This window comes from Camellia sinensis, chromosome 1 (assembly GCF_055761805.1).
Source record: "Camellia sinensis isolate YWXY chromosome 1, ASM5576180v1, whole genome shotgun sequence".
NCBI lineage: Eukaryota > Viridiplantae > Streptophyta > Magnoliopsida > Ericales > Theaceae > Camellia > Camellia sinensis.
The window spans coordinates 193,638,847-193,710,935 of NC_138961.1; the positions used below are offsets into that span (position 1 = coordinate 193,638,847).

A 72,089-nucleotide genomic window follows, 5' to 3' on the forward strand; every position below is an offset into this window, starting at 1 on the left:
AAAAAATAATAATAATAAATTTGTTGGTTAATGATCAATTTGAAGCAATCTTCAAATGAATTATAATTTTGGTGGTGTTATATGTACTAATTAATGTATACATTAATATATTAATTAGTATTATGTCATTATTACTGATTCCATCTATTATACAAATTATAAATATCCAAAACCTCTAAAATTGTGTCACAATATCTGTAAATATATTAGTTAGTATATTAATTTATACATATAGCATTATTCTTATAATTCATAGGGTAATCTTGAATGGAATTTAGCAACCCAGGGCTGGGTCTCCAATCAAACTATGGTAATGGCCTATTAGATCAGAGCCTAAGCCCAGTAGTTGCCAAACCAATCTGCTTTCAAGGCTTCAACCTGGGTTCCACGTTACATGCTCTGATGGGCTGCTTTGGATATGGATCTGGGTTTTATTGATTAAGAAAATTTGAATCAAATGAATTCATTTTCATTTCTACATTAAATTTTTTATTTTTTATTTTTTGTTTTTGCGTTTTCCGTTCTTCATTCTACGGTATTTATAAGAATAAATATTGTGAGTCCATTGATTATATCATTTTATGTGGCCGGTGAATAAAATATAGCTAATGATGTTAGGTGGACATTCTTTATCTTTGACTAATCCAATCAACTGGTCTTCACTACTGCAATATGATTTCTCATTAATTATTAACACTGGTGCTTGATATCACCATTATTAGCCTCCGTTTCGAAAGTGGGTTAGCTTTTTAATTTTTTAGCTTTTTGGTTATTTTAGTCTCGAGCTAAAAAGTCTAGTTTGAGAAGAATTTTTTTGACTTTTTGACTTTTTTGACTTTTTTTGTGAGAGAGGAGTGTAATGATTATGTACTAGATTTGATATTTTGTTTTTTGTGACTATTTTAGCCCCTAACCCACCAAAACCAACTTCCCAAACTATGCCTAAGATATACCTGGGAATGTATTTGAGAAGAAAGGTAGGTGATATCACCGTTTTAGGCTTCCTGTTTGTTGATGTTTTCTTTATTGTTTGTACGTCTCATTACATCAATAGTGTTCTTTTTTTTTTCTTTTTTTTTTTTTTATAAAAAAAATGTGAAGTTGTGGTGGGTTGAAGAAGTGGAGAAGAGGAGTTATTGGGATTAGAAATTATTCTAATTTTAAATTAATTAATTTCACAATAAATTAAAAAATATAAAGATGAAAGCATATATAAACATATATGTATAATATATTGAAGGGGGAATTTTTTTAATGCCTCTAATATTAATATTTTATAAGATAAAATATTTTCATAGTAGTTGAGGTCTCTCAACATTTTAACAGAAAAAATTCAACTAAGAAAAATTCTGGCTCGACTCAAAGAAATTTCGACCCTAACATAGAGAAATTTCAAAATTTCTTTTATATGATTATAGAGAAATTTAAAATTTCTTTGGTATAATCACAGAAAAATTTTATTAAGGGATCTCAACTAATAGAAAAAAAATATCTTAGACATTTCCTACTACATAAAGTTGGAGAATAATATTTCACTAATTTTTTTCTAAAATTCAAATATCGTTAAAAGACAAAATTCAAACCTTTCAAATTCATTTTAAAAAAGGAGTCAAATTAGTTGTCTTCTAAGGCTTAAGCAAAATTCATAACTCATATGTAACGGGTTAAAGGAGCAAGGGTTGGAATTCAAAATTTCTTTTAGTATTGGATTTGGAATGATTAGATTGAGTTCAATGTTAGGCAAAGTTAAATTTAGAATGACATAAATATTCCTATTATGTAGTAAAAGTCCAGTACGCAATGATTAATGGTCACTTGAATTTGGTGGAAAGAGAAGATTGGAGACCCTAGTTTGGTAGAAAGAGCTGATTGGAAAACTAATGTGAGTGTCGTTTCAATGAGTAATGATGTATAATTCAACTACTCGACACTAGACGAGATAACATTGTTGACATAAAATGTTATAATTTTTTAAAAATTTTGAATTACATCCCAATTTTTTTATGCATCAATTAATAAGAGAGTAATTACAAGTATGAGAAATATTACATTATTAAACAAACCACTCATAATAATTAGAAAGTCAGCAAAGTCTACTGAGTTTAAATCCAACAGTCACTCCACTAATATTTACATATAACTCTCATACTGAGAAAGAAATAAATATCAACACAAAGTATATCAAAACTCTTTTATATAAAAATTGAACTTGAGACATCACACCACAAAGAGTGTAATATATTACCTAAAAACACAAAAAAAAAAAAAAACAACCAAAACGTGTAATATAACCATTAGACTAAATGCCTTGGTTTATTACACCCCACTCCAAGGGAGTGAAAATGATAAAACGTTATAATTGAGAGTGATCAAATATACCATTTTATAATAAAGGGGATAGAGTTATAACAAAAGATTAATGCTCTATTACAAATTCTAATGCTCTAAATTTATACTACAAAAAGTAAGATGTTCCACCTTTCGTGCTACAACAAAAAGTGCTTTCAAAAACAAAAAGGCAATTTTAATTAAGAATAGCTTGAATGTCCTGTTTGTTATCAATTAAAAAGAAAAACTTAACTTTCTCACTTACATAACAATAATAATAATAATAATAATAATAATAATAATAACAAATTCTTTTTAAATGCCCTAACTTTTAAAAAAAATTAAAATACTAAAGGAATAAAAAAGTTAATAAAAAGGGTAATATTAAACTCCCTAACTCTAAAAAAAAAAAAAAAAAAAAAATCTAATTCATACAATTTTCCCTTGACATTAAAAAAGCATGAATCAAATGACTAGGGTACACCATTTCATTTAAATGGATCACATGACTAGGGCGCACTATTTCCTACTCAATGAATCACTTGAATGAAAATGACAAATACCGGATAGTGAATTTCAATCAATGGAACATAATTTTGTCATTTTCGTGTGAAAGAAATAACTCAAGTAAAGGTAAGTTCACGTCTTAAATTTACATTTGAATTAATTATATAAAAATCTTATTTATAAATATTATGGTAGCTCAAATCATATTTAAGATTTTTTAAATTAATAAGTCTTATTTAGTAAAATTAAGAATATTATCAATTTTTTTTTAAATTTTTAAAATTAAAAACATTATCAATTTTGCATAATAATATTTCAGATAATTGTTGCACTAACTGATAAAAAAAACAGAGTACGAGATTAAATGTATTTGTCTTTTTACTTATTTCTTTGATTCAATTATTCAATAAAACCGAGAACATTATTAGTTTTTTCATTTTATTTATTTTATTTTTTTTTAGTTTTGCACATTAATGCTATATTATCATGCTCCTTTATAGACACAAACTTTTTAGTTTTGCACAAAAAAATAATTCAGTTTTTTCAATTTTTTCAAATTTTTTTATGCACATATATATATTTTTTAGTTTTTTTTTTAATTTGAAAGTTAATATCTTAAAGTTTTGAAAATCAAAATAAATGTCAAATCATTTTTTTTTATAGATAATCATAAATGATGAACAATTATTGTTTGTAGGACAATTCTGATTATTAAAAATTTAATAGGACTTAAAGGTCAAAAAAATATTATTTAAGACTTAATGAAGTATATGTTCATAAATTAGGATTTATGTATAAGTGCCCCTTTACATTGTAGATTCAATAAAATGTAATAGAGTCTATATTAAAGATGATTGATTGATAATTAAGAAATATATTGTAATAAACTGTCACCTTATTTAGTTTGAAAAGTGGATTTAACTTTTGAGTTAAAAGCAATTATGTAAAGAAGGGTTGGGTTTTCTTCATGTCTATATCTCAACATGACAGAATTGGAAAGATTCATAGGGCCCATCATGAATTCTGTTTTAATGATTTAAACCGTTTAATTTGTAAAGCTCTCTTAATGTATATTATTCATGAAAAAAAAAATTAGATTGATACGATAATCGTAATCTTTTCATTTTATCGTATTTGTTTATAAAAAAAATGTATGATTTATTTTTAAAAATATGTTGTCATCTGTTTTTTCATAAACAAATACAATAAAATAAAAAGTTACGATTATCAATTTATTTTAAATGATTCACATAATTTATTTTATTAGGTTCATCAATAAAAATATTTATATTTGTAATCTAACTGTATGCAGCAAATCAACATGATTACATATCTTACAAAATGGATAGTTTTTATTCATTAATCTTTCTATACAGGAAATTATTGCACGGAATTAAATAGTTAATTATATGGATATTATTTTAATTATAATTGAATATCATCTTTCTTTTTTTTAATTTTAAAATAATATATTTAGATTTTCAAATTTATAAAAAAAATCATGTAAGTATTAAATTTAAATGGATAAAAAAGGGAGAAATTGCAACACAAAAAAAATGACGGGAAAATTACATTTTAGTGGAGTAGTGGGAAAAAAAAAATTGCATTTCTATGATGGTGTTACTCTTCTGTGTGCTTGATACAAATTTATTCTTGTGTTTGATACAAATCTTCTTATATATGTTAGAGTTGCACACAAAAAAACTTCTTATTTATAATGTAATTATTTTGTGATTGTTCCATATATTTGCAATTTCTTCAAACATGATATCAACTCAAAATAATTGTAATATCATGAAACTACAACTACTTCATATATTAGATTGTGCATCTAAATCTACTAATCTTTGCTTTGGGATGTGCGTTGATTTTTAAATTTTTTGGCTATTTTAGCTTAAGATTAAAAAGTCTCGTTTATAATGAATTTTTTGACTTTTATAAAAGAAAAAATAAAATGATTATGGTTTGGATGTGATATTTTGTCTTATTAATTTTTTAGTCTATTTTATCTTTTTTGTGGCTATTTTAGCCAAAAAATTTATGCCAAACATAGCCAATTATTTTGAATTTATATCATTTTATTGTAATTATTTCTAAAATAATCTAATTTTATAATTAAAAAAATTAAATATACAAGATTAAAATTGTAAAGGTAGAGTCCGATGATAAGAGAGAGTTGACTTTGGCCTTGTTTGAGAAGTTGATTATTTTAGTAAGTTATTTTAGTTTTTGATTATTTTAGACTTTGTTTGGGAAGAAGAGTTGGGTTGGGTTGGGTTGGGTTGGAGACTATTTTAGTCACAAAAAGATAAAATATGTTTTTAGCTCAATAAGACAAAATAGCATATCTAACCCATAATCATTACATTATTTCTCTTATAAAAATTCAAAAAGCTTTCTCAAACGAAACTTTTTAACCACAGGCTAAAATAGCTAAATAGTCAAAAAAACTAACCCACTTTCCAAACGAACCCTTAAGGCATCCACAATGAGATAGTTAAAGTTATTTGTTAAAGTGTGTGTTATATGACAAAAAGTGATAAAAGCGGGGCCCAAAAATGTTTGTTAAGATGTGTTAAGAGTTTGTTAATTTTAGAGCGTGAGTGGTGGTGCAATGGATGTGTTAACGGGTGTGTTAAATATATATATATATATATATATATATATGTGTGTGTATATAATAAATAAAATAAATAAATAATTTAATTTAATCAAAAATTTCAAGCCCAAAATTAAATTTCAAGTCCAAAAAAAAAATCCCAAAAAGTTTTTTTAAAAAAAAAAATTTGCCGCTGACCAGTCAACCGGCCGGACATCTGGCCGGTCAACCCGTAAAACAAAAAAACACACTTCCCCTCCATCGCTAGAACACTTGCGGCAGATAACAAATAACTTAGCAGCTGACTCTAATATACACCCCTAACACACGCGTTAACAGGTCTACTGCAGCACCAAACTTCCCCCTTAGCTAGCCAAAAGTTGGCAACTGACACTAACACACAACTTAGTGTGTCCATTGTGGATGCTCTTAGTAGGCTAAAATTTTTGTGTTTGGAAAGATGGTTGGATTTTTTTTTAGTTGGATATAATATTTGTGAGAGAAAAAGTGAAATGATTATGGATTTGATGTGATATTTTATTTTATTACCTATTTTAACTTATTTTATTTTTTTGTGAATTTTAGCTCAAAAAGCCAAATTTTAATCTTTGCCAAACAAGACTCTTGTGGATGCAATTTTAACCCCAAAAAATTAAATCGACACATGTTGGGTCGAATCGAGATTTTGTTTGGAAATAAATTTTTTTAGTAATTTTTTAATTTTTTTAACTAAAATATGATATACAAAAAAATTAATATATTTGAGATAATTTTTAGTTTTTAACAAAAGGATATGTGAAAAATATTTTTTTATTTTTTAATACAAATTATTGATAGGAAAAATTACCCATAAACCCCATTTGGGAGAAAGTTGTACCATTTGGTCCTAGAAGTTTTCTTGCAATCCAATTAGTCCTTTTTATTTTTGGTATATTGTTTGGGGTTTTAGAGTTTACTTCAAAACCAATCTAGCACTTAAAATTACAATATTACATACGTTACAACACACTTTAATTGATCAGATTTTATGCGGAGGGGCACATACATTTCCATTAATTGAACTCTGTCGGAGCAAATCCTTGACACCCTTAAAATACACTTGAATCCTGTTGTCACCACCGTCCCATATTACGGCCCTGCAACCCATTGTTAAACATTATTATCAGTTACTTACATCAAAGTAACCACTGTAACATAGAAAACATACAAATATTAAAAATTATCAAAATTTACCAGTCACCCTCCACGTTGTAAACATCCTCTAACAGCTTCATCTCGTACTCATTCATCATATTCCACACCGCAAACTTTTTGTTCATTCCAAAACCACTCCACGTTTTACGTTCCACCTCAACGTCGTCAACATTAGAAATCAACTCCAACCCAACTGCATTTGACATGTTAACCCCTTGTTTACCACGTCTAGCAACTCCTGTGTGTTCGTAGTCTAAAAGTTTGAATTCGCGCCTTACTTTGCTTTTAACCCGCCTAACTATAGACGTAATCTTCCGTCCAGGACTTGTCCCGACTGCCTGCTCCACCTCGACACTGTTGCCGCCGTCCACATCAACTAATTCGTCCGTCACCATGTCCTGAAGGGGGCCAATGTTTTTTACATCTTCCACCACATCCACGACGTCCACCACAGCTGCCACGTCATCCGTAACATGGTGTTCACATGTTTCCATAGCTGCTCTACCTTGTCCACTATCCTTGCTATGTAAATTCCCTGTACCAATACTCCAACCAGAGTTTCAGAAAGTGGTTGCTATTTTGGGTTAGTAGTTGTAACGGACTGCGTGACAACGTGTGCCACGTGGTCGTCGACTTGGTCCTCCATTCGTGTTATTGTTCCCCTTAACTGTTCTACCACTTTATTAAGCCGTGAAATTTCAGCATCTTTAGCCCCAAGAACACAGTCAAATCCAATATACAAGTTGGTTACCTGTGCTTCAACCATTCCTTCCATCTTTTCGACACGATTCTCCAACTCACTTACATGTTCGGCCTTCAAACGGACCTCATTCTTTAACTCATTCACTTGTTCTACAGCTTTACTTAACTACTCCTTCGTATAGTTTACGCCATCACAAACTTTAGCACCTTCAGGTGTGCATGCCAAATCCAACAAATCAGGGAACAAAACTGGCGACACGTCATCCGCAACAAATATCTTAACATCGGTTTCCTTTGCAAGGCATGATGTCTCCCTGTCCTTTTCACTTTTGTCTTTTACTTCTTTACATTCGAACTTAACATCACTAGGCAAATTCGGCTTCCAACAGTCAAAACTAGCTTCAACATTACACCTCTCCTCTACATCCACTCCACCCACACACTCTTTCCAAACATTAACCGGCTTAACTTCCAACACAACCCCCTCTGCCTCCTTCGCTACCTTACTAACATGGGCCGCCTGTACAAAGTAACGCTCTATTATAGACGCACTCAGTTTGTCACAGTTCACCTACAACATTATACCATTAACAAACAAATTAGAATATACCAAACCAAAATATGCACACATTACTATCTACAATTAGTTTTTGGTATCTCTATCCCACCGTTCACCGACAATTCCACTGTTTTAAGCTTCCCAACTAATGCACCAACATTCTATCTGCAAAACCTTGGTGACACATTTGGTCTGTCCGGTTCAACGATTGCAGTGTGCTCGCAAATTAAGAACTGCACCGCACCACACACATAATCATTTCACAAATTCAAATAAACAAGTAACATAATTTTTACACACTACAAACAGATTTAAGGCCAGCGTAACGTACCAACAAAGCAACAACGCAGCCAGTAACCTTCTCTGGCCTACCATGCATCTCATTCAACGAATCAATCAACATGTTACGAATTGCTGCAGTCCAGTCATACAACCGTAATGTCTCCAGCTTGTCAATTATGCGCACAAATGCCCACCAAATTGACTCAGCAGTGGTAGCAAAGAAAAGCTTCGCACAAATGTACAAACATAGTAGTTTCGCAACATCTTCCTCGTCACAACTAGTAGTCTCACGCATAGCATCTACCAACAAGTCTTTAATGACCTTCGAGGAGATCCTACTAACAATCCCACAACGCCGCTGTATAAAATCTGATGGACCTTTAACCCCTTGCGTCAAATCCAACTTATCCTTCCTACATTGGACCCCAAAAATCAGCCGAATGTCACTGTTCCTAAGTGGCAGTCCACTACCCCCAATGTGAAACTTCTCATCGTTCGGACTATACGTTTGGATAATTCGGCAAACAGTTGCGTCGCATTTTTTATACCCTTCAGGATCTAACTTATGTACACGAATGGCCTCAATCATAAGCCAGAACGGTGTCTTTTGAAGCTGCATGATATGTTCATCGCGTAGCTGCAGCTCCAAAACAGTTGTAATCACTCCAGCAACATTTGACCGATACATCAGTTTCCCTGTGTTCATTACAGGTTTTTTGCCACTCCCTCTAACTTTTTTTTTCCCCCAAAACGTCAACTGCTTCTGTTTTTTTGATGCCAATCTTGTTGATGTTTGAACTTTCAACTTCGAACGTGACGAATTCCCACCATCACTACGTTTCACCGAGAGTCGTCCACCACTACCTGCCACAACAACAACATCACACATCATAACGCATTCACGTTCAATCACTAACACCACAAACATGTAATTACCATTGAAATTCACCAAAGTATTGTCATTTACATGCACACGCCCAGACATACTTACTTATATGTGCAATTCACACATACTACAAAACAACATCACAACAACACCAGACAACTGACACTACTACGAGACAGTAAACTAATTACTGTGCACCTCCAAAACACCTGTCTTCACCAATTCACACTTCACTCCAACTAGTTAAACAAACACCTACACCAATACAATGAACAACTTACGAGTACACACACCATAACACATTCGCACAAACAACACCACAACATTAACAATGTCTGCATCACAATACACTCAACGCATTGTAAACCAAACAACCAACACCATGGCTACTCACTACGGAAACATCAACCATCAACATGACACACTTCATATACATGAAACGATCGAAATGCCACAACAACACCACAACATCAGACATAATATACATACGACATATGTAGATACAACAAATTATTAAACAAATCAAAGACCGCCAACACCATTACCAGACAAATGACATTATAACATGAACACTCTATTTGCGAATTATTTACTATGCTCACAGTCACTGTTATCCATGGTTCTACCACACAAATACGATGTAATCGAACAAAATAAACATACATTATACGAATCACATACCTGACGTCATCTACAACCACCAACTACGGCGGTGCCGCTGCAACGATTGAACGCAATCTTCAAAAACACCTATCGCAACGTTATCCCAACTCACACACTGCTTCAACCCACACCTCAGAACACCAAACGGGATGCGCTACAGAAGATCAATTAGTATTTCTAGGGTTTGAGGGAGAATCAATGACCAAATTGGAAACAACAATTAAGGGTTTAACATTACCAAATGCTGAAACATCGGAAATGAACAAATCATCTCCACATTTACATTACCATCGTAGAAGATTCCATGTTCATCTCTTCCGTAACACCCGCAAACGAGGGAAAACCAAATAAGTCTATAATGAGCTTTTTTGGATATATTAGTAATTTCAACATTGTCAAATTACACTATCACCCACATCAAATGAGGCAATACACGAGTGCAGATCATCTGCCATACTATCCTGCCGTGGTATACAAAACGACGTCGTTTTGTATACCACGACCATTTTATTTACTTTTTTTTTTTTTAATTCAAAAACCCAGTCCCTTGTTTCCCCCATTTTCTCTTTCCCCTCGTTTTGTATACCACGACCATTTTATTTACTTTTTTTTTTTAATTCAAAAACCCAGTCCCTTGTTTCCCCCATTTTCTCTTTCTCTGTATCGTTTTCTTCGCCTTTGCTGAGTTAGTGAACCCTAGCAAAGAGATAGAGGCATCGTGAGAGGTGACTGAACCCTAGCAGAAGAGAGAGAGTTATCGCGAGAGACGACTGAAAGAGGCGACTGAACTAACGCGAACTGAGAGAGGAACTGAGAGACGAAAGAGATGGCGGAGATGGAGGAGCAACGCAATGGCGAGCAAAGGACCGTGGGCGACGGTGAGTCCGGCGGCGATGCGATGGTGGGAAGGCGACATTGCGGCGACAGCGAGGTATATTTCATCATCTTGCTGTTATATATTGATTCATTGATGGTTCTATATTGATTTTAGGCATTGAAATCTGAAATGTTATATATTGAAATGTTATATATTGATTCATTGATTCAGATTTTATTTTTTAACCCGTTGATTCAGATTAAGGAACCCATTGATTCATTGATTTGAACCCATTGATTCATTGATTTGAATCTGATTTCATATGTTATACATATGAAATGAATCAGATTTCATATGTTGATTTATTGATTCAGATTTTATATATATCAATGAATCTGATTTCAGATGTTATACATTGATTCATTGATATATATTGATATATTTTAACCCATTGATTCATTGATACAGATTTTGACCCATTGATTCATTGACTCATTGATTTTTTAACCCATTGATTCAGATTAAGGAACCCATTGATTCATTGATTTGAATCTAATTTCATATGTTATACATTGATTCATTGATATGTATTTTTTTTGATTCATTGATTCAGATTTTATATATATCAATGAATCTGATTTCAGATGTTATACATTGATTCATTGATATATATTGATATATTTTAATACATCTGTCTAAATCTGAAATGTTATATATTGATTCATTGATTCAGATTTTAACCCATTTCAGATTTTAATCTGTTGCCTAGGTGTAATCTGTTAATTCAAATTCAGATTTTAATATATTTGATTCAGATTAATTGAAATTCGATTCAGATTTTAATTCAAATTGATTCAAATTTGATTCAGATTAACCCATTTTAATTCAAATTTAATTCAATTAACAGATTTTTATCTGTTAATTCAAATTTAGATTTTTGTATTATAGGTAAATGTGGTTTATATATATAAATGTGGTTTATATATATGAATTGTAGGTAATGGAAGAAAGTAATATTGTTGATGATTGTGGTTGGAAGCCGAAAGTGGGAATGGCATTTGACTCTGAACAAGCCGCATATGACTTTTACAATACGTATGGGGGAAAGTTGGGTTTTAGTATTAGGAAGGCCTATGCAAACAAGAACAAACATACGAAGGAGATAACATCACGTACGTTTGTATGTTACAAAGAGGGAAGTCGGGGTATTGACAAACGAGATCCACTTGTCAAAAATCCAAGACAAGAGGTAAGATGTGGTTGTGGTGCCCGATTTAGTATCAAGTTGGATAGAATTTCAGGAAAATATCTTGCTTGTGATTTTGTTGAACATCATAATCATGATCTTGTGCCTCAAGATTGCATTCATATGTTGCCTTCCCAAAGAAAAATATCTACCACCCAAGCAATTGAAGTAGAATTAGCTTCACAGTCTGGAATTCCTCTTAGGTCTGCTTATGAACTATTTGGTAGGGAATCTGGTGGAAGAGCATCACTTGGTTTCACCAAATTGGACCAAAAAAATTACCTAAGATCGAAGAGACAAAAAGATTTGGAATATGGGGAAGCGGGTAGTGTGCTGCATTACTTTCGTAAGAAAACTGTGGAAAATCCATCTTTTTTTTATGCAGTCCAATTAGATTGTGATGAGCAGATAAGTAATATATTTTGGGCTGATGCTCAAATGATCATGGACTATGCTCAGTTTGGTGATGTAGTCACATTTGACACTACTTACAAACTAAATAACGAGCATAGACCTTTTGGATCATTTGTTGGATTTAATCATCATCGAGAAACAGTTATATTCGGTGCAGCGTTGATGTATGATGAGACTGCTGAATCTTTTACATGGTTGTTTCAAATTTTTTTGGAGGCAATGTCAAACAAAGCTCCGAAAACTATTTTCACAGATCAAGATGCTGCGATGGCTAAGGCCATTGCAATTGTCATGCCCGATACAAACCATCGTCTTTGTACGTGGCATTTGATGCAAAATGCTGTCAAGCATGTAAGTTCTGTTTTTGATGATGTAGGGGTCAAGGCTGTGTTTTCAAAATTTATGCATGACATTGATGATGAAGAACAATTCCGAATACAGTGGGACCAAATGCTTGATAAGTATGATGCATTCGACAATCATTGGTTGGAGCAGACTTTTCGCGTGAAGGAGACATGGGGATGGCCATATATTAGGAATTCTTGGGCAGCTGGAATGAGTACTACTCAACTTAGTGAATCCTTTAATGCATTTCTGAAGGATTATTTGAATTGTGACCATAACTTGATGGAGTTCTTCATGCATTTTGAGAGGGTGCTTTATGAGAAGAGGTATAAGGAATTGGAAGCTAAGTATAATTTGTCCCAAAAATTGCTGAGGGTTTCAATTCCAACTGTGATGTTAAAGCAAGTGGCAGAGATTTACACGAAAACAATTTTTGAGGAATTCCAAAATGAGTATGTGCAGTCCATTGAAGCATCCATTATAGGCACCATTCATGATGGTGAGAGCACCATATTCACAATAAGAACAATGGTAGATGGAAAAAAAGATAAGATTGTGACAATGGATGGAGGGGGTTCTTTGAGTTGTAGTTGCAAGAAGTTTGAAGTGAAGGGCATACTATGTCGACATTGTGTCAAGGTGCTTAGAGATGTATTCAATGCAACGGAACTTCCTCCACAATATATACTCAAACGATGGACTAAAAAAGCAAGGGCTGAACGAGTGAAAGATAGACGTGGGTATGAAATGACGGCTGATGTGAAATTACATCAAAGTGACCGATATCGGTCATTAATGACCATGTTTAGAGCAATAGCGAGTAGAGCCGCTGAAAGTGAAGAAACTTATCAGTTGTTAGTTTCAAAAGGTGAAGAATTGAGTGTAATGGTTGAAGACAAATTAAGTCTCCACATTTGTGGTCAAGTGGAGGTAACTGATTTGAGAAATTCGTCAAGCAACGCATGCCCACAGAGTAATGAAGTAGATTGTCCAATCCAAGCTAAGGGACTGAAGAAAAGAGAGTCAACTACTAAGGGAAGAAGGAGGATCAAAGGCGGGATGGAAAAAGCTATTGCAAAGAAGAAAAGGATGTAATCTCATTTCGTCATGGGTGGTAATTCTATTCAGGTATTATGTAATAGTAATGTCGTATTTATATGGTTAGTTTTAAAATACAATAGATTAGTAAAATTGCATACGATTAAAATACAGTAGATTAGTAAACTAAAACATTGATTTTTTTTAGTAATGACCCACTTTCATTAAAGTTTTTCATTGTATGTAGGGTGGCGCTGATTATACTCCCCAATGTGAATCTCAGCCTCATTTCCGCATGGGTAATAATTCTATTCAGGTAATATTTAATAGTAATGTGGTCTTCATATGGTTAGTTTGATGAGTTCATTTCATTAACTTCGTTCATTATATGGTTAATTGTTGTTATGTGTACTTGGTTTGCTTCGCAATGTAGTCGGGTGGTACTGTTTACACTTCCCAAGGTGAATCACAACCTCATTTCGTCATGGGTGGTAATTCTATTCAGGTATTTAATGGGTGAATCACGGATGGTAATTTTATTCATGCGTGAATCACAACCTTATTACTGTTTACACTTCCCAAGTTGGGTTCCTTGGCATTTAATTCTTGTTATCTTTAATTGGTTTGTCTGGCAATGCAGTCGAGTGCTGCTATTTATACTTGCCAAGGTCAATCACAATCGCGTTTCATCATGGGTAGTAATTCTAATCAGGTAATAGTTTTTTATGTGCAAGTTTTTAAGAAAATGTTAAATAATGACCATGTTTTTTATTCAAATATTTTGTTTACATAGTTTCTATTGGTTGTATTTAGGATCATGGTCTTGGTGTAAATTTTTCTCAATCACAACCTCGTTTCGTCGTAGGTATTAATTATAATAAGGTAATATTAATGTTCAATGATGTTTCTTTAGTTTTTAAAAAATTTTGGTTATTAATTTAAAATATTTGTTTCTTTTTTTTTGTTTTTCGTCATGGGTATTAATTTAGGATCATCGTCATGATATCTACATTTCTCCATCTCAACCTCGACCTCAAGTTCTTATGGGTGGTACAAGTGGTCCTCCTCTTACGTATGGTACATATGATGTGAGTTATAATTAGTGACATAGTTTACATTTAAAATGTAGTATACATTGTAATCGAAGTTGAATACATGGTTTGGTGTATTGTAGGGAAATAACACGCCTCAGTCAATGCCTTCTGTGTATCCCACTCACAGATCTTTTCAGGGGTTGCTTCGAGGTACAAGTGTTGAAAACTTTGCAGTCCATCTCTCGCAAGCGTCACATAGTCCTGCTGACAGTCATGTAGATGGGCATCCCTGAGAAGTTTATTTTATCTTTATTTGTTTTGGACAGATGTATTTTGTGTTGGACAGATTTATAATGATCTGGACAGATTTAGACAGTTTTCTTTTATTTTGGACAGATTTGGTCTCATGAATGTTGGACAGATTTGGTTGTGTTATTTTGTGGTGCACAGGTTTATAATGTTGTCGACAAATTTGGAATGATATGGACATCCTATGGATAGTTTGCTTTTATTTTGGACAGATTTGGTGTCATGAATGTTGGATAGATTTGGTTGTGTTATTTTGTGTTGCACAGGTTTATACTGTTCTAGACATGTGTCGAATAATCTGGACAGATTTGGACAGTTTTGGTTGTCTTATTTTGTGTTGCACAGGTTTGTAATGTTGTGGACAGTTTTGGACAGATTTGGTGTCGTGAATGTTGGATAGATTTGGTTGAGTTATTTTGTGTTGCACAGGTTTATACTGTTCTAGACATGTGTCGAATAATCTGGACAGATTTGGACAGTTTTGGTTGTCTTATTTTGTGTTGCACAGGTTTGTAATGTTGTGGACAGTTTTGGACAGATTTGGTGTCATGAATGTTGGATAGATTTGGTTGTGTTATTTTGTGTTGCACAGGTTTATACTGTTCTAGACATGTGTCGAATAGTCTGGACAGATTTGGACAGTTTTGGTTGTCTTATTTTGTGTTGCACAGGTTTATAATGTTGTGGACAGTTTTGGACAGATTTGGTCTCATGAATGTTGGACAAATTTGGTTGTGTTATTTTGTGTTGCAAAGGTTTATCATGTTCTGGACAGATTTGAATGATCTGGATATATTTGGATCATTTTTTTTTTTTTGGACAGATTTGGTTTTGGTTTGTGTTATTTTGTGTTGTCTGCACAGATTTGGATTCTGGACAGATTTGGATACATTTATAATGTTTTGGACAGATTCGGTTATGTTGTGGACAGATTTGGTTGTCTTATGTTGTGGACAGATTTGGTTATGTTGTGGACAGATTTGGTGAAGAACAAGTACGACCTGACCAATAATAAGAATATAAAATAATGAAATCTGTCCACAACGTTATAAAATAATGAGATCTATCTGTCCACAACGTTATAAAATAATGAGATCTGTCCAGAACATTATAATGTCATTGACAGAAACAAAACAGAAACGCATCACATTCGTCAAACATAGGTAATTCCATTAAGCTTTACATATTAACATTCATAGTTTAAGGACGCATCACATTCGTCAAACATAGGTAATTCCATTAAGCTTTACATATCAACATTCATAGTTTCAGGTCTACAACATTCAAAACCCACATACATCCACCAAAAAAAAAAGGTTACATTCACTAAGGTTACCCAAATACATCCACCAAAAAAAGGTTAAGCGCATCACTAAAAGGTTACATTCACTTTAGTAGTGCTATTAGCATGGTAAAACCAATCAACACAATGGCTGTGAACATAAACAGTTTCATAGCTTCTTGGTTTGCTTCAACTCGTTCCAATCTATTTATAATTTGATTGAGTTTGTCAACATCATAATCATAGCCTCTCTCATCTTCATTCTTCAGATAAGTAGCTTTACTTTTCCTTTGGATATCTGATGCATTCCCAGTTGAAGCCGGTCCCCATCCAAAGTACTCGCACATCCTATTTGCACACTTGAAATACAGCCTCCCTGGATTTTTCTCTGATTCTGATATGAACACTGCAGCTTTTTTTCCACAATTGCATCTCTGATTTTGCAAATATCGAGTATCAATGTTTGAACCCATTGACATTGACATGATCCTAGTAAGAGCATTTTCCACAATTACAATCAGTCCATTAAGACAACATTCAAACAAATATGTAAAATAAACATTGTCATTTTCATGTTCATGTTAATTCTTAATTTTATTTTCATGTTCATGTTCATCCTAGTCATATACATAGTTCATGTTTATTCCTAGATCATATACATAGTTCATGTTCAAACCAATAAAATAGCAAACTATTGTTTACATGCATTGCCATTATTCATGTTTTGTTTGACACAGGCAACTGCCATGTTTATTCATGTTTTCAATAACCATTGTCATTATTCATGTTTTCTTCTTTTTTTTTTGACAAACTATTGTTTACATGCATTGCCATTATAGATCAGAGATGCAATCTAAGTCCTGCTGTCAAACAATCCAAGTCCTGCTGAATCATGTACTGGTCTATATTGGTCCAATATTGATCAAACAGTCCTGCTGTCAAATAGTACTTCTCCAAAGAAATTATTTGATCTATATTGGTCCAGACCAAATTCAGGACTCATTCTGTTGCCATATAAAAGGGAAAAAGTTTGATTCATGTCTCTCTTAGATCAAACAGGGCAGTCCTATTTGAATCATGTCTCTATTTGATCTATATTGTTCTTGTGCCTCATTCTGTTGCCATATAAAAGGAAAAAAATTTGAATCATGTCTCTCTTAGATCAAACAGGGCAGTCCTATTTGTATATTGAAATCCTGTGTTGGTTCTTGATTGCAGGTAATGGGAAATCCCATTGACTCTAGTTGTATATTGACTCTAGTTGGTTCTTGATTGCAGGTAATGGGAAATCCCATTCAAATCCTGTGTTGGTTCTTGTATATTGAAATCCCATTGACTCTAGTTGTGAAAAAGAAAGGTGTTCCTAATCTTACAATGGTGGACCTTCCTGGAATCACTAGAGTGCCTGTTCATGGCCAACCCTACAGTGCCTGTTCATGGCCAACACAATATATTCAGCAGTCTCAAACATTGAACAAAATCAAGTGATGCTCAATTTGGTGAGATCCCAGATTAACACAATATATTCCAGATTAACAAAAAATGAACAAAAAATGAAAGGAGCATGATGAGATCCCAGATTAACACAATATATTCCACATCTCACCATCTCACATTATTCAGCAGTCAAATGGATCTCACCATCTCTCATTATTCAGCAGTCAAATGGTGAGCATGATGAGACTATACCCAGATTAATGTCATTATTCCAATTGAACAGATTAACAGATTAACAGATTAAGAAAGGTGTTCCTAATCTTGAACAGATTAACACAAATAACACATCTGTAACACAAAATCAACAATTCAGCAGTCAAATGGTGAGCATGATGAGACTATACCCAGATTACACAATATATTCCACATCTCACCATCTCACATTATTCAGCAGTCAAATGGATCTCACCATCTCTCATTATTTAGCAGTCAAATAGTGAGCATGATGAGTCTATACCCAGATTAATGTCATTATTCCAATTGAACAGATTAACAGATTAACAGATTAAGAAAGGTGTTCCTAATCTTGAACAGATTAACACAAATAACACATCTGTAACACCAAATCAACAATTCAGCAGTCAAATGGTGAGCATGATGAGACTATACCCAGATTAATGTCATTATTCCAATTGAACAGATTAACAGATTAACAGATTAACAAAGGTGTTCCTAATCTTGAACAGATTAACACAAATAACACATCTGTAACACCAAATCAACAAAAATTTTCAAAAATTCAACAGAAATAACACATCTGTTTCAACAACAAATCCATCAAACTCAACATAAATCAAAAGCATCTATCGGCAAAAAAATTGTTATACTCGGCTTGCTTTAACATCAAATTTGTTTGGGAAAAAATGAGGCATTCCAACATAAATCAAAATAACGAACGGACCTGAGAAAAATGAGGAAAATTTTCATTCCTCATTTTTTTGGGAAATTTTTTTTGCTTTAACATCAAATTTGTTTGGGAAAAAATGAGGAATTCCAACATAAATCAAAATAACGAACGGACCTGAGAAAAATGATCCTGAAGACGAACGGACCTCGTCGCCGTCGTTTCGCCGTTGTTTCCCCTCGCCTCACCGCTGCCTCTCCTCTCCTCTCCTCGTCGTTTGGCCTCTACTCTCAATCTGTTTGAGTTCTAAAGCAACACTAGGGTTCTCTTTGAGTTCTGAAGCAACATAAAAGAAACGCGAGAAAAAAAAAAAAAATTGGTCAAAAACGACATCATTTTTGACCACGGTAGAGACCACGGCAGGATAATATGACAGAAGATCCGGACTCGCAATACACTCCAACATCGTGTCCATAACTGTCATTACACGCCAAACGAGACTTATCAGTTCTAATGTTTAAACACGACACTAAATAGTTCAAAACTATGTTTCTTAAGATTTATTGGTGAATATATATATTTTTTATAGTAATTTTTTATTTTTAAGTTAGAAAGCGGGGTCGCCGACGCCTTAAACAAAAGAAATCGTGGTCCAGACGCAGAACATGAATGAACCAACAGCTCGGTGGCGGAGGCGAGTGGTTGTTGGGTGACGCCGACGGTGCTTTCAATTCGAAACACTCTGGATTTTATTATCTATCTATCTATCTATATACATACATAAACTTGTATGTGTGTATGTTTGGATTCAGATTTTACACTTGAAATTCTTGGAAAACTCTGCGATTGAGATTTCAATTCTTCCATGGCGACGGAGCCGGAGTCCGTCACGGCGGCGCCGCCCTCACCGACTGAGTTCACTGGCTCAGAAAGCTCAGTCTTCCACACGATTTTGGCGCTCATCATTTGGCTCGGCGCCATCCACTTCAACGTCGTCGTCGTCCTTGCTTCCTTCCTCTTCCTCCCCCTTCCCAAATTCTTCATGTTCGCTCTCTCTCTCTCTCTCTCTCTCTCTCTCTCTGAGATACTGAAAGTATAAATGATATGTATGTATGTATGTATGTATGTATATGTGGATTTGTGAATTTTTTCAGGGCAATGGGGTTGCTTGTGATTTTTATGGTGATTCCGATGGACGATAAAAGCAAATGGGGCAGGAAATTAGCGAGGTCAGCGATTTAAAACCCTACAGGTTTACATGATGATATGAATCGCGTGTTCTTCTTGGTGACGATGATTAAACGAAACGAATTTCAGGTATATCTGCAAGCATGCTTGTGGTTATTTTCCTATGACTCTTCATGTGGAAGATATTCAAGCCTTCGATCCTAATCAGTCCTACGGTAAACTTCTTCTTCTTCTTCTTTTTTTCTTACACTTGTTTACTGAATTGAGCTTGTCCCAAATTTGTTTTACCAATATTCGAATCTTCACTGCTTACTTGGCTCATTCTTCTTGGATGCAATTTTTTGGTCTGTTTTAATTTTTTTTAAAAATAAAAATAAAAATAAAAATTAAAAGTCAACAAAAATGGAAGCACAAAAATTGGAAGACTTGTACAAGCTATAGGTAGTTGGGGGAAGTGATTCAAAAAGCGAAATTAAAAACAATTAATAATAATAATAACAATAATAATAATAATAAGACAGAGGTAGCCTTTGGTTTTTCAGAGGGTGACATATGATAGTGACAACATGGTTAGAGAATTAATTGATGATGGTGGTTAGGAGTTACTTGGAGTTAGTTGTAAGCTGTCGTCCTAGTCAGCAGTGAGGTAGTTGGTTGTAGTGGTATTGTAATCTGCATAGACATATATGTATAGGTCTAACAAAACCAGTTAGATGATAGATTGAAGTGTAACTTGTGTATAAAAAGCAGAGCATTGTGTAATACATGTTGACGAATTCACAATACAAGTTTCTCTGTTCTTTCATGTTCTTTCTATTCATCTTCTTCACCAAACGAAAGATTCAAGATTGACAGCCCTAAATCCCCCCCTTTTTTTTATTCCACAAAACACAAATACACATATTTATGACTTACGGAACACATATGATGGAAAAGGTGTGAAAAGAAAGGTAGCTTAAGAACAATACGGGGCCTTGGGTATAAAGGGGCTTCTAGGGAGCACTGTGCAATCTAGCTGTCTCTTCTCTCTAGCAAGTCATCCTTAAGTCCTGTGCCAAGTATTTTTTTGGGTTCTTTCATGGGATGGGTCTATAATGTGATCTATTTTACATGGACTCCACTATGGGTGTTGTGTGCGGATATGTGTCTAGGTGTCTAATTCGTCTAATCTCATGTCTAGAGACACGGGGACACAACAAAATATTCATATTTTTTAATGTACTTAAAAAAAAAAAAATTATTTTCTAGGGCAAAATGAATGTAAAAAGTTGTTACAGAGTATTTCATACATAATATGGGGGGTTGTATGCATAGTTTTATGATTAACTTGAATTAGTAAATATGCTTGCTAGTTGAATATCCAACTACACGTTGGTCACATATCTCATACCCTCACTCAAGTGTTGAGTATTTGACAAAGGCACTTCATATATTTAGAAGAGTCTATGTAACATAAATGTGATTATGTCATGGTTTTGAGTAAAGTGTTGCATTGTGAGAGTGATACTTGGTGGGTGATGGGGTCCTGCATTTTGGATATTTAGGACCTTGCTTTTGGCGTGGTCTCAAGTCTCAAGTCTCAACTCTCCCTGGCTAAGTAATTTCAATCAAGCAAGCTTGCTGGCTATTAACTGATTATTTTTTACGTGCTTGCTTGCATATTCTACTAGCTTAAGGATGGATTTCCATGTGCTGGTTTGTTCTACATCTTGATAAGACCATTCTAATTGTTGTCCTATTAATGTGGGGTTTGCATGATTAAATTTCTGTCTTACTCTTGCATAAGTTCCCCTTTCGGTTTTTCTTTGGCTACCTAGCTTGAAGTGGTAGGCTGCTGCCATGTTACATAAACTCTTCAAAACAAATTAAATACATATGTCGGATACTCAATACTTGTACAAGGGTATGAGATATGCGTTTGATACTTCACATCGGACACATCTTAAATATTTGTATTTGACACTATCATTATATGTATATATATTGTTGTATAATTGCTATAAAATGAGTAAAATATCTTTTGACATTGTATGTTACATATAACACCATTTTATTTTACATAATAGATTAAAAATATGACCATTTTGTGGCGAGCCCGTGTATCCTTGAATTTGAGGTTTGATTGGTCTGACCTCTACATACGCACTGCCACCTGACACCTGTACCGTACCCATGTCCATATAACATGGGTTGCCACTCTGATCTCTTAGGAGCTTTGACTTTGCTTTGGTGCTGATGACTCTATAGTTTATTTATTCTTGTTTTGCCCAAGTAATGAAATAAGCCTATGCTTCATGCAGTTTTCGGCTATGAGCCACATTCAGTTTTGCCCATCGGTGTCGTTGCACTTGCTGACCTCACAGGTTTTATGTGTCTTCCAAAAGCTAAGGTCCTCGCGAGTAGTGCTGTAAGAATACCACCCTTGGTACTTGAACATCGAGCCAGTCTCGTATTGCTATATTTATTAACTATGTTAATTACCCACCAAAAATATAAATCAGGTGTTCTATACGCCATTCCTCAGGCACATATGGACATGGCTGGGACTTTCGCCTGCATCAAGGAAAAACTTTATCTCCCTCTTGGCAGCTGGCTATAGCTGCATCATAGTGCCAGGCGGAGTGCAAGAGATAATTCACATGGAACGTGGTTCTGAGGTAGGTTTTACTCCTATAACTCCTAGTTGTTAGAGTTTTTATATTTATGGTTAAGCCATAATTGTATCTGGATTGAGGATTAATGATATAAACCAACTATTTCACTTACTGTTAACTTTTATTCTTCTCATCTTCTCCTTGGCTTTCGTAGCATACATGTGAAATAAGCTCTATCCCGCCATTTTATTAATGCCAATCCACCATTTCTTGTGAATCTCTCTCTCTCTCTCTCTCTCAGAAAGATTGAATCCCAGTCTCTTGGCTGGTAAAGGACCATGTGTAAATGAGAGGTTTAGTCAGTTCTCTTTCCTTGTTTCATGTGGACTGCTTTAAGTGTCTTATTCTCCCGAATGCTGGTCTCGAGGGACTGAGTAAGCATCTAAGTCCTATGAGGGAAGCAAAGGCAATGTGCCTATTATTGAGAAAGAGAGGATTTCTATTTTTCTGATTTTGTTGGTTGATAAGTTTGCCAATCTATCTCTGCAAATTCCCTGAGTGAGCCTCCTCTAAAGAAGAAAGAAGTCAAGGTTCTTTCCTTGAAGGTTGTATGTAGTGCTGTCATCAAATTGCGAGTTACTCTGTGCAAAGAGAAAGCAGAATCCACCCATGGTTCTCGTACAGTAGTTGGACTGTGCAAGGATTTGTCAACCCTCGTCAAGCCGTAAAAAGCCTTGGAGTTAGACTCATCCACAACATTCAAAATACGTAAAGTTGAGGTCCCAAAATTGCGAGCATATTATGGTAATGAATTGGTTGATACATCATCACCTTCTTCATGTGTGTTGCACTTTAGACATATACTATAGTCATTTTTATGATGCGTATTTGAAAGCTTCTGTGTCTTCCGTCAGTGTGGGTTTGGAGCAACTGTGATCATCTTCTCATATTGCCAAACGGCTCCTACTATTACAAATCAGGTCATAACTATAAATCAGTTCTGCTAGATCAGTGCAGTGAAAATAGGCAGTCAATCTGTCAAGCTAGACCATGTTTTCCTCAAAATCCTGGACATTCAATCTTCTCTCTTCTTCACTCACTACCTCATATCTTTTTTATGTCTCTTTCTCTTCCTTTATATGCAGCACAGTATCTATAGGGACTGCAGTAGCTTCTTGAATTTCCTTTGCCTTATTCTGCTGAAGATCTTTTGCCCTAGTCTTCAAATTATTCGTTCTTTATTTTGTAGGTTGCCTTCCTCAAGTCAAGAAAAGGATTTGTACGCATAGCTATGGAGATGGGCCGACCCTTGGTTCCAGTTTTTTGCTTTGGTCAGGTACTGGTTTTTTATTTTATTTTTGTTGTTTGCCTCTTTTGATTTGGGTATCAGCATATCTAATTAGAATTCTTATTGTGACACTTGTTTGCACCTAATGCTTGTGGTTATCTCATACTTTCTTGTGCATACCTCATGCACATATGTAATTGTGCTACTTTAGAATGAGTATGCTGTTTATCGCCTAACAATATCTGATGCTAGAGCCTATCATAAAAATAAAAAATGCCATCCTCCCTCTTTTGTATCTGTTCTTCCTCATTGGTTTTGTTGATTAATGTCTTTTTGTAAGTATATTTCTTCCTTTTTTACACAGTCAAACGTCTATAGTTGGTGGAAGCCTGATGGGAAACTATACGTGCAATTTGCTAGAGCAATTAAATTCACCCCAATTATCTTCTGGGGAATCTTTGGGTATGTTTTGATTTTATTTTTTTGTGTATTTGTTGTGATAAGGAAGCATTCTTTATTGATTTTCTACCAATTGTACTTTCTTCAATGACCAAGGTTTGAGACCGTAGTTCTATCTATTTATCTACTTGATGGTTGTGCAACCACTCTAGTATGTCAAATTGTGCATTATAATTGATCCGCATCTAGATGTGAAAACTACACTTCTTGGATTGGATTACTAGCAATATGGAGGATCAAGCAAATATGGAGTCATGGTGACGGTTTTGTGGACTGTGATTACAGCCAACTTCAGTGGCTACCAATGTCCTCATCGGAACTTCTTGATGAAACCTCAAAAGCTTGTCCCATTGAACAGTTCACATGCCACAACTGATAGTCTAATGATATGATAAATGTTGTCAATTGAATTTCTTGCTCCATATGAATAGAAAATTGAAGAAGAGATGGAATTCTAAACTGTTTAAAACTTTTTTTCTTTTTTTTTCCCCCCTTCAATTTTTGTTTTACAACTTAGATCAGTGCATAAAGCTAATCCTACCCGATTACTTAACTCCCCCTCCCAACAAAAAAAAAAAGAAGAAAAAAGCCCAAATAAATAATCTTAACTGATTAACTGTATTGATTACCTAATAAGATAATTGATCATGTGGGTTAGTACCTTTATGTAATTCACAAGTAACTTTTAACTTTTTTAATAAACAAATGTGGTAATCCAGTTAAGAGGAACTATTTTGCCAAAATTTTTGTGGCATCATTTCTTTTTTTTAAGCTACTGAAATGGGGAAGGTTCAATGCCTGAATAAATGTGACCCTCAAGCCTGTGGCCTCCACACGCGGTTCCAAGAGAATTTTTCTGAATTGGCGTGAATCTGAACAGGGACAGTTTTATGGAGCTGATTGAACTCCATCTCTTGATTCTTCCCTTGCAGGTCTCCCCTACCCTATCACCGTCCAATGCATGTGGTGGTTGGTAGACCAATTGAAGTTAAGAAAAATCCACAGCCCACCATGGAAGAGGTATTGATGCTCACTGCAGTCTTAATATAATATATATGTTATGTTTGTTCGCTTGTGACATTTTGTCCAAATGTATATGTTATTGCTACACACATCATTCTTGATTATTGGTTTATCGGTTTATCAGCCACTTCTTCATATTCTGTATCTTTCCATGTCCAATGCCATTTTGGGAAGTCAACACTCCACCTTTACTTGCAGGGTGGGATTATATACTTCATTATCATTATCTTGATGACTCTACTACACTGCAAACGTATAGATACCACTTGAATGCTAATCAATCCACATGCACACTTGCATACTCAACTATAAATTTTGGTGTGTTATTAAGGCTCCGTTTATTTCAACGTAAAATATTTTACACAAAAAAATATTTTTCTTGTAGATTGATTTTGCACAGAAAAAATGTTTTTGTTTTTGTTTTTGTTTTTCAGTGTTTGGTTGACATTTGAAAAAAAAATATTTTATTGCCTAAAAGAGAAATATTGATTCAATAAAGTATCATTTATGACTTTTTAGTGAGCTAAGATATTTATTTGAGAAGGCTAAATGTGTTGAAAATGTAGTAAGTGAAAGTCAATTTCTTACGGAATTTTTAAAGGGAAGTCATTTTTTTGGAAAGTGATGCAAAAATATTTTCCTTAAAAAATGTTTTACTTGTTTTTTGTTCAACTAGACAATGGAAAATGTGTAAAATATTTTTGACAAAGACATGCTACGTCAAAACAAATGGGGCCTAAACCCTACTTATTTTTATCTTTGAACATGATTGTCTGTCCTTGAATTATAGCTTAATATAGTGTAAAAATCTTCCTCAGTCTGTGTTATAGCATGTAAATGGCTCTTGCTCTTGCTGCTTGTTTGGAGGGAAATGTCAAGCATAAACATCTTTATTTCTCTCCACCCCCCCCCCCCCCCCCCCCTCTTGGGTTTTCGCCTGTGAACTTGCTCAAATTTGCCAACAGAATAGCATGTAGTGTAACAAATATGGTGCTTCAATCTACTAAAATCATTTTACATTACTCAAGATTTGGTATTTGCTTTTTTGATTGCAAATTTTTTGGAATGCAATAGACGTCGTTGCCAATGGCCTTGCAAGCTAGGCAATCTTTTGAGGGCTACCTTTTCTTTCCTTCTTTATTCACCCTTTTCTTTTCTTTTCTTTTTCCCCTCACCACTCTTCATCTCATTTTGAAGGTGAGTGAAGTACACGGTCAGTTTGTTGAAGCATTTAAAGATCTCTTTGAAAGGCACAAAGCAAGGGTTGGTCATGCAGATCTTCAATTGAGAATTCTTTGATCAGAATTGTATTGCATACCTACAAAACCCTCTCTTCTGTTTACCATAGATTAATATGTTTATTTGATTCAGTTAATTTATCTAGGAAATAAAATGTATCAATTTCTAATAATCAATTATGTGTGGCTGCTCTGACTATAGTACATATTATGCACAAGGTTTACGTTGAGCATTATAACACATCCTTTGCCAAGTAACCGTAAGTGCATAAAGAGGGGCAAGGAGGAGGTAACTGAATGGTTATATGATTTCACTTATTAGACCACTTTGTTTAATGAGGTCTGATAGTCTTAAACTTATGTTGTGTTTGGATTTTAGATGTGGAGAGAGAAGAAAAGGAAACCCTATCCCAAGCAACGTGCCACGAGCTGCAAGTTTGACTACGAGAATCTTGCACATGATCACTGCGTTGCATAGTAGGTGTGCTATGGGGCTTGTAGGTGCACTAGTGGCATTGCTGCAAATGTGAGTGATTTTTTGTAGTTGACTGAAATATCAGCCTTGAAGGCATGTGAGTATTTTTCCAAATTATGATAATTTCCTAGAGGTTGTGTGGAGTCATGCCAAACAAAAATTCAAATTGAGAAATGTTTGGAATTGTTTTTAGACCATTAGGACTCTTAAAGCATGAGGAAGGTTTCCTACGTACTTAAAAAGTATATTGGCCGAATTAGGGATGGCAATTTAAAACCGGCTTGACGGGGATCTGCTCTCCCGACCCCGATTAGAATGGTTTTTTTTCTAAAAAATACTCCCGACGGGTCAGGGATGGTATTCGAAATTGAATCCCCGATGACTTTTGGGCCGGGGACGGTGATACGTTTTCCAGCCCCGGTCCGTCCCGGCCCCGTTTCCCCTCCAAAGTAAAATTACTATTATATCTTTCAATTCTCCATTCATATATATATATACCCTCAAGGCAGTACTACACTTAACCCCTTCTCTGCCTCTCTCTCTCTCTCTCTCTCTCTCTCTCTCTCTCCTTTACTCTCTCTCACTCTCACTCTCGCACATTTTCTCTCCCCACCGCTGTCTGCGACGTCTTCTCCTCAGTGCCATTGCCGGTGTCCACGACGCCGAAGTCGCCGTCTAGCTTGCAGCTCTGTTTCACCTCCGTTGACTCTACACCTCGATCCACCTTGTCACTTTCACATCTCTCCTCTACCTCTGTCCACCTCGCACCACCGCTCCACTTCTCCTGTCGTCCATCGCCATCGATCTACGATCTGTTGTTGCCGCGCCACCTCCTCCGTCGTCTATCGCTGCGGATCTGAGATCTATTGTTGAAGCTCCACCTCCTCTGTCGTCTATCACCCCGAATCTGAGATTTGTTGATGTTGATATTTTGTTGATCTGAGATTTGTTGATGTTGATGATTTTGTTTTTTTTTTGTTTTTTTTTTTTGGCCGGAGAGTTTTTGGGGTCGGGGAAACCCGATCCCCGTTAGGGGACGGGGACGGGGACGGGAACGGTGATAGATTTCCCGTTGGGGATCGGGGCTGGGGACGGAAAAAATTTCAACTTGGGTGATCGGAGATGGGGAGTGTGATCCCCGGCCCTGTCCCACCCCATTGCCATTCTTAGGCCGAACTGAGCCATAAAATGGGCAAGTTCCGAGCCAACTTGGGCCCGGTCTCTAGGTTTCTACGAGGGATAGTCTTTAAATTGAGGATTAGGAGTCCCAAGAACAATGTCGTCAAGGGAAGTGTCGGCATACGCACTTGGAGGAATGGTGCCTAGAGGCATGTGGGCTATTGAGGTGCTACTGAAATCTCATTTGCCAACCTGATGTTGATTTGAGTTCAGTTCTAAAAAACTTTTTTCGTATAGTTAATAATTTCATATAAATTTAGGTATTTAGAAAAGGGCCTGGCTTTGGTCCAGTCCGCTATCAGACTGGACCGTACTGTTGGGCCCGTGGGGGCCCACCACGGGTCCCGTTTTGAAAATTTGAACCGTTCAATGTGTAGAACTCGTCGAGTACTATATGCCTGTGAAAAATTACGTTGATCGGATATCGATAACTATGTGATCAAATCAGTTTTGTATAAAAAAAAATGGACGGTGAATAAATTAACGGTTGATAAAAAACTATTTTAATCACATAGCTATCGATATCCGATCAACGTGATTTTTCACAGACATATAGTACTCGGCGAGTTCTACACATTGAACGGTTCAGATTTTCAAAACGGAACTCGTGGTGGGCCCCCACTGAGCCCAACAGCACGGTCCAGTCCGATGGTGGACTAGACCAAAGCCAGGCCCTTTAGAAAACAACTCTAAACTATTTTTAAATAATTTCCCTCTAATGCTAAACCCTTACTCAAGGCTTGTTTAAAAATTAGTTATTTTAGTTGATTTTTTTACTTTTTAAAAAACAATGTGCAAAAAAATAAAAAGTGATGTAACGACTTATAGTGACTTTTTGACTAAAAAGCCACCTTCCGAAACAAGGCCTCAATCTTCTCTTTCATTTTTTTCTTACTAGGCAAAGAAAAGGGCCATTTAGATTTTGAACTTGGGTTGGAGTGTTCATTTGAATGTAAACAAAAGTATGCCAATACTTCAATCCGATGAATTACAACACACCAAATCAACATTACAATCTTGAATGCCCATTTCTCAAAATAAAAACAAAATATACAAGGAAAAATAAAAAAAAAATACATGTTTTTTCTCAACTCGCAATATATATCAATTTGATGGAAGTACCCACACACTCATCTTTGTATTGCCAGAAAGACAGAAAAAATAAATAATAATAATAATAAATAATAAATAAAGAACAACAAAAAAATTTCAAGACACAAGCCACATGTAATAGGTAGCCCATAATGTAAGGGCAATTGCAGCCACCGCATAATTCCATAGCATAGACTAAAAAGCCACCTTCCGAAACAAGGCCTCAATCTTCTCTTTCATTTTTTTCTTACTAGGCAAAGAAAAGGGCCATTTAGATTTTGAACTTGGGTTGGAGTGTTCATTTGAATGTAAACAAAAGTATGCCAATACTTCAATCCGATGAATTACAACACACCAAATCAACATTACAATCTTGAATGCCCATTTCTCAAAATAAAAACAAAATATACAAGGAAAAATAAAAAAAAAATACATGTTTTTTCTCAACTCGCAATATATATCAATTTGATGGAAGTACCCACACACTCATCTTTGTATTGCCAGAAAGACAGAAAAAATAAATAATAATAATAATAAATAATAAATAAAGAACAACAAAAAAATTTCAAGACACAAGCCACATGTAATAGGTAGCCCATAATGTAAGGGCAATTGCAGCCACCGCATAATTCCATAGCATAATAACAGAGCATTCACTCTCTCCAACCTCAAACATTTGGGTGATTGTACCTGTCAAACAGAAGAAAAATATGATCAGAAACTATAGAAAAAAACAAGTAAAATAGTTCAAAAATCCAAATTTAATTGAACTGTCAAAAAAAGAGCACAAAATGGAAGATGAACCCAATTAATCATACCTATAGTCATTGCGGATGGAAGCGCATACTGAATCAAAAGAACAAACTCGTATAACGAATTTGATCCCACAAAGCCCAAATATCGTGCACCTTTAATAACAAGAATACCCAATAGAGGCAACGCAATATACCGAACTACATTGACCCCTATAATAACCCAAATTCCTACTCCAGATTTTTTCAAACCTGAAAGTAAATTAAGAAATCAGTATTCGAAAATGATTATATAAGAAAAGTGTGAACGAAATCGAAATTTCATATAGAAAATTACCCTTGAGAAGGTTGGCTCCCACGATCAGCGTCATGGATGGGATTGCCGCCTCCCTGCAGCAGAATTGGTATGGAAAAATTAAGGGGGAAAAAAAAAAAACAAGAGCAAAGATAATAGAATCCATTAATTTTTGTTAGAAATGCACAAAATGGAGTCTAAAGTCTGATTCATACGCCAAATAAGATGCAGAACTCTCAATCACGCGGAGTGGAGCACTATCACCAATTATAATTTTCCTTATTGGAGTGATCACTCCAATCAATAGCCCAACAATCTGCGAATAACAATGTCAAGCTAGAAGATTAGCTACTCAATTAGCAACAAAAGGATGCGTGTCTTGACACAAATAAACACCAAGAAGATCATACCGTTGCAATGGTGGACGGTGCAAGCACCATCTTCAAGTTGACCTTTTCCGCAAAAGTATTCACATTCTTCTTAATCTTCCCAAAAACTGTCAACTGCCCCCCCCCCAAAAAAAAAAAAAGTTTAAAAGAAAGTTTACTTGGTTTCATACTCCTATGTGCGATCACTCGTGTTCAAAATGAGAAGAAAGCATCCAAAGAAGAAATGTTTTCAAAAGTAAGAAAATATTTAGAAGGAAAGGAATTCTCACTTTTTCCTCGGATCCAATGGGAGCTATTTCAACATGAGATTCATAGTCCTCTGAGCTTGAATAATCCGTTGAAAGCAATGCTTGTGTGTTCTCTGAGGTTTCTCCCCGAGACTTTCCACTCGTTCTGGAACCATTTGCATTGACTTCTTCATTGCTTTTACTTCCAGACATCCGTATGATGTTATATATGTAAGTCCAAATATAAACAGCTCCTATCTGGAGTATCAAAATCAAATATAAAAAATCATTGAACTGCCCCTCCCAAATATTTGTTAATGCTTCTGTTTTCTGTTCAGTTTTCGTTTTCATTTTTTTTTTTTTAGAAACTAAAATTGAAAACTTGTTTGATATATTGTTCGTTCCAAAAAAAAGTGGAATTGATTCCAAAAACTTTTGGAAACGAAAATAAATGGGACTTTCACTTGATTTTAAAACTAGTTTTAAATCTCTCCTTCCTCTTTGTTTGTTATTTTCAAAATATTTGTAAACAGAAAGCAGGAAAATGACAATGTTGTCAAACTACAGGTCATAGAAGGGCACTCTTTTTTACTTAAACAACCAAGTCAGAGTGACTAACAAGCAGTGGCGTTCAAAAAATAAAAAGACTAACAACCAGTGTGAGAGTTTGGATAGACGTTGAGCAAACCATCTTACAGTTGATAATAAACATGTGTAAATTTTACATTTAATAAAATCATAATCTTAGACATTACCGCCATAGAGAGGGATGCATAGGCCTCTCCATTTGTAGAACACGTTGATGAATCCCCAAATGGGCTATTACTTTCGTCGCAAACTGCAGGGATGATGATGAGAAGCAAGTTCCCCAAATTTCCTGCACAAATCAAAGTCAATAATTATATATTTAATTTTTATTTATTTAAAGAATACATATATCATGTGATTTGTGATAATATATGATCTACCTGCGGCGCAACAACCGATTACAAGGCCATACAAATGTTTTGGAGTTCTGGTGATTTTTACAAGTACCCATCCAAGCGCTGAACCAAGAATGAATGTGAGAAGGATATTCACCGGCATGAACCACCTAATACAATACATTAAAACCAAAAGTTACTCATTAAAAAAATATTTAAAAAAAAAAAAAAAAACTAGAATTGGCCTAAAATATTGAGAAACAAGTAAAGAGAGAACAAACTACTCACAAAGAAACTATATTGCTTGATGTAATCGTATCGGCTAGATTGCTAGCGACAAGTGCAGGGGTGAAAACGTAAAATACCAGCTGTTTCACAATCATCAAGTTTTAGAGAAAGTCAAAAACAAATATATCTTAGACACTTGGTAGGGAGTCAAATGTTGTTGTGATAGTCAAAACAAGTTTTTATTTATGTTTTGAAGGAATAGTCAAAACTAAGTTGAAATGGAAATTAAAAAGATAGCTGTAAAATTACTTGATTCAAATGTTGCCTTGCGACCGGACCCAAAAGATTGACTGGATCTATTGCAAGGAACAGGCCAATAGCGGTAATGATCAATGTTTTTAGAACTGGCATCAACGCCACGATAAACAGGTCAAGGAATCCCATTCTCAAACTTGTTTTGTAGTAGAGAGCTCTCAAGGAAATTTTCCTTTTACACTCCTAAAATAGAAACGCATTTAAACAAGTGAATCCCAAGCAGAAAATCATGGAAAAGACACTCAAATTACATTAATTCTAAGAAAATGCTATAAGTTTTAAATTTTCTACCAAATAAATGACTAAAGATTTTACATGAGTATGGGGTTCATATTTTTTCATGGGAGATATTTGGTCATTTGTTTGGTAAAAAATTTGCTCTTAATTCTAATCCAAAAAGAGGAAGATGAGGAAGAAGAAAATGAAATTCAGATGTAATTTTTCTTGAGGTGACATTGACTACGAGGTAAAAGAAGGAAAATTACTTTGATCAATCATTGATAATGTGACTAGGTTTTCGGGTAATTTTTTTTTATAAAATTACTGTGAGGGCAGAGTGCTGATCCACATATATCTTGCGCCCGGTGTACTAGCTGTTTTTTTTTTTTTTTTGTTGGATTGGAATTATATGAAAAGAAAAGGCATCACTAATGAGTAATGAGAACAAAAACAGTGAAAGATGCACATTAATTTGAGTCACCTGAGGAGTTAAATGCAAGTTTTCAATCAAAAGGCATAAATTCCAAGCACAGTCTCCAGATCTGTGTCTTCTTTTCCTATCACTGCAGAAACATGTAGTAATCAGTTTCCTCCTATGTGATTAAAAAATAAAATAAATCAAAATAAGTTCGAAAGACTATTCTTTGAAGGAATGTTATATAACATCTGCAGGAAATAGTAATCACCCAAGTTTTTTTTTTTTTTTCTTGAAAAAAAAAATTTCTGAGAACCTTATGACAGAGTTCTAAGATTTCAATTTTCTCTTCCTCTATACCATCTTGTCCAAGAGAAGGAGATTATATACTAGAATTTCAAGAAATTTCACATCCTTAAAAAAGCATCATTTTTCCCTTTTTTAATTTTGATTTTTATCAAAGATGAACCAGTCATCCGCAAAATCGTGATGGCAACAAAAAAAACAGATTGTCTTGGAATGGGTTTTCAGTTTCATAAAAAGTTCCAAAGAAACAAATGGAAGAAGATATAGCACAAAAGGGATTCAGAATATTGCAGTCTACAGAGTGATTTAGAATTCAGATGATATGTGAGAGTGAGAGAGAGAGAGAGAGAGAGAGAGAGAGAGATATGGTTCTTACATTTTGAGCTCCTTGAAGTTACTTGGAGTGTAAACAGTAGTCAAGCAATGAAACACAAAAAATGCAAAAACCAGTGAAATTTGAATCTCAGAATCTCACATGATCATTTATTTAATTTTTAAAGTAAAAAGCAACACTGAAATCTTGTGTAAAAAACTAGAGTCAGACTGAAACCACGCTAAAGAGGAAAGTTTTGTACTCATTGCTGTGTGTCCTTGTGTTAGTGTGTGTATGTCGATATATGAAAAATGTTTGAGGCCACAAAAAATGTGGTTTAAATGGCTCAAAATTGTTAAAACGATATCGTTTTGTGTCGTTTTACGCTTAAAACGTCGTCGTTTTGACAGTTTTGAGCCATTTGAGCCACACTTTTTGTGGCCTTCTACCATTGCTCGCCCATATATACATTGAAATTTTGATTATGAAACTTCCTTGGATTTCAAATTTGGAACAGTATAACCAATAAAAATAAATAAATTAACAAAAAAGAGAGAGAAAAAGAAATCAGCAACAATAATTGTGTACACTGAGAAGAACCTGATTCCAGCGCTAAAGGTAGCTTACATACCTGTGTAGAGCCCAAAAAAAATAAAAATAGAACCACTAGTGAATCACGGAACGCTGATATAGAATGATATGGCAGTGAATTATTTTTAAACTGTGAAGCACATTTTTGTTATAAAATGGGCAGACTACACGGATACATTATCCTCTATGAAAATTTTGTAAATTCTAGGGGAAATTATCTGTAAGTGGTAAGTTGAGAAAATTATTATATACGTATGGAAAAGGTTTTATAATTTTAATTATTAATATTGATAAACTTTATCACTAATTTATAATTATTTTTCAAGATTTATACTGATGAAATTTTCTCAAAATTCTATATTGTTTGGCTTTGAGTTTTCAAAACTAATTTTTTGAGTTTTTAATTCCTATTTTTATATTTTTAATGATTTTTTAAAAATATTTTAATCAATTTTTATATCCATTTAATCGTAATATACTTAAAAAATAAAAAAATTGTACAAAGATCTTTTAAAAAATTCACTGAATACAACAAAATATGAAAATGTATTAAATTTTCATTCATTTTTGTATTTTTTGTATTTTTAAATTTTTTTATTTTATTACCAATTTTTTTATAAATATTATAGTTTTTAAGCATATTAAAATTAAATGTATTTAAAAAATAAAAAATATTATATAAAATATTTTAAAATTTTATTAAAAATAAAAAATTCAATTCTCTTAAAATTAATTCTAATTTTTTGAAACCAAACATAGAGATGTTTTGAAAAAATAATTAAAAAAAATATTTTAATTTTTAGTGAGAGGGAAGTGGGTTAAAAGAAGGAATAGTGCTGCCCACTTTTCAAAATAAGTAATAGTGCTACCCATAACATTGGGCCATGTAGCAATTATAATGTTTAGGAGGAATCATAACTAGAAACTGGTAGCTGTCACCCTATGGTACCCACTCTTAACTAATAAGTAATGTTATTTATTATTATTAGTATTTTAAATCCATAATATATATATATATATATATATTGTAAATGGGAATGTGAATGTTGTATTTATTGTGTATTGTATTGTATGAGACGCTGATTGCCTTTCTTTCTACAGTATAAAAGAGTAGCTGCTAGCCGTATTTTTTTGGTTTTTATTCTCATTTCCCATCACAATAAATGTGTGGACCCCATGTAAAATTCATCTAATGCTTTCAGCCATAACAAGAGTGACAACACATCAAGAATTCATACACAAAATATATATATATATATATATTTAAAAAAAGTATAGTCTAAATTTTTTTAAATGTAAATTCAATGATATAAGAGTTAAATTTAAAATGCATATTTTTTAAAAATATTTTTTATGTTTGAATTCTTAGGCCTCGTTTGGAAACAGACTAATTTAGTAACTTTTTGGCTATTTAGCTAAAATATGAGTTAAAAAAAATTAGTATATTTGGAATGATTTTTTGACTTTTTACGAAAAGATGTGTAAAAAGTAGAGAGAAAAGAAAATTTTTGACTTTTTAGTATGCGTTGTTGATTTTTTGACTAAATTTAATAACTTTTTGACTAAAAATGAGGGTTCCCAAACGAGGCCTTAGTCTGTAAAGGATTACTAGACTATCCACGCAATTAATGTGTAGGAGTGGCAACGGGCGGGGCGGGGCCGGGGATCACACTCCTCGTTCCCGATCCCCGATGGTAAACATGGCCCCGTCCCCGGCCCCGATCCCCGACGGGGAACCTTTACCTCTCCCCACCCCCTCCCCCGATCGGGGATCGGGTTTTCCTGATCCAAAAAATTTCCCGCCTAAATTTGTTTCAACATTAACAACATCACATACATTTTCAACAACATACAGAAAGATCAACAACATCAAGAGACTAAAGTGAGAGAGAGAGAGAGAGAGATATAGATGAACGATCAACAATATTACATACATTTTCAACCGGATCAACAACATATAGAATAAAAAAAAATAAAAAAATAAAAAATAAATAAAATTTGACAGAAAAATTTGAGAGAGAGAGAGAAATTAGATCTAGTGGAGTTCATGAGGAGGACGATCGGTCGCGATGGACCATACTTCACCTAGTAGTCCACTCAACCCGTGCATGGACTTGCCAGTCTCTACTCCTAGAACCTTACCTTCTTACTCTATACTTTAAAAAAGAAAAAGATATAAAAATATTAAAAAGAAAAAAGAAAAGTGTGGGGGTGTTTTATATTGGAGAGTCCATTTTTATAAGGAATAACAGCAAAAAGAAAGCTTAGTCAATTTTTTTTAGTTTGGGTAGGTTTTATGTAATTTAGCTCTTCCAAAATTTAGTCCATATCATTTCAATCGAATTGATTTTTTTAATTTTTTTATAATATATTAAATTAATTTAATTGGTAATGTTTGTTAAAAAATTTCGACAAAATTCAAGCGCGAACGCAAAATGATCCACTCAAGTAAGAATGAACTTATTAATTACTTTGAGAAAAATGAATAAATTATTTATCACTTGATTTTAGTCTAATATGTAAATAAATATGATTAATTGGACTAAATCTCCATAAGTAAAAAAATTATCTAATTAAAACTATAAAAAACAAATTAATACAAGACTTTAAATAATTTAATTTAAAGTCTAAAACTTTTCTTCATGCAGACAGACGGACAAGTTGCACTCTTATAATTGGTTAATGCATGTAGTCCCATGACAATAAATTATGAGAAGCTTTTAAAATTAATAAAAAATTTGATTTAAAATAGAAAGTGTTTTTATTCTATTTCAAGAATTACTCAGAAAACGACAAATTTTACATGTTTAAATGCCTTGAAGACTTTATTGGGTAGTCAAAGTTGCATCCGCTATCATAAATAAAACGAAAAACTCATGCACTTTGAAAAAAAAAAAATACAGTAACAATAAAATAAATTTAAATTTGAGATATTGTAAAATACATTTAAAATTAATTTGATCTGGACATTTTATTTTCATAACATTTTTTTAAAATGTGTAATATTGTTGTAAACAAGATAATTTTGATTCAAATATTGAAAATCTATTGATATAGAATTGTTATGCATGTATTATGTATTATTTATGTAATTAAAGATGATGTTTTGTTTAAAAGTGATGGGTTTCAATTCACCCACATCATTGTGTATTTTTTTATTATTTGTATGATAATACTCTTTATATATATACACTAGATCTGTGCCCCACTACAAGAAAAAGGGGTAAAAAACACGGAAGCATTAGCGACGGCAATTTTCCCGTCGCAAAAAATGGTTTTTTGCGACGGCAGCCTCAACCGTCGCAAATGAGGGCTTTAGCGACGGCATTGTCCCCGTCGGTAATAAGAAATGCGCGGTAGGAAGTAAATGCATCAGTATTAGCGACGGTTATTTTTACCGTCGCCAAAAGTAATTTTTTGGAGACAGCGTACGGTTGCTGTCGCGAATATTTTACATATTGCGACGGCAATTGTCCGTCGCAAATAAGTGTAAGTTAAACGGCGTCGTTTTATGCATAAATTACTTGACATTTGCGACGGTGTAAAACCTACCGTCACAAAAAGTGAATTTTTTTTTCCCCGCTCTTCATCTTGCCGCTCGATCAAAAGTGAAACCTATATCCAAATCCCTAAATCTGTGAAACCAAGTTCTTTCCCCCAAATCCCTGCGAAGCCGAACGGCGAACGGTGGTGCGGTGCTGCGGTGGTGCTGCGGCGAGGACGAACGGTGGTGCGGTGCTGCGGCGAGGACGAACGGTGGTGCGGTATGCTCTCTCTCTCTCTCTCTGTATAGATATATACATGTATCATCTATATATATACGTATATAAATCTGTATCATCTATATATATATATACATTGATAATATTTACATTATGAAATCTGTATATATATATATATATAAATCTGTATCAATATGTATATATATAAATCTGTCTCATCTTTATATATATATATACATTATTAAATCTGTATATATACATTATTAAATCTGTATATATAAATCTGTATCAATATGTATATATATAAATCTGTCTCATCTTTATATATATATACATTATTGAATCTGTATATATACATTATTAAATCTGTATCATCTTTATATATATATATATATATATTGATATATATATATATATATAAAAATATGTAAATTAATATGTATACATTATTAAATCTGTATATATACATTATTAAATCTGTATATATATATATAAATTTGTAGCATCTTTATATATATATATATACATATTGAAATATATATAAAAATATGTAAATTATATATAAATATATATACATTATAATTCTAATTACATTGATATTATAAAATCTGTATATTTAAATAAATAATAATAACATTTATGGAAATATTATTGAACACAAAATGCAACCAAATTAGTAAGTTTATTATTTTGACATTTATGGAAATATTATATATAATAATAACATTTATTATTTTGACAAATAATAAACTTTTAAAAATTCACAACCTATTTTTATATATGTAAAAAAAAAAATTAGTAAGTTTATTATTAAATTTATTATAACCAAATTAAACTTAGGTTGTTTATAACCAAATTAAACTTATTAAGTTTATTATTAAGTTTATTATAACCAAGTTTATTAGTAAGTTTATTATTAAGTTTATTATAACCAAATTATTAAGTTTCTTATAACCAAATTAAAAATTAGTATAACCAAATTAGTAAGTTTATTATTTTGACATTTATGGAAATATTATAAATAATAATAACATTTATTATTTTGACAAATAATAAACTTTTAAAAATTCACAACCTATTTTTATATATGTAAAAAAAAAATTAGGAAAAAAAATTGAACACGAAATGCAACCAAATTAGTCCAAGAATAGTTTGGTCAGGAGGAAGTGACTCTACTTGATTTCATTTATGAAAATTAGGAAGGTAACATGGAAAGTAGTTCTGTAGTTGTAATATTTTCTCCCTATATGTTTATTTTCATATATTTGACTTTCTATATGAAGAAGGGTGTGCATTTTCATGCTGAAAGGCCAAAGTGTAATCGGAATTGTAAATTGCAAAAATGGGCTATGAAGAGTCTATTATTTTTATTTGTTGTATTCTATAATAACACTGCTTGCATTTTCGAATGTAAATGGTACTCCTATTTCGTTTTGTGATCCGTCTATATTGGTTTTGAACTACCTGATTGTTTCCTTTGAATAGTGCAATTTCAACTTTTTGATAATTGACAAAATCTTTCTATGGAATAGAAATCCTAAGGTGCAACTTGTGTCTCATGTGGTGTTTGGTTATGATTTATTTATTTTTTAAGTTATGACTCAGAAAGTATGAAATTATATCATTTTTTATGTTCTCCTATTAAATCGGTAAATAACTAACTAGGATAAGACTACCTACCTATTTCAGAGAAATTGGATGGATAGGTATCATGGTACATGAATACGTTGGTATTATATTTAGAGTTACTTTGATGAGATATTTTTGTGGATGTGTACAGATGATGGATAAGAGTTGGATCGATTTTCCAAATAGGATGTCGAGCGAATACATTAATGGGATTGATGAATTCCTTGTGTTTGCCTACACCAATAGGGTTGAAGGTTCGATGATCAGTTGTCCGTGTAGGAAGTGTGAGAATCGATACTATTTTGTACGAGAGGGTGTACGGGAGCATCTGATTTTGAATGGTTTTTTTAAAAAATACAAACATTGGATTAATCATGGGGAATCTTACATATCTCTGCATGGTAATCGAGAGAATGAAACATTAGCTAATTCAGACATTGGGGATGATATGATTGGAATGATACAAGTGGCTATGGAAAATCCACATACCGATACAAGTGTTGAGGGTGATGAACCACAGGGGCCTGATCCTCATGCATTTGAACCCCAGCTCGGTCCAAATGCAGAGACTGCAAAGTATTTCAAACTTCTTCAAGATGCACAAAGTGAATTGTATCCGGGTTGTCAGAAGTTCACATCTTTGTCATTCATTGTTCGACTTTTACATTTGAAGGTGCTTAATCAGTGGACAGACAAGTCTGTTGACATGCTGCTTGAGTTATTAAATGAGGCGTTCCCGTTGGGTGTGAAACTCCCGGACTCATATTATAAAGCCCAAAAGGTCACAACAGATTTGGGCTTCACGTATGAGACGTGGGATGCATGTCCCAACAGTTGCATGTTGTTTCGAAACGAGGACGCCAATCTTGATAAATATGTCATATGCAACAGTTGTAGATGGAAATCAAATGGTGATGGTGGTTCAAATGGTCTTAACAAAGGTGGCAAACGAATAGCTGCAAAACAGATGAGGTATTTTCCTTTAAAGCCAAGGTTGCAGAGGTTGTTTATGTCATCCAAGACGGCTAAGTTAATGAGATGGCATGCAGAGGAACGAACTGATGATGGTGTCTTCAAGCATCCTGCTGACTCCCTTGCATGGAAAGATTTTGACCGTCGGAATATTGAGTTTAGTAATGATTGCCGAAGTGTAAGGCTTGGCTTAGCATCTGATGGTTTTAACCCATTCAGAACGATGAACATAGTTCATAGCACTTGGCCTGTTGTGCTCGTTCCATATAACTTGCCGCCATGGATGTGCATGAAGCAACCATTTCTAATTTTAGCCGTGCTTATTGACGGCCCAAAAGGACCTGGTGACAAGATTGATGTGTACATGCAACCGTTGATTGAGGAGTTGAAAGAACTATGGAATGAGGGTGTGTCAACATTTGATGCATCAACAAATCAAATGTTTCAAATGCATGCAGCTTTACTGTGGACAATTAGTGATTTTCCTGCATACGCAAACTTGTCAGGATGGAGCACTAAAGGCGAATATGCATGTCCTTGTTGCAATAATGAAACTACATCGTGTTGGTTGAAGCATAGTAGGAAACAATCATACTTGGGTCATCGCAGATTTTTACCTACTGGCCATAAATTCCGGAAGGATAAAGTATCATTTGATGGTACTCGGGAAGTCCGACTCAAACCCAAATTGTTGTCTGGAACTGAGATGTAGCTACAATTAGAATCTGAGGGTATTTTAACCCAATACAAGAGGGATGACCTTAAGGAGAGGCATAGGAGACAGGTAGAGAAGGAGAAAGCTGGACATCGCACCCACAGTTGGAAGAAAAAGAGTATCTTTTATGAATTGCCATATTGGGAGCACAATCTAATAAGACACAACCTCGATGTGATGCATATAGAGAAGAATGTTTGTGACAATGTGTTGTGAACAATATTAGGGGTTGCAGGAAAATCGAAGGATGGCGTTAATGCTCGGCGTGATTTACAAGATATGAATATTAGAAACCCCCTACATTTGCAGTTAAGAGGGTCGAATAAAGCCTATTTACCAGCAGCACAATTCACGATGACCAAGGATGAGAAAGATTTGTTCTTGAAAGTGTTGAAGGAAGTAAGAGTTCCCGACGGCTATTCATCCAATATATCACGTCGTGTGCGCTCACATGATAGAAGTATTGGGGGTCTTAAGAGCCACGATAGTCATATTCTGATGCAACAACTTATTCCATTGGCTATTCGAAGATCGTTACCGAAGAATGTAATTGAACCCTTGATTGAATTGAGCAATTTCTTTAGACAATTGTGTTCAAAAGTGAATCGTGCGACGGATTTGCAATATATTCAAGATCGTATCGCTATAACACTTTGTCATCTAGAGAAAATATTTCCTCCGAGTTTTTTTGATATAATGGAGCACTTGCCTATACATCTAGCTGATGAAGCCTTATTGGGTGGAGCGATTCAGTTTCGATGGATGTATCCAATTGAGAGGTATCTTCTTACTTTGAAGCAATACGTGCGTAATAGAGCTCATCCTGAAGGATCAATTGCTAAAGGATATCTTATGGAAGAATGCCTGAATTTTTGTGCACAATATCTCAATGATGTGGAAACCAAATCTAGTCGACCCGTGAGGAACTATAGTGATGCTGATAATTTGGGTCATGCTATTGGTGAAAACACAAGCTTTTATCTTGATAATACTTCTTGGGTACAAGCTCATCGGTACATCTTATTCAATACAAGCGCGGTTCAACCATTCATAAAGTAGGTTATGTCACTCACTCAATATTTTATTATGTTTTATTGAATTTTCTACAAAATTTTTTGTATTGCTAAAATTTCAATCTACACAGCGAACACCTTGAAGTACTTAAGCTCAAAATGCCTCGTGTTGACGATCATCAGCTTCGGCGTGAACATTTTGAAACTTTTCACATTTGGTTCAAGGAACATGTATGTATTTAACTCTATAGATTCTAGTTACTTAAGTCGAACTACATTTTAAATTTTACATTTTCGTGTAAAATAGGTCCAAACTTTGCGAAGGACTACTGATGTCATATTTTCTGAAGAGATTATTCTATTGGCAAATGGTCCTCATAACTTGGCAAGGAGGTTCAACGGGTATATACTGAATGGGTTTCGGTATCGAGTAAAGGCCATGGATGATCGTCGAGCCACACAAAATTGTGGTGTAGCTTTGAAGGCAGATACCATAAGTTATGCTAGTCGAAAAGACAAGAATCCTCGTGTGGGGTCTGTGTACTATTATGGACAATTGACAGATATTGTTGAGATTCGATATTCCAATGAGAAGAAACATGTGTTGTTTAAGTGTGATTGGATTGACAACATTCACGGAAAGAAAGAAGATGTCTTCAATTTCACGTTGGTGAACTTCAATCATTTGTTGTACCGAGATGATCGAATTACCAATGAACCTTTCATCTTGGCGTCCCAAGCAGAGCAAGTTTGGTATGTTGCAGACCCGTTACAACCAGACTGGCAAGTCGTGGTGAAGATGTCTCAAAGAGGTTTATTTGATATGAGTTCGACTGATCCACAAATCGAGCCATACATGAGCCAACAATTGGAAGAAAATATAATGCTTCGTGATGAAGAAGTTGGTTGGGTGAGGGAAGCCGCAGAAGGGGAAACAGTTGATATTCAAATAGGCTGATAATGGTGGAAACATTAGTAATTCAATTAAGGCCAAGGTTGTAGTTAATCATCAATTTCTTAATTTACTTTGTCTTTGTAATTGTATTAGTTCAATTAATGTCATATTATAGTTGACAACAAACCATTGTCTATGTTTCTAATGTCAATTAATGTTATATTGCTTGCAGATTATTATGGGAAGGAAGAGGAAGCCTGATCATCCCCGGCGCATGATGTCTGATGTGCTACATAACAGGACATCAGTAGCAACACCATCAGAAGAGGCATCACATCGGCCACTATCGGAGGGGCCTTTAGTGACACCACAGCAGCTACCATGTACTCAGCCTCCATGCCTACCATCGGTGCGTCCACCATCAGTGCCACCACTGCAGCTATCATCATCAGCTTATGAGCCATCCGCAGGTATATAAATTTGCTTTGATTTGTATAAAAATTATTTAAACATACATTTATTTATGCTCATTATATATAACTTGTTTATTCTCATTGTATTTTGCAGACCCTTCGACTTCTTCACAGCCCACCTCAGGTTTATGTGATATGATTTGTATTCACATTATTTAAATTTGCATTTGTTTATTACCATTGCATATTGTTTATTGTTATTGTATCTCACAGGTCATGTTAGTTCTTCATCAACCTCGACTAGGCGTGGTAGAGGATGTGCCAAGGGCATTAAAGAGTGGGGTACTGGTAAAAAGCTAGACATACAATTTGATGGAAATTACTGTCCAATAGGGGATAACGTGGCTAAGTTAACTACTCAACTTGGCATTATTGTGCGGAATGGTAACATTGTTCCTCTTACTTTTCTTGACTGGAACAATGTGCCTGATGATATTATTGATGCTATCTGCAAGGATGTGAAGGTAAAAGTATATTTTTGTCCACAAATTCGAATTCCAAAATTGTGTTATTATTATTTAAACTTTGAAATTGTGTTTTATAGGACAATTTGAATATATGTCCAGAGGAGTACAAGCCAATCTGCATGAAAAACTGCAACAGCATATGGAAGGATCACAAGAACAAGCTTAAGGCTAAGTATTTCAAGCCTAGAAGTTCTGATCCTAATCTGAAGGATGATGTTCCTATGCACATTGTGCCATGCCAGTGGGAAGAACTTGTGGAGTATTGGCGTACTTCCGATGCTGAGGTATACAAATAAGTTATATTTATGATATGTAAACATACAAATCATATTTACATACTCACATTTGTCGAACCTGTTATAGAAAATCGCAAGTAGGAACGCTAAAAATCGGCGAGCTCACGGCATAGCTCATACCACAGGGCGTACTACTTTCTCTCAGATACGGCATGAGGTTTACATTTTATTGTTATATTTTTGTATATAAATAAACATTGTATATTTACAAATTATTTACATTCTAATTTTCATATTTCTAAAAAAATGCAGATGACCAGTAAGGGGGAGTCTACTGATAAGATGAATGTTTGGCTTATGACACGTAGAGTAGATGACCCAGAGGTTATTCAGACCTTAGTAGTTTCCAAACACCTTTGATTGTATTTAAAGTTTATTTTTTGTGTGTCAACCATCTTAATTTGGCATATACTTATATGTCTTATTCAATACAGGATGAGTTTAATCGTCAACTCTCTATGCTACCTGAGGATGGTCGGACTTTGGAGGCTAGGAATGCCATTTTCCATGAGTTGATAGGTCATGACGGACATGGATATTGTCGCACATACGGGAGAATTGTGCCTCGAAGAGTGGTGTATAAAGATGGTGCTGGGCAATCACAATCAACACCCCAGCCATCGACTATTGATCAGATCACGCAGAAGGTTCGTGCAGAGCTAAGGGATGAGTTGAGGGAGGAGCTGCGAGCAGAGTTCTCTACACATTTACAGTAGATGAGAGCTGAGATGATGGCCTTAGTGTCACAGGGGGCAAGTGTGGATCCCAATAGATAGGTACGATATAAATTAAATTGTTTGATAGTTCAATTTTCACACAAGATTATGTATAAAATTCGAATATGATTACCACATTATGTATTGACTATCATAGGTTCCTGATGCATCGAGTGGCCACCGGGCATTTAGGGAATCTGCAGAAGACGAGAATCCATATACACCACCACCAGAACCCGGTTTGGGAGTTAGAGCCGGATTTCACTTTAGGCAAACTAGTTCCTTAAGAAACTTGAATTCGAGGCGTTAACGCCCCAAACTCAACAAACGGCGTCGGTTGAGCACGAAACTTGGCACACACGACCGCCTAGGCACGAGAGACTTGTGGGAGAAGACGGGGCTCGAATCGGGTTCCCGGTTTGGGAGTTAGAGCCGGATTTCACTTTAGGCAAACTAGTTCCTTAAGAAACTTGAATTCGAGGCGTTAACGCCCCAAAATCACCAAACGGCGTCGGTTGAGCACGAAACTTGGCACACGCGACCGCCTAGGCACGAGAGACTTGTGGGAGAAGACGGGGCTCGAATCGGGTTCCCGGTTTGGGAGTTAGAGCCAGATTTCACTTTAGGCAAACTAGTTCCTTAAGAAACTTGAATTCGAGGCGTTAACGCCCCAAAATCACCAAACGGCGTCGGTTGAGCACGAAACTTGGTACACACGACCGCCTAGGCACGAGTGACTTGTGGGAGAAGACGGGGCTCGAATCGGGTTCCCGGTTTGGGAGTTAGAGCCGGATTTCACTTTAGGCAAACTAGTTCCTTAAGAAACTTGAATTCGAGGCGTTAACGCCCCAAAATCACCGAAAGGCATCGGTTGAGCACGAAACTTGGCACACGCGACCGCCTAGGCACGAGAGACTTGTGGGAGAAGACGGGGCTCGAATCGGGTTCCCGGTTTGGGAGTTAGAGCCGGATTTCACTTTAGGCAAACTAGTTCCTTAAGAAACTTGAATTCGAGGCGTTAATGCCCCAAAATCACCAAACGGCGTCGGTTGAGCACGAAACTTGGCACACGCGACCGCCTAGGCACGAGAGACTTGTGGGAGAAGACGGGGCTCGAATCGGGTTCCCGGTTTGGGAGTTAGAGCCGGATTTCACTTTAGGCAAACTAGTTCCTTAAGAAACTTGAATTCGAGGCGTTAACGCCCCAAAATCACCAAACGGCGTCGGTTGAGCACGAAACTTGGCACACGCGACCGCCTAGGCATGAGAGACTTGTGGGAGAAGACGGGGCTCGAATCGGCTTCCCGGTTTGGGAGTTAGAGCCGGATTCACTTTAGGCAAACTAGTTCCTTAAGAAACTTGAATTTGAGGCGTTAACGCCCCAAAATCACCAAACGACGTCGGTTGAGCACGAAACTTGGCACACGCGACCGCCTAGGCACGAGTGACCTGTGGGAGAAGACGGGGCTCGAATCGGGTTCCCGGTTTGGGAGTTAGAGCCGGATTTCACTTTAGGCAAACTAGTTCCTTAAGAAACTTGAATTCGAGGCGTTAACGCCCCAAAATCACCAAACGGCGTCGGTTGAGCACGAAACTTGGCACACGCGACCGCCTAGGCACGAGAGATTTGTGGGAGAAGACGGGGCTCGAATCGGGTTCCCGGTTTGGGAGTTAGAGCCGGATTTCACTTTAGGCAAACTAGTTCCTTAAGAAACTTGAATTCGAGGCGTTAACGCCCCAAAATCACCAAACGGCGTCAGTTGAGCACGAAACTTGGCACACGCGACCGCCTAGGCACGAGTGACTTGTGGGAGAAGACGGGGCTCGAATCGGGTTCCCGGTTTGGGAGTTAGAGCCAGATTTCACTTTAGACAAACTAGTTCCTTAAGAAACATGAATTCGAGGCGTTAACGCCCCAAAATCACCAAACGGCGTCGGTTGAGCACGAAACTTGGCACACGCGACCACCTAGGCACGAGTGACTTGTGGGAGAAGACGGGGCTCGAATCGGGTTCCCGGTTTGGGAGTTAGAGCCGGATTTCACTTTAGGCAAACTAGTTCTTTAAGAAACTTGAATTCGAGGCGTTAACGCCCCAAAATCACCAAACGGCGTCGGTTGAGCACGAAAGTTGGCACACGCGACCGCCTAGGCACGAGAGACTTGTGGGAGAAGACGGGGCTCGAATCGGGTTCCCGGTTTGGGAGTTAGAGCCGGATTTCACTTTAGGCAAACTAGTTCCTTAAGAAACTTGAATTCGAGGCGTTAACGCCCCAAAATCACCAAACGGCGTCGGTTAAGCACGAAAATTGGCACACGCGACCGCCTAGGCACGAGAGACTTATGGGAGAAGACGGGGCTAACGGCGTCGGTTGAGCACGAAACTTGGCACACGCGACCACCTAGGCACGAGTGACTTGTGGGAGAAGACGGGGCTCGAATCGGGTTCCCGGTTTGGGAGTTAGAGCCGGATTTCACTTTAGGCAAACTAGTTCCTTAAGAAACTTGAATTCGAGACGTTAACGCCCCAAAATCACCAAACGGCGTCGATTGAGCACGAAACTTGGCACACGCGACCGCCTAGGCACGAGAGACTTGTGGGAGAAGACGGGGCTCGAATCGGGTTCCCGGTTTGGGAGTTAGAGCCGGATTTCACTTTAGGCAAACTAGTTCCTTAAGAAACTTGAATTCGAGACGTTAACGCCCCAAAATCACCAAACGGCGTCGGTTGAGCACGAAACTTGGCACACGCGACCGCCTAGGCACGAGAGACTTGTGGGAGAAGACGGGGCTCGAATCGGGTTCCCGATTTGGGAGTTAGAGCCGGATTTCACTTTAGGCAAACTAGTTCCTTGAGAAACTTGAATTCGAGGCGTTAACACCCCCAAACCACCAAACGGCGTCGGTTGACCACGAAACTTGGCACACACGACCGCCTAGGCACGAGAGACTTGTGGGAGAAGACGGGGCTCGAATCGGTTTCCCGGTTTGGGAGTTAGAGCCGGATTTCACTTTAGGCAAACTAGTTCCTTAAGAAACTTGAATTCGAGGCGTTAACGCCCCAAAATCACCAAACGGCGTCAGTTGAGCACGAAACTTGGCACACGCGACCGCCTAGGCACGAAAGACTTGTGGGAGAAGACGGGGCTCGAATCGGGTTCCCGGTTTGGGAGTTAGAGCCGGATTTCACTTTAGGCAAACTAGTTCCTTAAGAAACTTGAATTCGAGGCGTTAACGCCCCAAAATCACCAAACGGCGTCGGTTGAGCACGAAACTTGGCACACGCGACCGCCTAGGCACGAGTGACTTGTGGGAGAAGACGGGGCTCGAATCGGGTTCCCGGTTTGGGAGTTAGAGCCGGATTTCACTTTAGGCAAACTAGTTCCTTAAGAAACTTGAATTCGAGGCGTTAACGCCCCAAAATCACCAAACGGCGTCGGTTGAGCATGAAACTTGGCACACCCGACCGCCTAGGCACGAGTGACTTGTGGGAGAAGACGGGGCTCGAATCGGGTTCCCGGTTTGGGAGTTAGAGCCGGATTTCACTTTAGGCAAACTAGTTCCTTAAGAAACTTGAATTCGAGGCGTTAACGCCCCAAAATCACCAAACGGCGTCGGTTGAGCACGAAACTTGGCACACGCGACCGCCTAGGAACGAGAGACTTGTGGGAGAAGACGGGGCTCGAATCGGGTTCCCGGTTTGGGAGTTAGAGCCGGATTTCACTTTAGGCAAACTAGTTCCTTAAGAAACTTGAATTCGAGGCGTTAGCGCCCCAAAATCACCAAACGGCGTCGGTTGAGCACGAAACTTGGCACACGCGACCGCCTAGGCACGAGTGACTTGTGGGAGAAGACGGGGCTCGAATCGGGTTCCCGGTTTGGGAGTTAGAGCCGGATTTCACTTTAGGCAAACTAGTTCCTTAAGAAACTTGAATTCGAGGCGTTAACGCCCCAAAATCACCAAACGGCGTCGGTTGAGCACGAAACTTGGCACACGCGACCGCCTAGGCACGAGTGACTTGTGGGAGAAGACGGGGCTCGAATCGGGTTCCCGGTTTGGGAGTTAGAGCCGGATTTCACTTTAGGCAAACTAGTTCCTTAAGAAACTTGAATTCGAGGCGTTAATGCTCCAAAATCACCAAACGGCGTCGCTTTAGCACGAAAGTTGGCACACGCGTCCGCCTAGGCACGAGAAACTTGTGGGAGAAGACGGGGCTCGAAACGGGTTCCCGGTTTGGGAGTTAGAGCCGGATTTCGGTCTAGTCAAAATTATTTACTAAACTATCTTTCTAATTATATAGTAGTCAATTTTTTTTTTTATATTTTTCTGTAATTAAAATATTAACACCATTATATGGTTATTAATTATTTTTATCTTGTTTTTTTCAGATATTTCCTGAGTAGCAGCTTGCTTCTTGTGGAATGTGGGCGTACAAAGATTATTACCAACTTTTTTTTTTGTAACCCGTCGCAAACTTGTGAATAACATCAAGACAAAAACTTTTGGTTTTGATTTTGATTTATGTTATTTAAATTTGTGAATAACATTATGTATGTAGTATGCGACATTATGTAGTGGCATAATTTTTGTTTTTATGCATTTTTATTTCTGTATTGTTTTGAATGGAACAACATTATGAATTTTTATTATTTGTCAACTTTTATTTATGTATGTATTTATATTATAAATTTAATTTTTGGATTTTTTTATAGTTATTTTTCATTTAATACAGGTTATTTTTATTTTTTTAATAATTTTCCAACAGGTTTTTTTTTTTTTTTTTTTAATTTTTTGAGACGGCATAATAAGCCGTCGCAAAAACATTTTTGGAGGCTTTTGCGACGGCAGACATCCTGTCGCAAAAGCTAGTAATTTAATTTAAACTAAAACCTTTAGCGACGGCTCAGCCTACCGTCGGCAATAGTATAGGCTACCACACTTTTAGCGACGGCCTTCTTGCCGTCTCAAAAACCTTTTTTAGCGACGGAAATACTTAGCCGTCGCAAAAAGTCAGATTTTCTTGCGTTATTGGCGACAGAAAATTACCGTCGCAAAAAAGACAGCCTCCTGTCGCAAAAAACAATGGCGACGGCACCTACCGTCGCTAAATCCCTTTTGCAACCCCCCCTGTCGCGACCCCCCCTTTGCCGTCGCTAAAAGCCAACTTACCGTCGCAAAAGGTATTGGCGACGGCTAACGGACCATTTGCGACGGCGTTTTGCCGTCGCAAAAAACACGTTTTCCTCTGTACTAGACTATAGATTTTAGTTTCAAATTCTATTTTTCTCTTTATATAACTTAAGGCATAACTGAACCATGTAACCCCCATATGCCATTAGGATATTTTAAAAAAAAATTAAAAAATAAGACATAAACACTAACTTCAGTCTTCTTTTTATAATGGTATAGATATAGATATATGAATAGCTAATATTATGAAACTTTGTTAGCATTGAAGTATGTAGGCAAAATAATGTTGAGTTGATAACATGATGTATTTGAGTTAATAATAACTATGGTTAATTAAATGTCTACTAATCTTGCTATAGCAATCATTTTAGGGCAATACTGCTGAGAATTTATTTTTGCTCGAGCGTGAATTGTGGTGATCCAGCTAAATCCATGGTGTTTGTTAATGTACACCTAAACCTACTCCACTAAACCTAACCCACTACACCACTCCACCTCCACTTCACCTACTCCACTACACACTCCACTTCACCTACTCCACCACTCCACTTCCACTTCACATCTCCATCTCCTATATAATGTACATACAATACATCAAAACATACATCAATCAATAATAATACATACAATTTATTCTCTCTGTATTTCTCTCTTTATACATCAACTCTAATATGGTATCAGAGCTAGGTTAAGAACCTATTCATTCTGCTTCACCGGCGGGCGGCAGCCTCGCCTTGGCCGCCAGCCGGACCTCTACACATACCCAGACTGTAACTTCATCTTCCTCTCTCTTACCTCTCGGCTCTCTCAGACCATGACAGCCATCTCTCTCTCTCTAGAGACCATACCATGACAGCCATCTCTCTCTCTCTCTCTAGAGACCACACCATGACTCACACATCTCTCTCTCTAGAGACCAAAGAACACACACCACTCAACAGAGGGAAATCACACACATATTCAGACATGCAACGCCACCTGCAAAGGGGAGGGATCTCTCGACTTTCTCTCTTTCTCTCTTGATCTCTCTTCATAAGGACATTTTTCTCGAGGCACAAATTAACAACGGCAGCTTCGAACCAACCACTGTCGCTACCATCATCCATCGTCCTTCTCCACATTTGCCACGTCGATGGTGCCGCCGCTGCCTGTCCTCAACCGCAAGACCCAGATACAAATCCACCACCACCGCCGACCATGATCTGTAGCTCTCACGCACTGCTCGTCTGCGAACATTCTCTCTCTCGGTTTTGGGGTGTTGCTCTCTCCCCAAACCAATGACCAAACCCAGTTCTCTCACACTGAAAGAACACACACCCATCACCTCCCCCTCTCGGCATACACACACATATGCATGGCAGCTCTCTCCCTCTCGGCAACTCTCTCTTCCGGAAAACACACCAGACACACACACACCAAACCCAGCTCTCTTCTCTCTCTAGATTTCTAGGCTTCTCTCTCTCTAAGACACACACAGCACACAATACTCACTCAGCCACCCACGGCACTCACAGCAGACACACAACACACACACGGTTTAGAGAGAGAGAGGACACACACTCCACACACCCAACACACCACACACTCACACACACACCCACGGGATTGACAGACACACATGCACTTTATGATGAAAACATTTTTTTTTAATCAACCCACTCCCTCTCTCTTTGGTCCCTTTTTCTCTCCACCAGACCCACTTTAATCATATCCCTCATTTGCCTTAATTTATTCCACCCACTAGCGCACATGCTTTCCCCATTAATATATTTTTTTATTATTATTCTTTTTATTATTCTTATTATTCTTAACACAAAAAAAAAAAAAATTCACAACCAACTCGTTTTTCATTCCACAAACTTGTCTTTTATTCATGACAGGGATCAACCCCGATCACATTTCTACACCAAAAAAAAAAAAAAAACAAAAAAAAAAAAACCAACAAAACAAAACAAATCCAACACCCACAAACAAACGATTTGTTTTCTTTTCTGCAGACGGTCATCCACCGACCTCACTTCTTCGCCTCTTCCGCCGGTCTTTTCTTCTTGCCTCCGTCCTGGGCGGCCCTTGCCGGTGTTGCCTCCGTGTTTCCCACTCCATTGGGCATGATCACTACTCTCTGCTCCTCCACTGCAGCATATGGTGGACCTCCAAATCGGAACATAACGGTGGCCTTCCGCTTCAGTTCCTTATTTTCCGCCTTTAGCACACTTATCTCTGCTCGCGCATCCTTATACATGCGCTGGAGCAGAGCCAGTTGGGCGTTTAACTGCTGCACCTCATTTGTCCTACTCTGCAGCCGGTGCGACAGGTTTGTGACCGCCGTCATGGTCTCCACACATGACTTCAAAGTATACTGATTGGCCTCAATATCAGTTTGCACCGCCATTTTTTGCTCCACCGACCGCATCGGAAAGTTCAACGGAGCAAAACCAAAGGCGCTTGGTTGAGGTTCACTGGCCACCGCACCAGTTATCTCTCTTGTTGACTCGTTGAGGTCGGGAAAGAGAGTGAGCAGACCACGGGACGAAGAGGCCATATTCTGGGTAGCTGAACGGGAAGACGAGGCCATGTTCTGGGCAACCGAGTGTTACAGAGTGTTACAGAGTTTCTCTCTCCGCAAACGCAGATTTTTTTTTCAGAAGTTTTTCTTCGCAAGTTGTTTGTCTTCGCCTCAGCCTCAGCCTCCGTCTTATAGCCAAGGCAGACACGCGCATCATGCGCCTCTCGGTGCTCGCCGACAACTTGGGCGCGCCTTTTGATGGCACGTCTTTTGATGGCACGCCTTTTGAAAGATTGGGCACACCTTTTGAGGGTACGACTTTTGAGGGCTCGATATTTATATCCATGTATATCTTTTGGGCAGCCTATATACACACTCATACAGTGTCTTCTACACCGGTCAGCTTTATCAATCCCTTTGTTTCAACCTCAAATAGGTTTCTATCTTCACACCTATTTGAGTTTGAGGGGGGGTTATACACAGTATCATGTATAAGTCGCTCATGGCGCACTCCCTAAGTCGCCCCCTTGGTGCACCACCACAATCTTCTACAACGGTCCGACATGACCCCGTAAACTGTCTTCTACATCGGTCTGACACGACCACACAGTGTCTGCTACAACGGTCCGACATGACCCCGTAAACTGTCTTCTACAACGGTCCGACATGACCCCATAAACTGTCTTCTACACCGGTCCAACATGACCCCGTAAACTGTCTTCTACATCGGTCCGACATGACCCCATAAACTGTCTTCTACATCGGTCTGACACGACCACACAGTGTCTGCTACAACGGTCCAACATGACCCCGTAAACTGTCTTCTACATCGGTCCGACATGACCCCATAAACTGTCTTCTACATCGGTCTGACACGACCACTCAGTGTCTGCTACAACGGTCCGACATGACCCCGTAAACTGTCTGCTACAACGGTCCGACATGACCCCATAAACTGTCTGCTACATCGGTCTGACACGACCATACCGTGTCTCCTATCCTGATTTATTTTATTTATCAGTTTACCTTCCTGTTTTGTTACTCTCTTCAAACTCAAGTTGGTTAGTTCCTATCCTCCTTGAGTTTGAGGGGGGCTGTTAATGTACACCTAAACCTACTCCACTAAACCTAACCCACTACACCACTCCACCTCCACTTCACCTACTCCACTACACACTCCACTTCACCTACTCCACCACTCCACCTCCACTTCGCATCTCCATCTCCTATATAATGTGCATACAATACATCAAAACATACATCAATCAATAATAATACATACAATTTATTCTCTCTGTATTTCTCTCTTTATACATCAACTCTAATAGTGTTTAAAAAAAAAAAAAAGAAAGAAAGAAAGAAAGAAAGAAAAAAAACAGCTAAATCCATGTCAGTGACGTACAGTGACTTGACGTGGCAAATAATGGAGGAGTCTTATGAGATATTTAGCAATAATGATTCATTTCTCTAATTTATGAACTCTAATTGAGTACTAATGAGATGAAAATTAAAAAAAAAAAAAAACTAAGATCAAAATATCACATTAATGAATGGGCCCACCCCCTAGAGTTAGAGCTTATAGTTTAGAGTTTCCAAATATTTTTGAGACATTTAGCTCCGGTTGGACAAGTGAGTTAAGATTAAAAAAAAGTATAAAAAGATATAATATGTTAAATAAATTAGTAAGATAAAATGTTACATAATTATTTTATTTTTTCTCTCATAAAAAAATAAAAGTCATAACTAATTTAGCCAGACTAAATTAGCCAAAAAGTTAAAAAAAAAAAAAAATCAAGCTAAAAAAGTTCTTTCCAAAAGAACCTTTAAAGCAATGTTACATCTACTTAAATTTATTAACAATCTCACTAAAAACATACATTTTCAAACATCATTGGGTAGTTAAATTTTTTATTTTTATTTTTGACAATTAATCGCATTTGACATCTTATATTTATATTAGAACTCTCAAACTTTATTTTATAGTAAAATCGTTAATATGTGTAAATATTATTTGTATTTAAACTTGTTGACATGTACATATTTAACAAAATCTATAAGTCATAATGATTAGTATTATTTTTTTTTTATTTTGTTTATAGGAAAATCCCCACACTCTCTCGCAGGTTCAATGCAACGTCCCTTGCTGAGATCACTAAGGTGTCCGGTTGTCCGTTCTGAGTAAGGAGACTATAATCTAAGAACTTGTCCCGACCTCCTAAGAAAAGCTCTGCTTATGTTAGGACTCACGCAGCGGGGGAGCATTGAGCCCACATTGGTAGTAACAACTTGAAACTAACCTCATAACCAATTGCACTACGCTCAGAAAATCGGCCTAAGGGATTTCGAACTTGACACCTGGGGTCTTAACCCCCATGCCTCTACCAAGTTGCCAAATACGCTTGGGTTAATGATTAGTATTTAGGCTTGAAATAAAATCATCATAAAAAAAGTTGGATAACTTTACAACTTTAGTCTCAAAAGCTAAGCATTTTTTTTTTTTTTGGGTTTAAGTAGCTACAATTTTAATTTTATTAATTAAGTCATTAAATTATTAAATTCGAATCAATTTAATTTTGAAGATAATACAAAAATAAAATATATGCCCAAAAATTATATAAAATTGTTATAAGGCTCAAATTTTAATTTATTGTTAACTTAATTATCCTTCAAGCTCGTATTTTAGAATTGATATTAGAGTTTAGTTTTTCAGTTTTGCCAATATTAATGTATGAGTATTAGTTACATTGAAGAAGTCGAATAAGATAATTTAAATAATAATACTATACTACAAATAATTATTGAACAAAATAATACTAAAATCAAATTATTAAAAGAACCTAATAAAAATTTTAAGAAAAATCAATTAGAAATTATAGATGAAATTCGATATCTATTATTAGATGAAAGTAAGCAATTAGTCCTTGTAGTGAATAATACATATAATTATTCTTATCCTTATAGGAAACCTCTCCAAGGGAATATTTGAATTTAAAAAAAAGAAAACGAAAAGTGGATCTAAGTAATTATAGTCTAAACAAATTATACATAATGACGGAACAAGAAAAAGTAATGAAATGAAATATAAAATAATATTAGAAATAGCCAAAAAAATCAGATAAAATGAATAATTGCTTATTAAAAGAAATAAATAATAGTATAATAGAAATCGAAAAAGACCTATGTAAGCAATTAGAATTAATCAGTTTAGGAGATATATACCAATAAAAACACATGTGCAAAGGATAATTAAATTAACAATAAATTAAAATTTGGATCTGATAACAATTATATATATATATATATATATATAACTTTTAGGCTTATGTTCTATTTTTATATTATCTTTAGAATTAAATTTGTTTGAACTTAATACTTTAGGGACTTAATTGACAAAAATAAAATTTTAGGGACTTAAACAAAAAATATGTTAAACTTCAAGAATTATAATTGTAATTTATTTGTATAAAAATAGTCATTATGTTTTTGAAAAAAATATATGCTTTTAAACGATGTTTTTCAAAAATGGTCATTTAAACGAAAAATGTTTAACATATTTTTGAGTATTGAAAAAAATGTTTTGCACTAATTTTTCGTTTAACATATTTTCATTATAAATAAATTATATGTTTTTGAAAAAATTATATGCTTTAAAATGTTTTGTATAAAAATAGTCATTATTTATTTATAAGTGTTTTCATTATAAATAAAAGGATCACAAAATGTCACATCATTATGCATAAAAATTATATACAAAAATTCTATTTGCATATCAAACAAACATAATTTTTTTTTATAAAATGATGCAGCCTGTTATTGACATTTCTTCATCTCAACTGAAACCTCTATTATTATAATTTATAATTTTAAAAATGTCAATGGCCCTGTTTGGTAGGGTTTATTTTCAATTTATTACAGCTTTTAACTTAATTTAAATTATTTTGATGTGTTTGGTTCAACTTAACAATACAGCTTATAACTTTTTATAAGTCAAAAATCAACTTATTCTTTGAGTGGGGGAGGAAAAGCTTAATTTATAAGCAAAAAATTAGCTTATGTTCAAAGCTATAAGCTATAAGCTGGTAGGCTATAAGTTATAATCACTCTCCCACAGCTCTACCAAACGGGGCCAATATCACATTAATTAAGTTCTTTATGTCCTCATTTGGCAGGTTGGATTGAGAGGTTAAAAGGTTAAAATAGTCTAAAAAAAATAAAATATGCCACATATAAATTATAATTATTTTACTTTTTTTCACAAAAGTAAAAAAAAAATCTAATCCGAACAATTTTTTTTAGCTCATACTAAAAAACGTTGAAAAATCAACTTACTTTCCAAACTATCTAAATTCTGTTCAGGAGTCAATTTTTTATTTTTATTTTTCAAATGCGTGGTTCGGATGTTAACTTGTCCCTTCCATTCAAGTGCATGATTAATGTGTGTGCTACAATTTTCGAGTTAAAGAAAGGAGAAAATGACTTTCTTGAATTCTACATCATGGATTTTTGCAATATATATATTTGTTTTATATAAAAAAATCATATAAACAACGCAACACATTTAAGCAATAAAATAAAGCAAGAATTGTCCAAAGCGTTTGAAAGAAGATGATTCTTAAGCCCACCCCAGCAGTAACCGTGATAATCATTTCTCATGCTTTTGTTGTGAGAATAATAATAAAATCTGTGATTACTAGTGATAATGATATTGGCCAATAAAACTCATTTTATGTAATATTATTGGTTAAATTTTAAAAACATTAGGTGAATAAGATTTTTTTTTTTTTAACTGAGTGTCTGAGTCAACTTATACGTACCTTGATTATTTTTAAACTTTGAAATTAACAATCAGACAAATTTCTAGTAGTCTCTTGGAGTAACTCAAACATAAAATCTTAGATTTATCTGCAATTCTTTATCAATCAGCCAATCTCATAGGATTAAGTTTTCTCTCTCCTTAACCTTATCATATGGTTATATCAAATATTTCTTCGGAATATTAGGTACCTCAACAGTGACACGAACTTAGGAGCAAGATTTGTTTGGTGCAGTTTATAAGAATTGATTATATTTTTATTATGAGAGTAGTATGATTTTTACTTATAGTTTATACAATAAAAATAAGTTAAATAAATAAGAAAAAAACTAATTATAAAAACTGATAAATAAATATTTATAAGTTTTATTTCTTGATTATCAGCTCTTAAGTTGTTTACTAACCATGAAATTGAAATAGATGTTTGGTTTAATTTTCAGAAACTTGTTTGAATTTTTTTATTTATTCATAAAAGCTATAAATTAATTTGGTAAAAGAAATAAAAAAATAAAAAAATACTTAAGTGGCCTTTGATAATATTTATGTTTTTGGTTCATGTTTATAAGAAAATTATAAACTAGTTACGAACACGTTTGGTTTGAGTAAAATTTTTAAAATTTTAAAAACAAAAACTTAAAAACATTTTTGTCAATGTTAATGCATAAAATCTTTATTTTGTTTTTAATTATTTATGACAATGAAAAATTATACAAATCATAAAATTATAATAAACATCCAAAATATAAATAAATTAGTACAGTACCAACCATTGATCAATTTAAAAGTTATGTGAAACTAAATTGATCATAATTTCAATTAAAAGAAGAACCAACAATGATAAGAAAGTGAAGCATAGGAATAGTGTTATACATAAATAGGAACCACAATTATAGTTTAATGAGATGGAATTTTTTTTAAGATCCATGATATTAAAATTTTATAAGATGGAGGACATACAATATTTTTGTAATAGTTGAAATTCTCAAAATTTTCACACAAAGAAAATTCGACACAGATAAATTTCACCCCACACAAAGTAATTTCACTCTAATACAGAGAAATTTCAATTTTCACAGAGAAATTTCTCTAATTTCACATAGAAATTCATCGAGGGACCTTAGTCAATAAAAAAAAAACATATTTGACATCTCTTACTATCCAAAGTTAGTGAGGGATGTTTCACTAATTTTTCCTTAATTTGTAAACTTCTACTCATTTTGGGACACAAATTCCATGTCATTGTATAATTTAAACACCAATTGGATTCTCCAACAACAGTAAATACACAAGTTCAATAAAATAAATAAATAATTTTTTAAAAAACAGAAATATTTTTTTGTGTTTATGTTTTTCAGCCTTATTTATAAACTCGGACTAACTATTATTAACCAAAAAAATTATCAAACAAAATTTTATGCTAGCTTTTAAAATTTTGTAAACATAAACAAAAAAACTGAAAACAAAATGACTACCAAACATACCCTTATCATTTTTATATTATTTTATGTTTTAAGAAACCAGAGATAATTTTAAAAATTTAAAAATATTTTTTTAGTATTGATTTCTATCAAATTAGTTTCCAATTTTTCAAAAAAAAAAATTATTATTTTTTTTTTCTAAAAAAGAAACCAAACAAGGCCAACAAATTTATTATATATTGAACTGATAGTGTACCTACTCACTCACCCAACTTAAAGGAGCAAAGAAAAAGAATAAATTGATTTGTCATTGATATCACACTGTTATTCATGAAAACAAAATAATAGAACATTTCTTCAAGAAGTATTTTTAGCCAAATTTATTAGATTTTCGCTTATGTTTCCTCCAATTTCCAATATAAATACAGCATAGCATGCTTGCTCAATTACTTGAGGGGAAATTTGTGGGAAAATAAAAAGTTTTATTTCATATATTTTTCTTTTCTTTTTCTCTTCTCAAATTCATGATACAAATATTGTCTTAACAAGCAAACAGTCACAATTCATATAGAAAGAAATTTGATAACTTCTGTGTTGCCCATTTCCTTACTACTAACAACTAAACCCTAGCCCTTAAATGTATACCGCAATTCAGTTTATTTCTTTTCTAGTTTTCAGTTTTATTTTATTTTTTATTTGACCTTCTCCATCTTGCCCAAACGTTGGAGAAGTTATATATTTCATTCTCTCTTCTATAAAAAATTTTGAAGAATAAAAAAACATTGAACTTAATTTTTAAAATAATGTCAAAATTAGTGATTTTAGGTATCATATTAAAAAAATATGTTGATAAATATGATAATACTGTATGATAAGTAGAGTTAGTTTCAGAGGTAATCATGATCATGATATAGCGTAGAAATGTGAGAAACCACAAAATCGCGTACCAAAAAAAACTGTAACACTTGTATACAATGTGTTGAATCAAGAATTACCAAGAGAATTATCTCAATAAGATTGTGTTAATTAATATCAACTTAAATTGAGGCTTACAATGTTAATTATAATAAAAGATAATTCATAAAACAATTAGGACTAAAAGTCAAAATAAAAGTTAGGAAATAAAATTATTCCTTGTTAAAAAAAAAAAAAAATTAATTCTTGTAGGATAAGAAAATAGACGAAATGCCAATATCATAATCAAATTGGGAACGCTCCTTTCCCAATCAGATTATTTTCAGCTCTTCTGCAAACCATGAAAATAGCATCACAAAAATGATCGCCTCAACACAAGTTAAATATGGGCCCACCTCACATAAAAAAATAAAAAACTATTTGGTGACAATCTCCGAGACAACATTTTATAGTCTCTAGTTTTTCTCAATTATACATAGGCTACTTTTAGAAAGTGAGATATAATCTACTTTTCAGATTATAACCTACTTCTTCTTTCATAAAAAATTGTTTATAAGTAATTTTTTACTAAAAAATTAATTATAATCATCTTCTTAAAATAGTTTATAATCAAATACTAATTCCATAATAAAAATAAAATACATAATTATCAAAATTCCATCTGCATCATTCTCTTCATTTTGGAAATATTCAGTTTCAAGTTTCGATAACTTGAAACTTGTCTGTGTTGGCCTTATATTTTCGAATTATTTTTTCTAATACATAAACAATGTTGTAAATTTTTTTGATGCACAATTATATTCACATTTTTATGCTGCGTCAAATCATTACTAATAGTAGGTAAATAACCACATTATTTAATAAGGTGTTGTTTGAAAAGTTTGTTATTTTAATTAATTTTTTGATTTATTTTAATTATTTTAGTTTGACTAAAAAAAATTATATTTGAAAAGTTGATTGACTTTTTTTTGATTGATTTGATGGTTATAAGACAAATGATAAAATAATTATAATTTGAGGTGTCGTTTGGGAAGGGTTCATTTGGGCTCTTTTGACTCTTTGAGTCACAAAAGACAAAATAAGCTATTTGAGCCATAACAGACAAAACATTACATCCAACTCATAATCATTACACTCTTCTCTCACAAAAAAAAATCAAAAAAGTCAAAAAGCTAAAAAGTCCTTCCCAAACTAAACTTTTGAGCCTAGGCTCAAATAGCCAGAAAAATCAAAAAGTCAAAAAGCCAACCCACTTCTCAAACGGAGGCTGAATGTGATATTTGTCTCATTGATTGTGTTAGCCTATTTTGTCTTTATTGATTATTTTAGCCTCCAACCTACTTCCCAAACAAGCCCTCAGTAAGATTAGACTAAATGATAGGTATCAAAAATGAAAATGAATTTATTGTTTTTATCCAATTTTGTTCATTACCAATCAATAACTAATTTTCTGTTAAAAAAATCAGTAACTAATTTTTTATACGAATTTAACAATTGAAAATAATTATTAAATAAAAAAATTTATACCATAGAAAAATCCCTTCAGAAAAGACAAGTTCTTGACTGGGGGTCACAGCTATCATTCAACGTCATACTTATTGGTAATGCGACAGTGATTTAAACCCCCAAACTTCAACTCTTTCCATCTCACACATGTGACGGGTGATGATTAGAAGAGAAGAAAAAAAAAAAAAAATATGACCAATTAAAAAAGAAAGAGGTCAAAGGAGTAGGAAAAAAAGAATCCCAATCTTTCCCTGATAATGGGTAGTTTGGTGGTTGGGTTATCATCATCATTATAGAATCTTGTTTGTGAAAGCAAATTTTAACAGCAAAAGAAATAAAAATAGGGCACTTTTTTATAAATATTTTTTTATATACTTATATTTCGTTTAGGAGTAATTTGGGATATTTTAAATAAATATATGTTTTAATTTTTTTATTAAAAAAATATGTAAAAATATAGAGAAAATAGATAAAAAAGTAGAGAAGAGTTGTTGATAGATGTTGAGACCCAAATAAGTGTATGTATACAAAAAAAAATATACTTTTTTAGTGCATGCCAAATAGCTACTTATTTTACATTATTTTTTTATATTCCAATAAGTCTTATGGGTGATATAATTACCAAAATACTCTTAATAATATTCACATTTACAGTGTGAATGTTCTATAATGTGAATGTTCACACCATTAACGTGAATTTGTATTATCAAATTGTTAACCGTTCAAAAAATATTTGTAAAGGTAGAAATGTCCATAAAATACCTTAAATATGAGAATTAGAATTTGATAGATCAAATGTTTAAATAATAAGATTTATTATAATATAAGAATATCTTATGAACTAATTAGGATACAAACACTTGAAAAGGAGTTTTCTAATAAATTTCCCATAAAAATATTTAACACTTCAATTATATATCCTGTAGCAATCATATAATCCAACAAACAAAATATAATATGTGACTAACAAATATATATAAATAAAACTATAACAACCAAATTAAAGGAAAAAAAAAAATAATAAACAAAGAATTCCAAGCTCTCTAAATTTTCAAATTTTCTTCATTCATGTATAATAAACATATAAATATTTGGGGTAATTATAAAAATTTTGTTAATTTAAATTTTAATATTTTAATTTATTTTTAATTTAAATCATTTTGCTCACTTTCGTTAATCAAAATCAAAGAAAAAAATAGTATATATGTGATGACCGGTTTCATTGTGCGTCGTTTCACTTTTGTCCTCTTTGGGTTTGTTGTGTTCAAAAGCTTTCTTTCAAATTCCGGTCCTTGTTTATTCCGTGTTGAGTATCACTTGTTTCAGAGGGTGCACGGTCGAGTTCAGAGTGTTTGGAATCAAACTAGAAAAATTTTGGGCTAGAGGACCAGGGCTACACGTGCGGGGCCTTGGGCCGCATGTGCGAGGAAATGGGTCTTTTTCAGCTCACACACTGCATAAAAGGCAGGTGCAGAGTGAGGTGCGGGGAGGGGCCACCGCACGTGCAGGGATGAAGACTGCACGTGCGGGAGTAGGCGCCGCACGTGTGGGCTTCTGGGCAGTTCGAAATCTCTGTTTTTTTTTCTCTATATGGCTGTGTGTGTATCACTTTTAGCTCATCTCTCTCTATCTAAAAATCATTTCCTCTCCCTTCTCTCTAATTTTCCTACACCAAATCTCCTAAAACATTTGATCTCTTGCAATCCATTAGGATCTTGACTCAACATTCTTCACAAATATTGGAAAGCTAAGCTAGAAATCCACTTTGTGTAGTGGAGATCGAAGTTCTACACTTTCGAATCCTAGGGTTTCATCTCATCTCTTCAACAGGATTGAGGTAGGGACTTCTTTGAGTTATATATATATATATGTTTTGCAAGTTTGATTTGGGTTTTGGGTTTTCTTGGAGATATTATAAAGGTTTGATTTTGGCTCAAGAATGTAAGAATTGTCAAAAGTGAGTTTTAAAATCTCAAATCTTTCTAAGATAATCTTGAGGGTTAAAATCATTTTGGGCAAGGAAATGGTGTCTTCTTTAGGGTTTCTTTCAAGTGTTTAGAGTGTGTGTTGTTGTAAAGAAGAAGCCTAGAAATTTGGGGATTTCCTTAAATAAAAGAAGATGAGGGTTCATGGTTGATATTATATATATATTATATACATTGTTGTGTGCCATGATAAGTAAAGAAAATGAAGAATTTCTTGTTTTTATACAAATGCGTATATATTGATGATGGGTTTATTAACATATGAGAATTGTTGAGAATGGAAGTTGTTGTCCAAATTTTGCTATAGCTTTGAAATGATTAAAATGATGAAGTGCATGAATTGTGGACATATTGTTATATATTGATAAATGGTAGCACACTTTTGGCTATTTGTTGGAATGACATTGAAAAGAGAAAATGTGGATTTTGATCTTTATGGAACATTTGTTGGAGTTATGTTAAAAGTGGAGAAACATGATGTAGTATAGATAATTGTTGCATTGGCTTTTCTAAAACCTTGCGTGTCATGAACATTGGATTGGGAATTGGAACTTTTATTAGGAATGAAATATTGTGAAATGAAATTATGGAAATGTTATGGGGTAAATACATTGGTAAGTCCGGATAGAAAGTGTAGATCAAATTGTTTAAGTTGGTCTGACTGTCCGGGATGAAAAATCGAAAACACACGCGGAGGAGGTATCACTTCCCTTCCGGTTAGCAACCGATAAAGTGGGGTTTGGTAGTGCTAGTCATGCTTACTTGCAGATATCAACCTAGGAATTACCTAAGTCGTATTTACCGCCCCCATTGAATAAAATTGTAAATTTTGAAATTGTTGAGATGCCAAACTGTTGTTGAACACGGTGACTTTTTAAACAAAAAGTACGTAAATGAAATCCTCTTTTAAATGGCATTGCATGGCATTTGCATTTAATATTGAAAATCTTGCGCAACTGTATTTACTTTGTTAAGGATTTTTTACTGGGCTTTATGCTCACCCTTATGGGATTTTGGTGCAGTAAAAGTTTTGGTGATCCCACCGAATTGAGGGCGTGGACATATTTTGTAAAGAGTGATGACTCTATTTTTGTGGTAATTTATTTTGCTAGCCTATGGCTATTAATGTATGACTCTATTTTTGATTTAAAATAGAAAGTGTTTTTATTCTATTTATAAAGAATTACTATGAAAACGACAAATTTTACATGTTTAATTTTGCCAGATGTGACAAAATGCCTTGAAGACTTTATTGGGTAGTCAAAGTTGCATCCGCAATCATAAATAAAACGAAAAACTCATGCACTTTGAAATAAAAAAATACAGTAACAATAAGATAAATTTAAATTTGAGATATTGTAAAATACATTTAAAATTAATTTGATCTGGACATTTTATTTTCATAACATTTTTTTAAAATGTGTAATATTGTTGTAAACAAAATAATTTTGATTCAAATATTGAAAATCTATTGATATAGAATTGTTATGCATGTATTATGTACTATTTATGTAATTAAAGATGATGTTTTGTTTAAAAGTGATGGGTTTCAATTCACCCACATCATTGTGTATTTTTTTTATTATTTGTATGATAATACTCTTTATATATATACACTAGATCTGTGCCCTCTGTACTGGACTATAGATTTTAGTTTCAAATTCTATTTTTCTCTTTATATAACTTAAGGTATAACTGAACCATGTAACCCCCATATGCATTAGGATTGTTAATGTACACCTAAACCTACTCCACTAAACCTAATCCACTACACCACTCCACCTCCACTTCACCTACTCCACTACACACTCCACTTCACCTACTCCACTACTCCACCTCCACTTCACATCTCCATCTCCTACATAATGTACATACAATACATCAAAACAGATATCAATCAATAATACATACAATTTATTCTTTCTCTATCAGTTTATTTTACATGGTATCAGAGCAAGGTTGACAACCTAGTAATTCCGCTTTACCGGCGGGCGGCAGCCTCGCCTTGGCCGCCCGCCGGACCTCTACACATACATTCACTCTGCTGCTAACAAATCCCATGGCAGAACTTCACCTTGAAGACACAGAGCATCTGAGCTGAAAACAAAAACAACACACAGCTACACGCATGCACAAACTCTCGCTGGGTTTATGGTAATGATCAACACACACAAGCTCCCTCTCTCTTGTTGGTTTTATGTTCGGCAAACTCAACCACCTTTATCACCATCTCCGATCTCTGACCTGAGTTGAGCCACCACGACAACCAACTCCGCTATGTCGGCGGCACCCGCGTCGTCGCCGTGCACCGCCACACCACCTTGGATCATCTTCTTGGCCTCTTGGACAAACCTCTCTCTTGGATATCACACAAAAACAACCCGATTCCACCACATCGGCTCTCCAAGCCTTCTCAGCTGCCTTAGCTCTCTTCTCAATCCTCATCTCCGCGGCTCCCATCCCGCCGGCTTCAGCCGCCATCGCCGGCTTGACTCCATGCAAGGACTCAAAGCAGTTCGGTAAGCACACAGCAGCTGCAGCAGCTGGAGTCGTCGCTCAAACTACTTTCTCTATAGCCCCCTTGGTCTTGGACTCTCTCTCTCTCTCTCCTATCATACACAGAAGGAGATGACAAACAGCATTGTTTTTGGAGCTACACAACACACCCACACACCATACCTCACAGACCCATGCATCACAGCCAAACACACGGCAGCAGCAACCCAGCACACACTCCACACACCCGACAAACACACAACACACACACACGGTTTAGAGAGGGAGGAGACCACACACACTGCACAACTGACACGCACATGCACTTTATTTTGGTTTTTTTTTTTTTTTCTCCACTAGCCCACTTTCATCATATCCTTGATTCCCCTTTAAAACAAAACCTCTCTCTACACAAACAATAGCCCGAACCTACCATTCATCCCACTAGAGTATATCTCATATATATATATATATATTAACAACCGCAGACCCATCATTCATCACTTTTGTCCCCTCATCCACTTGTATATTATTTTATTATACATCTTATTTTAATATTTTAAAATATATTAGTGTCATCTCTCCACCCACTCACTGAGCCATACTTCCGTAGGCACTCCTCCTCATTTCCCCAATAATATATATATTTTATCACAAAAAAAAAAAAAAAAACATCAAACATTCTCACCACTTGATTTTTTTTTGCATGTCCTTCCTACCATCCGGGTTTGCACAACACATTTGTTTTATTCATATCGGGGATCAACCCCGATCACACTTTTACACCAAAAAAAAAAAAAAAAAAAACACCCACATCCACAGGCGGGATTAACCTTCTCTACTCTGCCGCCGGTCTTTTCTTCTTGCCTCCGTCCTGGACGGCCCTTGACGGTGCTGCCTCCGTGTTTCCCACTCCACTGGGCACGATCACTACTCCCTGCTCCTCCACTGCAGCATATGGCGGCCCTCCAAATCGGAACATAACGGTGGCCTTCCGCTTCAGCTCCTTATTTTCCGCCTTTAGCACACTTATCTCTGCTCGCGCATCCTTATACATGCGCTGGAGCAGAGCCAGTTGGGCGTTTAACTGCTGCACCTCATTTGTCCTACTTTGCAGTCGGTGCGACAGGTTTGTGACCGCCGTCATGGTCTCCACACATGACTTCAAAGTATACTGATTGGCCTCAATATCAGTTTGCACCGCCATTTTTTGCTCCACCGACCGCATCGGAAAGTTCAACGGAGCAAAACCAGAGGCGCTTGGTTGAGGTTCACTGGCCACCGCACCAGTTATCTCTCTTGTTGACTCGTTGAGGTCGGGAAAGAGAGTGAGCAGCCCACGGGACGAAGAGGCCATATTCTGGGTAGCTGAACGGGAAGACGAGGCCATGTTTTGGGTTGCTAAGTGTTTCAGAGAAGCAGCGATTACCGATTGGTACTGTCAGACAGGGTTGGTTACAGAGTATTTCAAGATTTGCAGCTCTCAGAGACAAGCTCTTCGAGAGTTCAGAGGTTTCAGACTGGTTTGCACAGCCTCCGCCTCACCCTTGGTTTAAATAGCCAGGGCCGATTCGCGCATCGCGCCCCACTTGCCGACAAACGACAAAACGGGCGCGCAAGCCAAGGTAGTCACGCGCCTCGCCATAATGTCCGACACACCTTTTTATGAATTGGGCACGCCTTTTGAAAGATTGGGCACGCCTTTTGAGGGCGCGACTTTTGAGGGCTCTATATATATATCCATGTATATCTTTTGGGCAGCCTATATACACACTCACCCAGTGTCTTCTACAACGGTCAACTTTTATCAATCCCTTTGTTTCAACCTCAAATAGGTTTCTATCTTCATACCTATTTGAGTTTGAGGGGGGGTTATACATATATCATGTATCATGGTGAGCATGGTTACACACTATGGGAACCACCCAAGCCACCCCATGGCGCACTTCTTAAGTTGCCCCCTTGGTGCACCACCACAAGCTTCTCCAACGGTCCGACATGACCCCGTAAACTGTCTTCTACATCGGTCTGACACGACCACACAGTGTCTGCTACAACGGTCCGACATGACCCCGTAAACTGTCTTCTACAACGGTCCGACATGACCCCGTAAACTGTCTTCTACATCGGTCCGACATGACCCCATAAACTGTCTTCTACATCGGTCTGACACGACCACACAGTGTCTGCTACAACGGTCTGACATGACCCCGTAAACTGTCTTCTACAACGGTCCGACATGACCCCATAAACTGTCTGCTACATCGGTCTGACACGACCATACCGTGTCTCCTATTCTGTTTTATTTTATTTATCAGTTTACTTTCCTGTTTTGTTACTCTCTTCAAACTCAAGTTGGTTAGTTCCTATCCTCCTTGAGTTTGAGGGGGGCTGTTAATGTACACCTAAACCTACTCCACTAAACCTAACCCACTACATCACTCCACCTCCACTTTACCTACTCCACTACACACTCCACTTCACCCTACTCCACCACTCCACCTCCACTTCACATCTCCATCTCCTATATAATGTACATACAATACATCAAAACAGATATCAATCAATAATACATACAATTTATTCTCTCTCTATTAATTTATTTTACAAGGATATTTTGAAAAAAATTAAAAAATAAGACATAAACACTAACTTCAGTCTTCTTTTTATAATGGTATAGATATAGATATATGAATAGCTAATACTATGAAACTTTGTTAGCATTGAAGTATGTAGGCAAAATAATGTTGAGTTGATAACATGATGTATTTGAGTTAATAATCACTATGGTTAATTAAGGCCTTGTTTGTCATCTACTATATAATCCATCTTTTTATCTTTTTATCTTTTTTCCATCACATCACCTCTCTACTTTTCTGCACATCTTTTCGTAAAAAGACAAAAAGTGTACTTTTTTAGTACACCCCAAACCAACCCTAAATGTCTACTAATCTTGCTATAGCAATCATTTTAGGGCAATATTGCTGAGAATTTATTTTTGGTCCAGCGTGAATTGTGGTCATCGAGCTAAATCCACGGTGTTAAAAAAAAAAAAAATAAATAAATAAAAATAAAAAACCAGCTAAATCTATGTCAGTGACGTACAGTGACTTGACGTGGCAAATAATGGAGGAATCTTGTGAGACATTTAGCAATAATAATTCAATCCTCTAATTTACGAGTTGCAATTGAGCATTAATGAGGGAGAAATTAAAAAAAAAAAATCTAAAACCAAAACATCATATCAATGAGTGGAGCTCACCCCCTAAAGTTCCTTTAAAACTCATACTTTAAAGCTCTCAAATATTTTTGAGATAGTTAGCTGCGGTTGGGCAAGTGAGTTAAGATTAAAAAAAATATAAAAAGATATAATATGTTAAATAGATTAGTAAGATAAAATGTTACATAATTATTTTATTTTTTCTCTTATAAAAAATTCAAAAAGTTCTTCTCATAGCTAATTTAACCAGACTAAATTAGCCAAAAAGTAAAAAAAAATCAAGCTGAAAAAGTTCTTTCCAAACTTAAAGCAATGCTACATCTACTTAAATTTATTAACAATCGTACTAAAAACATACATTTTCAAACGTCATTGGATAGTTAAATGTTATTATTTTTTTTTTTGACAATTAATCACATTTGACCTCTTATATTTATATTAGAACTCTCAATCTTTATACTTATAGTAAAATTGTTAATATGTGTAAAATCATTCGTATTTAAACTTATTGGCATGTACATATTTAACAAAATCTATAAGTCATAATGATTAGTATTTGTTTTTTTTTTTTTTTTTGTTAGTGGAAAATCCTCTCACTCTTTTGCAGTTTCAAGGCAATCACTACAAGAAAAAACACTTTTGGCAACCACTTATTTTTTTTGGTCGCAAATTGTTCACTTTCTGCGACTAAAATTTAACTTTTGGCGACCACAATTTTTTGGTTGCTGAAAATCACCTTTTGGCGACCAAAAAAAAAGTCGGTAGCGAAAAGTATTCCTATTAGCGACCAAAGGCTTTTTTGGTCGCGGAAGATCACCTTTTGGCGACCAAAAAAAAAGTTGGTCACAGAAAGTATATCCTTTGGTGACCAAAAAAAAAAGTTGGTCGCGGAAAGTATACTATTGGTGACCAAAGGCTTTTTTAGTTGCGGAAGATTACCCTTTGGCGACCAAAAAAAAAAGTTGGTTGCGAAAAGTATACTATTGGCCACCAAAGGCTTTTTTGTTCGCAGAAGATTACCCTTTGGTGACCAAAAAAAAAAGTTGTTCGCGGAAAGTTATGGCAGGATAAATTTTTAAAAAAATGATACTACTGTAATTACATGCTATTTTTCTGTTTAGGCATTAAAAGTTTTATAAAATAATATATAACCCAATTTTTATGGGTTATATATATTTTTTGCCAAATATGAACAAGAATCATGTTATTGGCAGAGTGGATTGGGTGCATGGTGACTCCTTAATCAGGAGTTTAAGTCTCAGGCAACACAAAAGACTTATTTTTTTTGGGTCAAGGCGCTGACTTTTGGCGACCAATTTATCTTTGGTCGCTAAAAGTTTACTTTTGGCTAATATGAATTGAACTTTCCGCGACCAAAAAAGTTGGTCGTGAATGGTCACTTTTAGCGACCAAAGGCTTTTTTGGTCACAGAAAACTATCTGTGACGAGGCTTTAGCGACCAACTCGCGACTAACATAATTTGGTCGCGAAAAGGTTTTAGCGACCAAATATGGTACTTTTCGCGACCAAAATATTAGTCACGGAAAATATTTTTTCTTGTAGTGAATGCCCCTTGCACAGATCACCAAGGTGTCCTATTGTCCGTTCCAAGTAAGGAGACTATAACCTGGGAACTTGCCTCGACCTCCCAAAAAAAGCTCTACTTAAATCAGGACTCGCACAACAGGGAAACAATGGGCCCACACCAAGTGCTATGGTAGTAACAACTTGATATTAACTTCCTAACCAACTGTACTACGCCTAGAAAATTGGCCTAAGAGGTTTCGAACTTGAGACTTGGGATCTTAACCCTCGTGTCTTTACCAAGTTGCCAAACACTTTGGGTTAATAATTAGTATTTAGGCTTGAAATAAAATCATCATAAAAAAAGGTTGGATAAGTTAAGTCTCTGAAGCTAAACATTTTTTTTTGGTTTAAGTCGCTACAATTTTAATTTTATTAATTAAGCTATTAAATTATTAAATTCGAATCAATTCAATTTTGAAGATAATATAAAACTAAAATATAAGCCCAAAAATTATATAAAATTGTTATGAGGCTCAAATTAATTTGTTGTTAACTTAATTATCCTTCAAGCTCGTATTTTAGAATTGATATTAGAGTTTAGTTTTTCAATTTTTCCAATATTAATGTATGAGTATTAGTTACATTGAAGAAGTCGAATAAGATAATTTAAATAATAGTACTGTATTACAAATAATTATTGAACAAAATAATACTAAAATCAAATTATTAAAAGAACTTAACGAAAATCTTAAGAAAAATCAATTGGAAATTATACATGGAATTCGATATCTATTATTAGACAAAAGTAAGCAATTAGTCATTGTAGAAAATAATACATATTAATTATTCTTATCCTTATTGGAAAACTCTCTAAGGGAATATTTGAATTTAAAAAAAGAAAAAAGAAAAAAGGTGAATCTAAGTAATTATAGTCTAAACAAATTATACATAATGACGGAAGAAGAAAAAAATAATGAAATGAAATATAAAATAATATTAGAAATAGAAAAAAAAAATAGATAAAATGAACAATTGCATGTTAAAAGAAATAAATAATAGTATAATAGAAATCGAAAAAGACCTATATAAGCAATTAGAATTAATCAATTTAGGAGATATATACCAATAAAAACACATGTGCAAAGGATAATTAAATTAACAATAAATTAAAATTTTGATCTGATAACAATTATATATATATATATATATATAACTTTTAGGCTTATGTTCTATTTTTATATTATCTTTAGAATTAAATTTGTTCGAACTTATTACTTTAGGGACTTAATTGACAAAAATTAAATTTTAGGGACTTAAATGAAAAATATGTTAAACTTTAAGAATTATAATTGTAATTTATTTGTATAAAAATAGTCATTACGTTTTTCAAAAAATTATATGCTTTTAAACAATGTTTTTGAAAAATAATCATTTAAACGAAAAACGTTTAACATATTTTTGACTATTGAAAAAAAAGGTTTTGTACTAATTTTTCCTTTAACATATTTTCATTATAAATAAATTATATGTTTTTGAAAAAATTATATCCTTTAAAATGTTT

General features: G+C 35.0%; 4 protein-coding genes and 1 pseudogene across 7 annotated transcripts; 4 read left to right on the forward strand and 1 right to left on the reverse strand.

Moving 5' to 3' along the window:
* Nucleotides 1-10,546: 10,546 nt before the first annotated feature.
* LOC114303250 (protein FAR1-RELATED SEQUENCE 5 pseudogene) lies at nucleotides 10,547-12,814 on the forward strand (annotated as a pseudogene).
* Nucleotides 12,815-19,044: 6,230 nt separating this feature from the next.
* Nucleotides 19,045-26,570, forward strand: LOC114278842 (diacylglycerol O-acyltransferase 2D). Its single transcript, XM_028220982.2, has 9 exons — nucleotides 19,045-19,590; nucleotides 19,701-19,775; nucleotides 19,864-19,949; nucleotides 22,035-22,141; nucleotides 22,236-22,391; nucleotides 23,578-23,664; nucleotides 23,981-24,078; nucleotides 25,008-25,095; nucleotides 26,296-26,570. Exons 1-9 carry the CDS (start codon nucleotides 19,412-19,414, stop codon nucleotides 26,395-26,397), a joined length of 978 nt encoding a protein of 325 aa, XP_028076783.2. The 5' UTR covers nucleotides 19,045-19,411; the 3' UTR covers nucleotides 26,398-26,570.
* A 2,873-nt stretch (nucleotides 26,571-29,443) lies between these two features.
* On the reverse strand, nucleotides 29,444-34,275 carry LOC114278859 (protein PIN-LIKES 3). Of its 4 annotated transcripts, none has more exons than XM_082891102.1 (12): nucleotides 34,096-34,275; nucleotides 32,912-32,993; nucleotides 32,206-32,394; nucleotides 31,957-32,036; nucleotides 31,714-31,838; nucleotides 31,501-31,622; nucleotides 30,788-31,003; nucleotides 30,540-30,632; nucleotides 30,345-30,445; nucleotides 30,172-30,224; nucleotides 29,901-30,086; nucleotides 29,444-29,772 (listed from the first exon to the last, which is right to left on the reverse strand). In XM_082891102.1, exons 3-12 carry the CDS (start codon nucleotides 32,338-32,340, stop codon nucleotides 29,648-29,650), a joined length of 1,236 nt encoding a protein of 411 aa, XP_082747228.1. In that variant the 5' UTR covers nucleotides 32,341-32,394; nucleotides 32,912-32,993; nucleotides 34,096-34,275; the 3' UTR covers nucleotides 29,444-29,647. The 4 variants fall into 4 exon arrangements, with proteins under 4 accessions (XP_082747228.1, XP_082747221.1, XP_082747225.1 ...); XM_082891095.1 differs by having other exon boundaries at nucleotides 33,528-34,123; XM_082891099.1 differs by lacking the exon at nucleotides 34,096-34,275 and adding an exon at nucleotides 34,065-34,083.
* Nucleotides 34,276-40,944: 6,669 nt separating this feature from the next.
* LOC145821836 (uncharacterized) lies at nucleotides 40,945-43,064 on the forward strand. The gene is made up of 3 exons (XM_082918410.1): nucleotides 40,945-42,148; nucleotides 42,238-42,337; nucleotides 42,414-43,064. Exons 1-3 carry the CDS (start codon nucleotides 41,373-41,375, stop codon nucleotides 43,062-43,064), a joined length of 1,527 nt encoding a protein of 508 aa, XP_082774536.1. The 5' UTR covers nucleotides 40,945-41,372.
* Nucleotides 43,065-43,066: 2 nt separating this feature from the next.
* LOC145821841 (uncharacterized) lies at nucleotides 43,067-44,980 on the forward strand. Its single transcript, XM_082918416.1, has 7 exons — nucleotides 43,067-43,095; nucleotides 43,302-43,471; nucleotides 43,569-43,598; nucleotides 43,688-43,938; nucleotides 44,019-44,225; nucleotides 44,305-44,394; nucleotides 44,490-44,980. Exons 1-7 carry the CDS (start codon nucleotides 43,067-43,069, stop codon nucleotides 44,595-44,597), a joined length of 885 nt encoding a protein of 294 aa, XP_082774542.1. The 3' UTR covers nucleotides 44,598-44,980.
* The last annotated feature ends 27,109 nt before the right edge of the window (nucleotides 44,981-72,089 follow it).

Bases quoted from the DNA above. Each gene is read 5' to 3' on its own strand.
- LOC114278842 (XM_028220982.2), top strand. From the start codon at position 19,412: ATGGCGACGGAGCCGGAGTCCGTCACGGCGGCGCCGCCCTCACCGACT. The intron at 23,665-23,980 runs GTACTGGTTTTT...TTTTTTACACAG, and splicing joins CAGTTTTTTGCTTTGGTCAG to TCAAACGTCTATAGTTGGTG. The intron at 25,096-26,295 runs GTATTGATGCTC...CTCATTTTGAAG, and splicing joins CACAGCCCACCATGGAAGAG to GTGAGTGAAGTACACGGTCA.
- LOC114278859 (XM_082891102.1), bottom strand. From the start codon at position 32,340: ATGGGATTCCTTGACCTGTTTATCGTGGCGTTGATGCCAGTTCTAAAA. The intron at 31,839-31,956 runs GTGAGTAGTTTG...GTATTGTATTAG, and splicing joins TCAAGCAATATAGTTTCTTT to GTGGTTCATGCCGGTGAATA. The intron at 31,623-31,713 runs GTAGATCATATA...TGATTTGTGCAG, and splicing joins AATCGGTTGTTGCGCCGCAG to GAAATTTGGGGAACTTGCTT.
- LOC145821836 (XM_082918410.1), top strand. From the start codon at position 41,373: ATGAATATTAGAAACCCCCTACATTTGCAGTTAAGAGGGTCGAATAAA. The intron at 42,149-42,237 runs GTAGGTTATGTC...CAATCTACACAG, and splicing joins GCGGTTCAACCATTCATAAA to CGAACACCTTGAAGTACTTA. The intron at 42,338-42,413 runs GTATGTATTTAA...CGTGTAAAATAG, and splicing joins ACATTTGGTTCAAGGAACAT to GTCCAAACTTTGCGAAGGAC.
- LOC145821841 (XM_082918416.1), top strand. From the start codon at position 43,067: ATGGTGGAAACATTAGTAATTCAATTAAG. The intron at 43,599-43,687 runs GTTTATGTGATA...TGTATCTCACAG, and splicing joins TTCTTCACAGCCCACCTCAG to GTCATGTTAGTTCTTCATCA. The intron at 44,226-44,304 runs GTATACAAATAA...AACCTGTTATAG, and splicing joins GGCGTACTTCCGATGCTGAG to AAAATCGCAAGTAGGAACGC.